Source organism: Alosa alosa, chromosome 5 (assembly GCF_017589495.1).
Source record: "Alosa alosa isolate M-15738 ecotype Scorff River chromosome 5, AALO_Geno_1.1, whole genome shotgun sequence".
NCBI classification, from domain to species: Eukaryota; Metazoa; Chordata; class Actinopteri; order Clupeiformes; family Clupeidae; genus Alosa; species Alosa alosa.
This window is the reverse complement of record NC_063193.1, coordinates 20,035,460-20,099,042: the sequence shown is the minus strand read 5'-3', so window position 1 is coordinate 20,099,042 and position 63,583 is coordinate 20,035,460. Positions and strand designations below refer to the sequence as shown.

General features: G+C 42.0%; 6 protein-coding genes across 14 annotated transcripts; 1 reads left to right on the top strand and 5 right to left on the bottom strand.

The window, feature by feature from the left end:
• Window positions 1-1,835: 1,835 nt before the first annotated feature.
• On the bottom strand, window positions 1,836-3,218 carry tal2 (T-cell acute lymphocytic leukemia 2). Its single transcript, XM_048243913.1, has 2 exons — window positions 2,943-3,218; window positions 1,836-2,282 (listed from the first exon to the last, which is right to left on the bottom strand). The coding sequence occupies exon 2, from the start codon at window positions 2,262-2,264 to the stop codon at window positions 1,887-1,889; it is 378 nt and encodes a 125-aa protein (XP_048099870.1). The 5' UTR covers window positions 2,265-2,282; window positions 2,943-3,218; the 3' UTR covers window positions 1,836-1,886.
• Window positions 3,219-7,082: 3,864 nt separating this feature from the next.
• Window positions 7,083-22,734, bottom strand: LOC125295223 (protein shortage in chiasmata 1 ortholog). Of its 2 annotated transcripts, XM_048244470.1 has the most exons (30): window positions 22,393-22,734; window positions 22,189-22,274; window positions 21,955-22,084; window positions 21,769-21,859; window positions 21,451-21,644; window positions 21,070-21,229; window positions 20,874-20,979; window positions 20,567-20,708; window positions 20,388-20,486; window positions 19,879-20,008; window positions 19,484-19,578; window positions 19,133-19,372; window positions 18,903-18,932; window positions 18,247-18,648; window positions 17,684-17,992; window positions 16,856-17,029; window positions 16,422-16,514; window positions 16,015-16,196; window positions 15,747-15,819; window positions 14,468-14,540; window positions 14,004-14,179; window positions 13,467-13,578; window positions 13,061-13,172; window positions 12,313-12,434; window positions 11,767-11,854; window positions 11,550-11,681; window positions 10,655-10,804; window positions 9,839-10,046; window positions 8,469-9,799; window positions 7,083-7,675 (listed from the first exon to the last, which is right to left on the bottom strand). In XM_048244470.1, exons 2-29 carry the CDS (start codon window positions 22,231-22,233, stop codon window positions 8,961-8,963), a joined length of 4,707 nt encoding a protein of 1,568 aa, XP_048100427.1. In that variant the 5' UTR covers window positions 22,234-22,274; window positions 22,393-22,734; the 3' UTR covers window positions 7,083-7,675; window positions 8,469-8,960. The 2 variants fall into 2 exon arrangements, with proteins under 2 accessions (XP_048100427.1, XP_048100426.1); XM_048244469.1 differs by having other exon boundaries at window positions 8,469-10,046.
• A 237-nt stretch (window positions 22,735-22,971) lies between these two features.
• On the bottom strand, window positions 22,972-31,064 carry susd1 (sushi domain containing 1). 5 transcript variants are annotated; one of them, XM_048243898.1, is made up of 21 exons: window positions 30,551-31,064; window positions 29,958-30,041; window positions 29,662-29,805; window positions 28,959-29,114; window positions 28,643-28,795; window positions 28,348-28,527; window positions 27,942-28,130; window positions 27,559-27,738; window positions 27,164-27,343; window positions 26,744-26,923; window positions 26,398-26,577; window positions 26,069-26,248; window positions 25,743-25,922; window positions 25,279-25,443; window positions 24,946-25,031; window positions 24,595-24,781; window positions 24,293-24,386; window positions 23,881-24,136; window positions 23,587-23,626; window positions 23,196-23,289; window positions 22,972-23,096 (listed from the first exon to the last, which is right to left on the bottom strand). In XM_048243898.1, the coding sequence occupies exons 2-21, from the start codon at window positions 30,019-30,021 to the stop codon at window positions 23,081-23,083; spliced, it is 2,904 nt and encodes a 967-aa protein (XP_048099855.1). In that variant the 5' UTR covers window positions 30,022-30,041; window positions 30,551-31,064; the 3' UTR covers window positions 22,972-23,080. The 5 variants fall into 5 exon arrangements, with proteins under 5 accessions (XP_048099855.1, XP_048099853.1, XP_048099856.1 ...); XM_048243896.1 differs by having other exon boundaries at window positions 30,563-31,064; XM_048243899.1 differs by lacking the exon at window positions 26,069-26,248 and having other exon boundaries at window positions 30,563-31,062.
• Window positions 31,065-33,106: 2,042 nt separating this feature from the next.
• si:ch211-12e13.12 (paralemmin-2) lies at window positions 33,107-39,191 on the bottom strand. 2 transcript variants are annotated; one of them, XM_048243902.1, is made up of 7 exons: window positions 38,651-39,191; window positions 38,214-38,377; window positions 37,045-37,272; window positions 35,556-35,678; window positions 35,287-35,392; window positions 34,141-34,222; window positions 33,107-34,050 (listed from the first exon to the last, which is right to left on the bottom strand). In XM_048243902.1, the coding sequence occupies exons 6-7, from the start codon at window positions 34,190-34,192 to the stop codon at window positions 33,341-33,343; spliced, it is 762 nt and encodes a 253-aa protein (XP_048099859.1). In that variant the 5' UTR covers window positions 34,193-34,222; window positions 35,287-35,392; window positions 35,556-35,678; window positions 37,045-37,272; window positions 38,214-38,377; window positions 38,651-39,191; the 3' UTR covers window positions 33,107-33,340. The 2 variants fall into 2 exon arrangements, with proteins under 2 accessions (XP_048099859.1, XP_048099860.1); XM_048243903.1 differs by lacking the exons at window positions 37,045-37,272; window positions 38,214-38,377; window positions 38,651-39,191 and having other exon boundaries at window positions 35,556-35,749.
• A 1,600-nt stretch (window positions 39,192-40,791) lies between these two features.
• Window positions 40,792-41,780, bottom strand: LOC125294872 (immediate early response 3-interacting protein 1-like). The gene is made up of 3 exons (XM_048243923.1): window positions 41,669-41,780; window positions 41,365-41,466; window positions 40,792-41,249 (listed from the first exon to the last, which is right to left on the bottom strand). The coding sequence occupies exons 1-3, from the start codon at window positions 41,757-41,759 to the stop codon at window positions 41,194-41,196; spliced, it is 249 nt and encodes an 82-aa protein (XP_048099880.1). The 5' UTR covers window positions 41,760-41,780; the 3' UTR covers window positions 40,792-41,193.
• A 279-nt stretch (window positions 41,781-42,059) lies between these two features.
• On the top strand, window positions 42,060-50,858 carry lrp13 (low-density lipoprotein receptor related-protein 13). Of its 3 annotated transcripts, none has more exons than XM_048243767.1 (22): window positions 42,060-42,140; window positions 42,314-42,466; window positions 42,701-42,913; window positions 43,632-43,805; window positions 44,134-44,346; window positions 45,020-45,249; window positions 45,468-45,597; window positions 45,720-45,913; window positions 45,997-46,183; window positions 46,266-46,475; window positions 46,602-46,785; window positions 47,082-47,283; window positions 47,392-47,556; window positions 47,673-47,873; window positions 48,049-48,342; window positions 48,475-48,736; window positions 48,878-48,997; window positions 49,512-49,619; window positions 49,713-49,949; window positions 50,154-50,481; window positions 50,577-50,676; window positions 50,778-50,858. In XM_048243767.1, exons 1-22 carry the CDS (start codon window positions 42,074-42,076, stop codon window positions 50,799-50,801), a joined length of 3,996 nt encoding a protein of 1,331 aa, XP_048099724.1. In that variant the 5' UTR covers window positions 42,060-42,073; the 3' UTR covers window positions 50,802-50,858. The 3 variants fall into 3 exon arrangements, with proteins under 3 accessions (XP_048099724.1, XP_048099722.1, XP_048099723.1); XM_048243765.1 differs by having other exon boundaries at window positions 48,878-49,015; XM_048243766.1 differs by having other exon boundaries at window positions 42,062-42,128; window positions 48,878-49,015.
• The last annotated feature ends 12,725 nt before the right edge of the window (window positions 50,859-63,583 follow it).

The window sequence follows — 63,583 nt, the reverse complement described above, 5'->3', positions numbered from 1 at the left end:
TAAAGACAGGAGAGAAGCTGAGGGGAAGGGGAGGACTGGGGGGGTTGTGGGCAGCTTTGCATTTAAAACTAGTTGAGTAGTTGGCAGGATTTGGAGAGCTGCTCTGTGCATGAATGTGCTCTACTAGTAATGACATCTAGAGAGTTAATGTTTTGAGATGTAAAAGGCAGGTTGGGGACAGTAACTGTTAGTTCACAAAGGCTATGTTGTGTCCTAAACCACCTTTTTTTGCCCTAAGGTTGGTGTCTCAAAAAAGAAATACCAGATTGTTTATTTCTTGACTTTTTTGTCGGGAAGGGTGAAAAATAATACTTTCACCATGCTACTCTGTCAATAGTTCAGAAGGAGAAGATGCTAAAAAAATGTCTTAGACTTTCTAAAAGATTTGTTTATTCACATGTCACAAGAGTGAAGGCATCAGGCCAAAGGTCTCCCTCTTTCCAAACTCCCCTGGTCCAGCCCCACTTCAGAATGAAATGACCATGTCTAGTTGAAAAAGAGTGTCCCCGTGTTGACTGCTGGACGACCCTGTGACACAGGGGCACAAGTTAAGCTGTCCTTTCTCTCTGTCCAATTCACCTCCCCTCAGACTGTCCCGAGAGGTCGTCGCTATGGTCACAGTCCAGGACAGGCTGTGCCGGACATTCAGATGGTCAGTGGCCTATTCAAGAGGGCCCGCTGCTGACACACACTTGGGCACTCACACACACACACACACACACACACACACACACACACACACACACACACCACTGATTTTTGTGTGCAAGTGTAAGTGTGTGTGATGAAGAGCAACAGCAGTATACGGGGGAAAAGAAAACAAATTAAACTGTAAATAAAAAGAAACATTAAACCCTTGAAACATTATAAATCTTGAGCACATCTAAAGTCTCACTTCTGTGTCCTCTGTGTAGACTATCTCCAGAGAATGCTTTCAAAAACTGAGAGCACATTGATTTGTTTGCATGTTTTTAGGACTTTATTTATTTTAAAATCAAATGTTTCAAATAAATAGTTAATAGTTAATAAATAATAAATTATATGTAAAAAACAACAAATAATATACATTTACACATAAAATAAAATCCACAATAAAATACAATACAAGAACAATAACAAAGGACAAATAATAGTCTTTGGCCATATGACATTTGTACAAAAGAGCATAAATACTTGTACAAAATATAAGTAACATCCTTGTGTCAAATAAATCCATAATTTAGTAAGATTGTCAAATTAGTTATGAAATTAACTGCAACAGTACCATCATAAACAGAAACTCAGCATCACAAGTCGTGTGGGTAAAGTGAAAATGAGAATTGAATAATTCAAATACTGGATTAAACTCTCTAGTTAATAAGACGATCAATTAATCTCTTATTTCTCAATGCCTGCTATACACCTTTTACTTTAAAAATACTAATTGAATACATCATTTATTGATGTTTTCAATGTCTGCCATCATTACAACATTTTTCCAGTTTTTCCTCACTCGACCAATGCATCAGGGCTGCACCAAAGTTGTGGTTGTTCTGTTCCAGGGAGTGATGAAAGTGTGCACCTTTCCTCCCTTGCGTCCCTTTCCTCCCTTATGTCCCTTTGGATGAGAATGTCCATAAAATACAGCAAATACAAATGTGTAGAGTTGATGTTTTTCAAGTCAAGTGCGTGAAAAAAAGAAAAGCACACCATATCGTCCCACATTCTGCACAAAAACCAAGCCTTCTTTGCCCACCTCTACTCACTCTATCAGTCAAACACAGGTCACCTTGACAGTCGACCTCCATGAGAGAAGGACTTTTGTGGGTTTATGGGGACCTCTCTCTCTCTTTCTGTGTCTCTGTGTCTCTCTCTCTCTCTCTCTCTCTCTCTCTCTCCAGAGAGGCCTACCAAGCCTCGGAGCTGTCACAGCTGGAGCTGGGCGAGGGGGCGTCCGTGTCACTGGTCAGGGTCCAGGGTCGAGCGGCCTGCAGGCTCTCCATGTTTCCCCGCAGGAAGCTGAGCAGTGCGGCCGGGGACTGGCCCGTGGTCTGGATGCCACCACCACCACCTCCTCCTGCGCCGCCTCCACCTCCTCCGCCCTGGACATCCAGCAGCTGCACCAGGAAGTTGATGTAGCGCATGGCCAGGCGCAGGATCTCGTTCTTGCTCAGCTTCTTCTCGGGCGGATGTGTGGGAATAAGCTTGCGCAGCTCGGCAAAGGCTGTGTTGACGTTGTGCTGGCGCCAACGCTCCCGCGTGTTGGTAAACACTTTCCTGGTCATGTTGGACGAGACGGAGACCTTGGGATTTGAAAAACAATGAACGCATTAGGTATGCAAGCAAACACGCAAGTGAGCAAATTAAGGAAGAGATACCACTATCAAAGAGCTAATGGTTGGCTTTGACATAAATAGACTACATCACTCTTTTATTGCAAGGTTTTCTCTTATTGCTAGATTAATGGCCATTTTCTAAAAAAATGCACCAAAAGAAATTGACGCAATGTCAACAAATCCAAATGCATTTCCCCTATATGTATATACATTTAACATATTACATAACATTTGACATATTATTTTCATAGAGCTTAATTCTATCTTATACAGTATTTGTGTGTATGGATATTTGGAAAGATAATTTCACTAGATACTATCAAAAAAGTCAAAGATCAAAAGAGCATTTTGTACTATTAGTGTATTTAAAGAGCCAAATAAACAAATGAATACATTTTTGCTCAGATGATTTAAATCTAACAATTTATCCTGAAATGAGGAGCACATACTGTATGACTAGATATAAAAAAGAAATCTATATTTTCCACTGCAGAAGCAAAGCAACTGGCAGCATTCTTTCTCATAAGTCCTCATAAGAAAGACACAAATTCCAATACATCTCACCAAAAAATAAACAAATGAATAAATAACATCAAGACGTATCTGACTGTATACATGAAGTCTCACCTTGTGGGCGGCGTTGCTTGCAGAAGCTGTGGATTTAAAGCGCTGTCCTCCTCAGGTCAGCTGTGAGACTGGGCAACAGAGAGTAGCAGCAGTAGCTCCAGTATCAGGGTCTGTCCGTATCCCAGCGTGTTTGAGAGAGTGTGAGTGTGTGTGAGTGTGTGTGTGTGTGTGTGTGTGTGTGTGAGTGAGTGTGCAGTCACTGAGAGCTCCTCATAGTCTCTGTGCGTGGGGGCAAGCGAGGCTGCTCTTGGCTGACGAGAGGAAGAGAGAGGGGAGGGGAGGAGAGGACTGGGTCTTGTCTCCCCTTATGATTTATAGGCACCTTCACCAGTGACGTGTGCTGCCACTCCACCATCATCATCCCCACCCCCCTAAACACACACACACACACACACAACCACAAACATACCCCCTAAAAACACACACACACACACACACACTACACAAACACACACAAAACCCGCTTACCCCCCAACACACACACACAAACACAAGCCCCATCCTCATCCAAACACACACACATTCTTTGTGTAAAAGAGGCTGAATGCAGGAGGATGTTTCCAGCTGTCGAGTGGAACGGCGACATCCTGTTAAACATTTCGGTGTTCTGTTAAGCACCCTGCCCGGGGGGCTCGGCGCCGGGGCTATGAGAAGCTCGTGTAAAACCCATGGCAAATCGCTCCGTGTCACACTGGCTGATGTGTTAATGACAAACACCCGGAGGCACAAACACACAGCTAAAACAATGTGTCAGAGCCGTTTAAGAGCAACGCTTCACAGAGTGCATGTAAATTTGTAGATTTGGTGAGTGGCTCTTCAACCAGGTGGGAGGTGGGGCTGCATATATAGCATACTAAAATCTTTTTTTGTTTGTTTGTCTTAACAGCATTCAGGAGTCTTACGTTTAACATTTGTGATATTAAACCTCACACTAACTGCTGCTGTGCTCATTGAAATATCATGAGCACCACTTAATACCCCCTCTACCCCCAAAACATACTCCCACACCACCTGCTGGAAATATTAATCTGGGGTGAAAGTTGAAAAACACGTATGAAGAAGCGTATGAAAAACACAACTAAATATCACCATCAATGGTAATATCCATTGACCAATATGAGTTAGGACACAAAAAATAGTAAGCCCCCCCTCGTATCAAGATTGACAGTTCTACAATGCCGGTTTTGTTGCATGCAGGGTAATCTTGTTGGGCGATTCCAAGGGCCAGACATAAATTAAAGGGGAGTATGGGAAATCAGTGGCCGCATCCCCAGGAGCATGGGTCAGCAACTTCTCCACAGTCCCACCCACTCTTCCATTCCGCAAAGTCTCCCTACACGCCCACTCCACTCCTCTTTCTCTCTCTCTACCTCCCCCTCATCCACTCTCCCTCTCTCTTTCACTCTCTCCTTCTCGCTCTCTCTCAGCAGCCCGGGAACCCTCAGATCAAACTGCACACACACCCGGACCCGACGTCGTCGTCGTCCAGTTGAGCGTTTTGTAAGCTGTTCTCGTCCGCCCTTCAAGTGTTGTTTCAGGGGACGCAGCCTGGCATGAATCGCCTCTCCGTGCCGAGAGTGAGCATTTACATAATCCGATTAGGGCCGCGGAGGGATTATCCGTCAGGCCCCCACAGAACCGGGGACCTCGTCGGGGGCCGCGGCCCTGAATTGGTGGGGTCCCCCCTTGCCTCGCGCCCCATTCACGAGCCATTCTGAGGGCCCTGCACCTGCAGAGCCGCTGCACGCTCGGCCCGGCGCTTTCAGCCTCGCAGCGTCCTCTCAACACACACACACACACACACTAACCCCCCAACAAGCTGATAGTTGACAAGTAACTCCCCATTCCCATCTTAGCTCCCTGAAGGACCCAGTGCCTCTCCAGAGCAGAGAGGGCCTCCTCTGTGTTCAACAGCACCCTTCAACAGAGCACCAGGAGGACTCAGAGAGCATCAGCACTCCTGCATGGCTCATCAGCAAAGGCGACTGAGGCTTGATTTCTCAACATGAAAACATAACATATGCCAATACATACCAATAAAGTATACAAATAAATAACAAAAAGTACTAGTCAGTTATTCACTTGTCGCCTCAAAAGATGAAACTATTTGAACTTTGTGTTGCCAACAGTTATTTCATCTGTAATCAGAACATTCCATGGTCTCTCATCACTACTCCCCCTCTAGTCTGAATGAGGCTCAAGACGTGTCATACCATATCACATATCCAGTATAAAAATATAAAAAGATAAAGTTGTGCTGCTCTAACAAAAAGTAAAGCTGTAAATGCATTCTATTGAGATCTGGGTTTCTTTGGGTAAATTTGACAGGTGCCATTAACACAGGTTTAAATGCGGGGCAAATGGTCATTAAAGCATAGTTTGTTCTGCTTGGCCATTTTTACTGCCTCCTGGCACAATGGTGGTCTAAAGACATGAGCTGACGGCTATGACCCGGCAGTATCATGTGGAAGAAAAGGACATCTTAAAGGTTATGCCTGACCCGGCTGTTCATTCTCACAGTGTCCCTTTCATTACCAGCAGACGGACACAGTGGCCATTACTGGACCATTACACCAATGTTGATTTAGTGGATCACGGAATTGTCTAGAAGCGCCTCAATATTTCACTCCCTAGCTTTTTGTTTTTCTCTCTCCCTCCCTCTCTTTCTCTCTCCTCCCTCTCCCCTCTCTGTAACGTGCTTGTGTCCAGGTTGCCCTGCTGTAAAGCACTGCGGTTAGCGACGCTAAAGAGTGGGGGCTTATTGATGGAGCTGGCAGGCTGCAGAGACAGAGGCGGAGCGTGAAGAGTGGCGGCGGGTGGGTGGAAGCAGCCACAGCAGCAGTGGTGGTGGTGGTGATGGAGGCGGTGATGGAGGCGGTGGTGGAGGAGGCAGAAATCAATGCCCCGGGGTTCCCTTTGTCTCGGGCTTCATTCCAGCGAGGGGCTGGCTGTGGTGCGCTGGCTCGTGAAGATAAGCCTTCCCAGCACTCTGAGCGAGGGCGATAAGGGGATTGCCGTGTTAATGAATGATTACCTTTCCAGCGTTGCGAGACTGACTGCGAAAAAGGGAACGGGGGGGGGGGGTGGGCTGGGGGTGGTTATGGGATGGGAGTGGGGGATGAGGTTATCACCTCCAATGGAAATGACAAAAAATATGAAATAATGTCAACCTTGAAAAAAACTATCATTAATAGGGTGCTAAATAAAACTAAATTAGACCAAGTCATTGAGAGGTCACAGAAAAACACACATTGAAAATATAGACCATGTGGTTTGAGTTTCCCTTTCTAACAGTGCCACAGTGCTTTATTTCCCATGACCTATAGGTCTTCAAGATTTGTGTAATTGCATAATTCCATGGGTATTACCATATTGTTCTCTATCAAAAATGTTAATTATTGAAAAAAATACATATAACTTTGGTCTTATTACCTCTGGGAGTGGAAGCGTAATCATCTGGGATTAGAAAATAAATCAGTCTGCAGCTTTTCAAAACTGCTCATATTCAATTCTAATTTTAACAGCTTTCTTAAATGCATACGAATTCTCATTTTTCTATGCAGAATAGTTACCCTACTACCTCTCATTCAAATTTAAATGAGTGGCCACCACACGATCCCTACCTCACAAAACGGTGAGCTATTTGCAGTTTGCTGAAGGAGAGACAGAGAGAGAGAAAGAGAGAGAGAGAATAGAAAGTCCATCATTGTTTGTAAACACAATGGTGTTCCTATTGTTCTGATACTGCTCCTTACATAAACACTGTGCGGTCGGCCACCTGCTTGGCCCCTCCGTGCACTGGACGTATAGATGTGTGAGGGACATGGCAGCCCAGGAGAAAAGGCCAGGGGTCAACCAGTCAGGAGGATATGGCCCAATAAAACGCTGTTTGTCCAGGGCTGACGCATGCCGCTGACAGTAGCAATTGTAAAAAAAAAACGATACGGCGTTTCACTTGCTGGAGTAAAAAAGGTGAAAATACAGTTTAAAAACAAGCAGGGAAAAGTTACCACAGAAAGCAGTCAAAAAAGGAGATCTGGACAGAGGTACCTGTGTTGACCACACATTATATGTTGTCATTTATTTTAAGCGTTTTGATCATGTCAGCTGTTAGAGGTTAGCTGTATCTATTTTTGTCATACTCTCACAATAATCATCATAAATATTTTCAAAAATGTACTTACAGTATACTCTCACAACAATCATACATATTTTTCAAAAACATACATACAGTATACCCTCACAATAAATATCATAAATATATTTAAAAAACAAAAGCACATATACTCTCACAATAAACATCATAAATATTGATGAGCACAAGATTGAGAACAATACAGATTGGCACTGTACAAATCACAGATAACATCCACCCAAAATTAATATACGTCTTATATCACATACATGACAATAAAAACAGCTATTAATAATTTCAATAAGTAACATTTTTATCTAAAGATTATTCTGTTTAGGGATTAAGGGTAAACATCTATTTGAATAAATATAATAAATACTATACAATCACTGTGGCTGGAACAAAAATGTTTTATTGAGTGTCCACCTTTTTGTGAATGAAATTGTATGCATAGAATATGTTAAATAACCTCTAACAGGGAGGAAGGATCCAAATCAGATAGAAGATAAAAGTCAGAAAAACCTCAGTCTTGTCTGTCCATCACTTCTGCCAGGAACCTTCTCATAGAACAGCTTTCCCTTCTTGGTTTGTGGGAATCCTGAAATAAGAAAATGAAGCACCTGCCTCAGTAAACAAAACTGAAAAGCGGCCAAATGTTGGCAAAGTTTCTCTCTAGGAGTCAAATGACCCCAACCACCACTCTGACTTGACATAATGAAATAATGCAAATACTGAAATGATCAAACATCACTTGGAGAGGACCACAAGGTTTCCTGTTTGTCATGTATTCCAGTGATTATTATAGATGTATAATTTCAATTAAATTAACGTCTGAGGGCACTATTTTATAGAGTTACGGTATTTGACAGACACTTCTGTCCAAAGCAACTTACAAAACATTAGATAAAAACATCAATGAGAAAGTTAGGCAATACATTTTCAAGTAGCAATATGTAGTTTTTTGTCACCCAAAATTAAAGTCTCTAGAATTATATTTATGTAATTCTGACCCTTACACTTCACAGTGTTCATTTTTTAAGTCCATAATATCCTATTTAATCATTTATACTTGTCACAATAGGCCTGAAACATGCACAAAATCCTCATGCAGAGAATGAACAGAATCCTCTTCAATTCAATATAATTAAACCTAAAAATTGCACCAGGAAGCACTTTTGCTTCTGTGTATGCTGATGACAGACTAAAGCTCCAGCTTGCAAACTCAGACCATCCTGTTCATAAACATGATCAAATTCCACTGTCTGTAAGTTTCTGCAAGTTTTGCCAAGTCAGCTTACCACCTTCTGTAAGACCTCTCTCGACTCTTATCAACAGCGGCACACCCAAGCCTGTGAGCTGTTACTCTCCATGAGAGGTGCCTGCGGTCTCACCTGAGGCTGGGCTCTCCAGTGGAGATATCCCCGCTCTCCTCTTCCTGTCCTGCTCAGCCCTCGCGCCCCCTGGCGTGCTGCCGTACCGGTGTGACGCGGTAGGCCTCGGAGATCAGTTTGCCCGTCCAACGCGACACCGGGGACGAGGCGATGCTGTGGGTCGGGCCACAGGGTATGGCAGCGGGCATCTGACTATGGAAGTACGGCGAAGGTTGGTGCCCACTGGCAAAGCTTCTCTCAAACGGGCTTGTGGTTTGTGTTTCCCTTATCGAATAAGTCTCCTTTGGTGAAATCCTCAACGTCCAATCACGTGCTTGTTTTGTGCGTGGGATGAACTTGTTCTCTTTGACGTCCATGTGCCAGCGTTTATGCTGGAAGCCCTGTGGAGCTGGAGGTGTTGCTGTTGCTGCTGGAGTAGGACTGAAAGAGCTGCTGCTCAAATGTAGTCCAGTGCTCCCTGTTTGCCTCCAATCCACTTTACTGCGGAAGACATCATTGCTCGGAACAGCGCAGGAATTCCCTTGTCTGCCCCCAATCATCTCTGCTGCGGAAGACATCATTGCTTGGAACGGCACAGGAATTCCCTGTCTGCCCCCAATCATCTCTGCTGCGGAAGACATCATCAGTCTTACCTGTTTCTTTATGCCCCCAATCCTCTTTCCTTTGGAAAAATGGATCAGCCTGACTTGCATTGGAATACCCTGGTTTCTCCCAAATATCTTTCTTGTGGAAGACATCATGACTCTGACGAGCCCTGGCATTCTCTGTTTGCCCCCTATCATTTTTCCACTGGAAAAAGGCATCAGTCAGATCGGAATTCCCAGTTTTCCCCCAATCCTGTGTCTTGTGGGAAAAGACATCCCTCTGACGTCCAGTGGAATTCCCTGTTTGCCCCCAATCCGGTGTCTGGTGAAAAAAGGCATCGGCCTGACTGGCTTCTTTTTGCCCCCAATCCTCTTTTCTGTGGAAATAGGCATCACTCTGAACTTCTGAAGAACTCCTTGCTTGCCCCCAATCCTCGTTCCTATGGAAATGTGCATCAGTCTGACCGGCAGGGGAATTCCCTGTTTGCTCCCAATCCTCATTCCTATGGAAAACAGCATTGGTTTGACCTGCTCCTGATTGCCCCCAGACATCTTTCCTGTGGAATATGGCATCACTCTGACCAGCACAGGAATTCCCTACTTGCCCCCAATCCTGTGTCTTGTAGGAGAATGCATCACTCTGACCGGCTGTAGAACTCCCTGCTTGTTCACATTCCTCTTTCTTATGAAAGAGGGCATCGCCCTGACCAGCACTGGAAGTCTTGTGGAAGAGGGCATCGCTCTGACCAGCACTGGAAGTCTTGTGGAAGAGGGCATCGCTCTGACCAGCACTGGAAGTCTTGTGGAAGAGGGCATCTTGCTGGGGACTGTGGCTGTAGAGGGACGCCTGCGGTTGGACAGCTGAAGCCCAGGGGTCCTGTGTGCTGGCCCGCCCCGTCTGAGGGAGCTGGGTCTGGGGCTCGGGGTCAGGCACGGGGTCAGACTGGGGAGCAGGGGAGCTCAGAGGATACAGACCTGTGGTGTCTGTGAAGAGCTGAGAACAGAAAATAGGGCTATTGAGTCTGTGTTCACACTAGACTAGTTCTAAAGAAAACTACGGATTCCTTGATGGACATCATTGTTTAAGTGCCATTAGGATGTACAATCAGGGTTCCCACTCTAAATTAAATGTAAAATTCCATGACTTTTCCCGGACTTTCCCTGACAAAAAAAATGAATTTCCATGACTTTCCATGAATTTCCATGACTATATAATGAATGGTACAATATACCGACCAATGATTTCAGAGCAGCCATAGCGTTCAAGAATCTTTTACTTTTTCTAGAGCGGGAAATGAATAAATGGGCATTGAATAAACAAAGTTGGCCTACTCAAGCAAGCAGTACATCTAATAACCAGGTATACACCAATTTTGCGTGGAAAATTTGCGTGGAAATATGTATTTTGGCAAGTAGGTTTTAAACTGCTGCAACAAAATCCCCTGATATTCCATGACTTTGCACCAAAAATGATACAATTCCCTGATTTTCCATGTCTGGAATAGACTTTCCAAAATTCTATGATATTCCAGAAATTCCATGACCCGTGGGAACCCTGTACAGTGTGTGTAGTTGTTTATGTGGTACGGAGGGGGTGGGCACCTTGATGACTTTGTGAGGGACCTCAGGCAGCAGCTGCTGGAGCTCTGTGAGGGAGGCTCCCAGGAGCCAGTGCAGGGAGGGGGCCCTCTTCAGCATGATCTGGGCCACCAGCGGACTTACACTGGGGAAACGCATCAGACAACCCTCATCCTGCAACCAGCAGCACAGAACACAATACATTATTAAACCTAGTTGCTATGTACAGGCTTAATTGCATTTCTCCAATGGTCTCTGAACAGGAGCTTTTATTTAATGACTAAATATAATGTACTGTTCCGATTCGTGACCAGATGCATTTAATTATTGACTAATTGTGAAAAGGAACTGTAACTTACTGTAAAAGAGAAGTGAGCTGACATTGTATTAGTGTGGTCAGCTTTAGACAAGATACCAATGACAGTGTAGACACCAAGCCTAAATCATACTTTAAAGATACCGTCAGCGATTCTGAATGACATCATATTCGTTGACATTTGACCCAAACACCAACAGAACACCAGAGAGTGAACTCACCAATCCCCTCCCCAAACTTCTGTTCCATTTCCCCTCAGTGTACAGAGTCACGGCTGTGTACCTTTTTTTCTACAGTGGTGTGCTCATAAAAGGGAGAGCTAACAGATTGTGAAGATAGATTTGCTGAATCTGTTAGACATTGCTTAGATTCACTGATGGTGCCTTTAACTGGCGACTTCTCCAAGGAGTAACAGCTATTTAACTCTGCCTCTAATGGTGTGTGTGTGTGTGTGTGTGTGTGTGTGTGTGTGTGTGTGTGTGTGTGTGTGTGTGTGTGTGTGTGTGTGTGTGTGTGTGTGTGTGTGTAGAATGTCCATTTAACCCTGGCTTTGTAGCAGATGGCCTTAGTGATAAAGAGAGCAGTGCTGACAGCCCTGTGTACCTGTGAGGGCAGCACAGATAGCCACTCTCTGTCCAGATAACTCTGAGGGTCGGCCTCTGATGACATCATGCTGTGATGGGCTATCTGGTAAATCCATCTGGCAATATCCTCCTCCTCTGATACGACCAAAACCTTAGAGAACGTATGCATTTAAAAAAGGTGAATCACATGACATTTCAGATTTTAGAGAACAGTGTCTTGCAGCTCAATTGTGTACCTTGACGTTGAATTCTTCAGACTTCATTCCAAAGAGTACCACAGCTGAGTAGATTAATGCCAAGTTGGTCAAAATTTGCACAGAGAAGCTAGTGAAACAGAAGAAAAGTACAACCACTGACACTTATTCACAGCATTATAGCAGTAGAACCTACTGGGAGAATGTGTAGAAGGCAGCTCCTAAAACCTGTGGCCAGATATATGCCCACATCATGAGCCAAATCCCCAAATGGCTAAGACACACACTGAATATGACAAGTAATCACTTACATCATCAGTACTGAATGAAATCTCAAAATAAAACAAACTCACTAGGACTCCATACACATTGAGGAAATACTATGGATAGTAATAATTCACATTGGAGAATGGCTCAGTATGTAACTTATTTTGCAGGCAGAAATCCATACGGAGTGAAAATGAGTCTAATGATGATGAGTCTGAGCTTGCAGTGATAAGGTAGTGAATGTGCCTGTGTGTGTGTGTGTGTGTGTTTGTGTGTGTGTGTGTGTGTGTGTGTGTGTGTGTGTGTGTGTGTGTGTGTCACCATGAGTAGCGGGCGCTGGGGCAATGCAGGAGGAGCCAACAGCAGCTGTATTGCAGGGAGAGGGCGATCAAACGCATCACCACCCGCTCACTCGCTCGCTCCATCGCCAGCTCGTCCACCTCCTGATCACACACACACACACACACACACACACACACACACATACACACATACACACACACACACACACACACACACACATACACACACACACACACACACACACACACACACACACACAGACGTGAGACACACATAAGAATGCATGAACACACACACACACACACACACACGCACACACACACACACACACACACACACACACACACACACACACACACACAAACACACACACACACAGACGTGAGACACACATAAGAATGCATGAACACACACACACACACACACACACACACACACACACACACACACACACACACACACACTAGTAAGTACCTGTAAATGCACAACATATGCACACAGGCAAATACACAGACAAGATATGAGTATACTGTCTTACACTAAGATACATTATAGACATACTAACACACACATATATTCACACAAAAACACAAAACTAAATCAACAGTCAAACAGGGACTGTTCATAAATGCCGAGGGAAGAGCCACACTACAAGAGAAAAGAAAATCCAGCGGGCAGAAGGTCGATAAACTTCATTAACGTGACACCCCCTCTCTGGCGACCACCCAGAGCCGAGCGCCAACAGAAAGTCATTAATCTCAATGACCTGCAGGAGCACCGCGGTGCTCTCGTCGACTGTAATCACAGCATATTGATGAGCTCCCCCGAGCATCTTCAGCGAGGGAGAGTGGCTCCTTTCTATCATGGTCAGGTTATACCTGCGGGAATTTAGCGATCAAAAACACAGGGGTCAATCTAAGAAAATTACAAAAACAACCAATAGGGGTGGCTACTTGTACTGTGGGTTCGTTTCTGTTGGCTAATTAAACGTTTGAGGCGTACTTGTTCATGTAATAATGTAGATATCGGGCACATGGCTGACATTTAGGTGTCCTTCAGCTTAATCGCTTTTGTGTTTGGATAGTGGAGACTGAACTGAATGCAAATTTGAAGTGGACACCACAGACAGATTTGTAGACACCACAGACTGTCTAAATAGGACAGACACTCACACGGACTCCAGGGTCTGCAGTAAAGATGAGCGATCCAGCAGACCTTCAGTCACAAACAGCGTGAAAGGGATTCTCTCCAGATTAGTTGATGAAGATGGGGGGGCTGTGGGGTCTGTCCCGTTCAACATGAACAAAAGCACAAACCAAAATCTCAAACATATACTCTGTACAATAGTGTGCTACAATGTTTCTTTTCATTTAACTGTATCTAAGCCTAATATGCAATCGTGGAATACTCTGGAATGAACTCCAGAAAAATACTGATTGTCAGATTGATTTGAGTTAGATTCATAGATGCTTTTCATTCATTAACAAAATCAGTAAAACACAAAACAGGAAGACACAAAGACATTTTAGCACTGACTTATAAGCATCTTAATCATACAGATCCTTTGAGTCCTTCCAACACTCCAGAGCCAAATATTGACACAGGGCTCAAATGCTGCCTCTTGTCACACCATGACCTCTCCACAAGGCACTGTGACAACAACAATACCAATCTGGTCTGAACTGGTTAAGATCAGCTTTGACCCTGACCAGAGGCAGGGGTGACGGTGGCGAAGGTAACATAGCTGATGTTCCTCTCCCTGCAGATGGAGGGCCAGGGCGTGTGGCCCAGGCTGTCGTACTCCACCACCACAGAGAAGGCGTGCCAGGGAAAGTCAGGACCCAGGTGCTGGCTGCACACCACCACCCAGCTGCTACGCCTCAGGCTGGGCGAGACGGGGACACAAGAGACGTCAGCGTTAACTCCAGTAGAACTTTGCATCATGTGTAAATGTCTGTAGAGAACACATGTACTGTATATACTGTATCTATGACAGGAATGGACCAGTAAGACGTAGCCACAACGTCCAGACGATTCACAAACGTGCGTAGCCACGACATTATCCAACCACGTTGCTGCGACCACTGCCGTACATGCTCACAACATTGCCGCAATGTAACTGTGTTAGGCGGGCTAATTGTTAAGAGGTCTGATGGTGCAGTTGAAGACTCACCTGTTCAACACCTTCTTGCCATCCACCTGCCAGCAGTTTTCTTCAGACACAACTGCGTCCACCACACCCTCTCCTGCAGGAGATAACAACTCATCCCCATCACCTCACTGCCTTATACTGTCAGATAATCACTGTTGGATAATCATACCATTCCTGTACAACAGACGTGTCCTCTAGTCCAGTGGTTCTTAAACTTTTTGTCTGGCGACCCCACAAAAAAGTATGACGAGGTCTGGCGACCCCACTTTCCCCAAACCCATTCTAAGTCCTTACTCAAATACCCCCCTCAAACGTTAACAACTAAATCAAGCAAAACCTCGAAAGCAAAGTCATTTGTTTATTTACTCCATATGAACAAGAACCGAGAAAACCAAACAATCCGCGATTAAACAAGTGTAGGCTGCCACCATATCAGATCAGGCTATAAAGGCGTGGCGGCGCGCTGCCAAAGCACGCACACACACATAGCCTGCAGCATTAGGCCTACAGCGTTACATTAATTATATTTATGGCGATAACAATAACAATATTTTTTTATTTCCCTTTTCTGGTTTACTATCTTTAACAATTTCAATGGGAAGGGTGGGCATGCTTCCGTGAACATAGCAAGTTAATTCTAGGAGGAATGCTGCATCACGGCTGACACAGAGATTTGCTGAGCCGACATCTGTATTTTGAGATGTCGTTTCATTTTGACAGGTTTTAAGCTCTCATTAGCCAGAACATGCGCGCCAAATCACACATTGTGGGTGGTCAAGGTTATCTTTAACTTGGCAAGTGAATCCATATTTCAGAAATTCTTTCTGATAAAGCCGGCCAGTTTTTTTTTTTATTCTCATCGGCCTGTAGATTTGTCCCATCTGAGGATCCCGGAGTAGACACACTAGTAGATGGCACTTCCGAGCTTTTGTTCAATTTTTTAAGCAGCCACCTGTCCATTTTAGCTAGTAGGCTACCTATGTCTTTTGTTTTGTTTTACTTAAAATAGCGGGAACAAGTTGAGTTTGCGTAGTGGAGCAGATAGTTACATTGTTTCTATCAGCGGACCAGTAGCCCATAGGCTGAACCAGATCTCGTTGAAAGACGAAAACATTTCTCTCTCTTCTCTTAACTGCATGTAAATAAGAAAAAGGCAGAAAAGGCCAATATTATTTTCCTTTGTTTCACCTAATAATAATTTCAGACTGAATACAGAAAATAATTGGCGACCCCACGGAAGTTTTTGGCGACCCCTAGTTTAAGAATCACTGCTCTAGTCCCAGTGCTATGACTGGCTCACCTGATATCTCACTAAGACTTCCAATCAGCGGCGTCCTCATAGAGTCCGAGTTGCTAGAAATCAGTAAGAGCACCTGCTCATAACAAAAGAAAAATATTTTAAAATGTTCAATAACTGTAATTTTATGTTGTATACTTTATAACTGTATAATTTTGTAAATTCAATAGTTGACCATCATATAAGCAACAGAAAAAAAACATGAACTTCTACATGCTATATGAAATAAAATATTTTGTTAATTCATCAAAGGGTTGGGAGGGAAGCTCACTTTTGAAAGGGGCTGCTGAGTGTCAACAGACTGCAGCCATGATTTCATCACATCCTGGAGCTCCAGGAGTTTTGGGTCTGGCTCCCGGTTCTTCTGGCTGTGGAACTGCAAGATCAGGTACTTTTTGTGCAGCAGGTCTAACACATCTGTCTCGTGGGCAGTTTTGGCCTTAGCCAGGTAATCTGACACAGCAGGAACAGTTGATGATGTCAAGCAGTGTTGAGTAACAGGTGACAGTGAGAAAGCATTTTACATCGTTCCAACTGAAAACAACATTTTAAAAACATGTGCACCACCTAAAACAGACACAAGTACAGGTAACTTAAAGATATATTTCAGAAAATAATGAGGATTAAAACACTAATTAAAATTGTCCTTATTGTATTGAACGTCACATGTGCACTGACCACAAGCTCTGGTGACTCCACACCGAAGCACCAGCTCCTTCACAGTGACGAGGGTGTGCAGCAAAGCCACCTCCACGTACAGCTGCTCCAGGCCTGAAGTGGAACAGAGATCATCAGTCCAAATAAGAGATATATCACATGACCTTTACACAGGTTGGACTACTCTCATTATCACATTCAGTCTTAAGAGGCCTTCAGACAACAGACAACACCACACATTTCTAAAGACAGCTGGTCGTGGACAGTGGCACTACTCTTGGCAAGGAAACAGTTGACACCGAGCAACAACTGTGGACATTGGAAGCTGTCTGCAAGCATACGGTTTCTCACTTGAAAGGGAAAGTTCCTAAACACTAAAGCCCCACTGGGGAAAAGGTTACCTGAATGCTAAATAACTGGCTAAGTGCTGCAGCGCTAACAGATGCAGTGCTGACCTGGCATGACGGAGAGCTGCTTCTGCTGCTGTTTGAGCAGGAAGTGGCTGCGCTCCGTGTCCAGGCTGCTGAAGTCCCTGCAGCCACCGGTGGCACTCAGGCCCAGCTCCAGCGCCCTAGAGAAGCACGGCTCGCCCACCACCTGCACCGCCCGCAGGGCCAGCAGCTGGCTCTCTGCACACACACACACACACACACACACGCACACACACACACACACACACACACACACACACACACACACACACACATGAACACACACACACACACACACACATGAACACACGCACATGAACATACACACATGAACATACACACACACACATGAACACACACACATGAACATACACACACACACACACACACACACACACACACACACACACACATGAACACACACACACACACACACATACAAATGAACACACACACACACATGCACATACACACACACACACACACACACACACACATGAAACACACACACACACACATATGAACACACACACACACACACACACACACACACACACACACACACACATGAACAGACACACACACACACACACACACACATGAACTCACACACATATGAACACACACACACACACACACACGCACACACACACACAAGAACACACACACACATTAACACACACACACACACATCAAACAGATACACAGTTGCATCACTAATAATAAAAATCACCTATACAAGGTGACAAAAGTCACCTATAAAAGGCATTTCCTAAATTGAATCACCACGATAATACTATCTTTATTTATGCCGTATGGGACGTTTGACTTTACAGTAACAGAGTGACTTACCTGTAGCCTGAACAGGTATGACCCTGCTGTTGTTATTGTCCCCCTCAGTGGATTCCTGAGCCACAGCCTTGCCATCTTTGCTATCTGAAGTCATGGGAGTACTTGCTCTGTTAGTCTGACCGACAGGAGTGTTTGCTCTGATGGCCTGACCTGTAGAGGTGATACTATGGGTTCCCTGGACAACGGAGGAGCTGCCTCTCTCTGGAGGGCCTGATGAGGACGCCATCCCCGTCACCTGAGGCTGACCGACCTCACCTGGCCTCACCTGCTCTGTGGGTCTCTGGCTGGTGAACCTCTTTACCTGTAAATCTAAACACAATACACTCAGATTACCATTATCTCCAATAGCAAAAAAAAATGATTTATAGCAGTTTACTGATTGCCATTTATGTGGAGACATACCGAAGGGACTTGGAGCATAATGGAAAATGGAATTGCTTTTTGTGCTGTATACTGAATCAGTCTAAGACTTCTGTCTAGTACGGCTGAGCCCAAATAAACTCTCTGAAAACAGTAGTAGAGTAGAGCTTGGACCTACTCTGAGAGCTTGAGCTTGGACCTACTTTTTTCTCCTGCTGCACTTGACAGGCTGGAGTTGGTCTTCTCCGAAGACTCCAGCATACACTGCTGTTGTCTGAGCATCATGAAAGATGTCAAAAGGTCAGAGTGCGTCACTGGCTTGGGCGGTGAAGTTCTGCTGGGAAGCTCCTTTGGAGGGTGTCTCACTGTAGAGAAGTTGGCCACACTCTCCTCTCTCTTGGTCGGGGTGCCTTGAGGCGTTCTCTGGTGCCCACGCTCCCAGGCAGGCTTTGAGATCTCAGAGGGCCACGCCACCTTCTCCATGATGAGTTTCTTCACAGTGGTCCCATCCTCCTGCTGAGAGGGTACCGCTAGCCGCTTCCCCTGGACAGAAGTGGCGGGAGGCTGCGTGGGTTTCGCTGAATTATTAGGAAATGGGGATTTACCTAATAGAATGTAGACAAAGAGAAAGTGTGGGGGGCAGAGGGAGTGAGAGAGAGAGAGAGAGAGAGAGAACCTTTAGTATCAGCATCTTTTAAGAGGGATGAATGGTTAGTTTGTGCCTCTTCCCCGAGGTATACTTCTTTATCTCAGTGAATATTAAATAAAAAGTTACCCCTCCACTTGCCCCTTGAGCAGGTGGGAGAACAACTGTAAATCTCTTCATGTAAGTAAGGAGAGATAGAGGAGAAATACTAACCCGCATTTCCAGAGACTTCTCTCAGAACATCTGAAATTAAGTCATATAACATCCATAAAGCATACAGTCCAGCTCTATCATATGAACAGCATATTTCATATCACACACAGTTTTGATCATCTAAAAATTTCCATTCAATATATTTCCCACTTGCTTTGAAAAACAAATCAGTCTCAATCTATTTGTAGTGTGCAGAGTGGCCCCCGTGAAGTCCTGGAGGAGACACTCACCATCAATCTCTGAGCCTGACAGCACTGTGAAGCCCTCCGGCTTAACCAAATCCCTTTTCTCAATACTGAGTGGCTCAGCTGTCATATCCTCTGGAATTTCAGCGCAGCCTTTTCCCAGAGACTGGAGCTGTTCAGGGAATCCAGTGAGTTCAACGTCTTGTTTTGGTGCTGAGATGCCCAAGAGCTTGAAGGCATCAGTCAGTGGTTGGTTCTTCTCAAAACGCTCAAGACTAGGAGGATCTGAAAACAAAATGGTATGCAGTTTTCATTTCACAAACAGAAATTAAAGTATAGTTTACAATGTGTTACACATAGTATGGTTTTCTGATGGCTGTTCATGTCAGTACGTACCAGCCAGAAGAAAACCTCCTATGGCGTTATGCTGTTTCTCTGAGGACCACAGAACCCGCTCTACCTCCTCTCGTTCCTCATCTGACACTAGCCAACTGACACACAAGAATATTATTAGCATGGGGCCTTCATCCTGTAACAGTCTTTTACCTAATGAGGTAGACAATTGGTGGCAAAAACAGTGAGCCTTTGGGACACCACTCTGATTGGTTACAATGCTGACATAGTTAATGTGTATGGTGTAAGGTTATGATTCATTTCCTATTTCACAAGGACTGATGGGTTATTTCTTCATTTAACACACATTAATCAGGAGAAATTATTTGTAAATGCACACATTTTAGTTATGCCACAGTGTTTCAATGTTTTCTGTCTGGAGATCCATGGTGACTTACTGCCTGTAGACGGGGGGCAAACGCTTCGGTTGAAGGTGACTGTTGGGCAACCGCAGCTCAGGCCGCTCAGGGCCACGAGCTGGGAAGAAGGGTACATCCAACTCCAGCTCTGGGTACAGCCTAAGAGGCACTGAGAGAGGAGACGGCAGAGATGTATAGCCACCCAGAGAGTGCAATACAGGTGACCGATGCTTTATTGTGAATGGTTAGAGTATGGTTTTAGAGCATAGTGAAATCCAATCGTGTACATTTGTTGTTTACTTATTCAATAATCAGATGACTTTTCTCTCCAGCAACTTGGAGCAGTGAGGTAATGTAATGTAACACCACTGTGTTACCACCAACTCCTTTAAAACTGCCTGTGCCACCAACACCAACCAAATGGTGACGATTGACACCAACTAAATGGTGACGATTTAGCATGGACCAAAGCTGTATGTTGTATCAACAGCTGACAATGTGTGACAACAACTATGGTGTTTGCTGAAAAGAGCGGGAAGAGTACATACCTGGGGTCTTTGGGTCTAATGGGTTGAGAGGATTCAAGCTGTTACTAGGAGCGTCAAGGGTTCTAAAATGATGCATTTCCTGTTGACCTGCTGGGGTCACTGTAAGGAAAGGATCAATGCTAGCAGAGTTCTGACAAAAGTTGATAAATGCACTTAAGTTTCATTTCCAGGTAGCTCACCTTTTTTAAGCATCTCCACCAAAGACACCTGGTCTCCCTCAGGTTCTTTTCTTACTTGTAGAATACTAGAAAGGTAGGCTAGAGATGTGCTGAAGGATTCTTTGTGCATGCTGCAGGATTCCACTTCAAGCAACATTAAGGACTGTAAAAACACATGCAAAACCAGACATCAATGAATATCTTTTTTCAAGCTGTTGTTATAAAAATTATTTTGTGATACAGCAAGTGGATAATGTCCACTGATAGGAAATAAATGCAGTAAAAAAAGAGTAAAAAATACAATATGTTATTCATATAAACAGACTACCTCTTCATCCCGAGGTGACACTTTGCTAAACCCTTCTATAACACTTGACCTCATCTGAGAGCTGTTTGTATCACCACATGAACTGACATCATAGGGCACACATCTCCTTTGAAAATTATAAATATTTTCACCATCAGATGGGAAAAAAGCATTTGGTTACAATTAAATACATGGTAAATATACATCTCCTCTATACCCAAAAATCATATGCTCAGACAGGGAACCTCCCACTGGAGTTTGTAGTGGGTCTGACACCAACACAGCTTTCAATCGGCTTAGTTTGACTCTTAAAGTCGGCATGTGTTTCTTGAACTGGTGCAGAGGAGAGCTACCCAGCGATTCCTCAAGCAGGAGCTCTAAAACAAAATGTTATAGATATATCATGCCACTAATGTTAAAATATATATTACAAGATGCATTTATAACAGGCTGTCCTTAATTTACTTTGTTTACTTTTAACAGGCTGTACTTAATTTACTTTGGATGTATTGATATGAACTGTCAATACCCTGCTACTTGTTTGCTTAATAGTGTGATAATTATTACACTAGTGTAACACTTACAAATATATACCTACCTTCATGACCCACACTCATGTCACTTCCTGTGGCTTTGGTGAAGTCATCTACTAAAGATAAATCAGCCTCACTCTTTTTGTGGGTGACCTGCCAAAGGATCTCCTCCAACTCAGGATAGGCCTGGGAAGCAGGATTGGAGCTGGGGACTATCTCCAAAGCTTCCGCTTCATTCAGAGTGTGAGTAGCGCTCATTCTAATTTGCACCATCAATTTATAGGGAAAATACAAAATATATGAAGTATACATTAAAACACTGTATTATTGTATTTATTTAACAAATGTGATGTCTATAGCCAAATATCTAAATTTCATCATACTTTTCTACAGAATCCATAGGTAGTGTTTTAGATCTTAGTTCTTCCACTATCGATCCCTTCATGTTCAGGCTGCTGGAGGAAACTGTGTTTCCTGTCATAGAGAAGTGCAACCAATTTGTCAGTTCTGAGAAAACACGTTGTGGATGAAATCTGTAGAAGCTGGTGTTAAACCTCCTGAAGTCTAACCTCGAATCCATGGTTTTCGATAGGCATCATCAGGTAGAGAACCACAGTGAAGATAGATGTCTTGAGTGTTGAGGTTGTAAGGTATTGGTAGAACCAGGCAACTTAATGTTAATTTACGCCTGGCTGTGGCCTATTCAAATTGAGAAGTAATTCATTACAAAGGACTTTTACTGCTGGAAGCTGCTTCTGATTTTGAAAAACAGTTATTTGAGATCAAAGACTAGATGACCATACCTCAAACACATAGTCAATTGACTTGTACTTCAATACCGAAAACATCTTGTTTTGTGGGCAGGTAATGATAAGTTATTCTCACTTATCTACAAGGATAAACACAGGGTTAGCAGCTAACTTTAAGTTAATTATTCTACACAGCTAAATCAGTCTGCACTTTGTCTTTAGTCTGAACTTCAACTATTTGTTTTTTGTTTCACTTACCTAGTACGAACCACTTTTAAGTAAACATAAGCTTCCAGATGGCTTGTGTGCAGTCTGTAGTATATTAGACAACACAGCTAGGTTGGCTGACGTTAGCGCAAGCTAGCCATGCTAGCCATTGTTATCAAAATTACTCAGATCAACAGCTCAGTCCTCTTGCTGTCTGTATGGTTACTAAGGACAAACTAATTACCCATAACAATCCCGACCTAGTGAATGTCAAATCCTAGATATACATTGCATTGTAGTTCATTTAATTATAGTTCAGGATTTATAGCTCTGCATTATCACTCTGAACTGAAGCAGTGCCTCCTCCCTCAGTGCGCTCGTGATTATGAGCAGCCTCTAAAGTCTCCCACCGGCCAAATCAGAATTCTACCAGAGCCCTAGACATTCTCTGATTCTACCAATGCCGTTTTGTAGCCCGTTTCTCAAAACAAGATTAGGGTAGCCTACTTCAGGTAAGATATGCAGATTGATAAAAAATAATTTAACCAGTACAGCAAAATGTAACAAAAACTAAACTGGAGGGTGGAGGAATGCAAAGTGTGTGGCCTAATGAAGACAACAATACCAACATCTGTTTGTTTCTTTAATGAAATATTATTCAAAAATGCATTTAAAAAAACATTTAAACCGGAACATCTAGAAAAACATGAGGTAAAGTCTTAATTTATGGCACCGGCAATCAATTCTTGAAATATCTGAAAGACAAAGATGATAAAATAGATTATACTTTGTATTTGGCCTTGATCCACTGTGATACAACCAACTGGGTAAAATAATGTAGCTGTGCTTCTTACCCAGTAAAAAAATATCCTATAAGAACAGCGAAGCCAAAGAATGAAATGGTTCCGCAAACCACAAGAGCTGACATCCTCATCCTGTAGGATGTCCCTGAAAAGAATTCCATTGAGAAAAAGACAACAACAAACAGCAACAATTTCAACTTACTGTGATATAAGTGCATAGGCTACTGTGATATAAGTGCATAGGCTACTGTGATATAAGTGCATAGGCTACTGTGATATAAGTGCATAGGCTACTGTGATATTATTCCCTTAAATTCAGCTTAAAATAGTATGGGGAAAAATAATGAAGGCCTATGGCACATCTACTACCCATGCAAACTTCTATTTCACAGTATACGTAGAGGTAAAACAGAAACACAGAGCAACGCTTTAAACCACTCACCTCTTGCCTTGGCCCATAAGACACATGAGTGTTTACTGCTCTGGAGATGTCACAAAAAAGAACTGATTAGGAGCTTTAAAGAAAGTGATTACTGCTATTAAAACCAAGCAAACATTTAAATGTATTGACATGAAACCCTAGGCCTATCCTGAGCATCCTGACTAAACGACAAATGCATTGTAATAATGGTGGAGTTACATTATAAGACCTTGACCGAAAGCCCCCCTCCCCATAATTGTTATTGCATAATTCACACTCTGAATGTAAGGGATTACTTCAGCCTCTATCTCTTACCTGTCCCCACCGACATGTAGTCCTCAATATGATGTAGTAATCTCTACCATTCTCTAACGGAGCATTGTAAAACTCTCCATAGTGTTGTTCATCCCCAACAGTGAAGTTCAGCACATTTCCAACATCTCTGACTTGGATCTGAGCTGCCACATATTCACCATGGCAACTGCTGTCTTTGAGGAAATGTGGACTTTTGGGGGAGTTGCAGTCAAACACCAGAGTGCCCTCTACTGGTAGCACAAACACCTCGTACAGACTGTAAAAAAAGCCAGTTGGTAGTTTATTGTGTTGTTAAATACAAAAGAAAACACAACCCTTTAAGAAGGATGCAACACCGATTGTTATTATCAAAATAAGCAAATGTCACACATTTAGAATTGATAGAATGAATAAGATATGATTGAATTCTTACCAGATTGGATCCAGAGTGTGGTGAGACCTATGCACCCAAAGATAAGGCAGTGGTCCCTCAACATCCCTAAACATGACCTCTGGTACTGGGGCAGCTATGAGAGGAAAGCAACATTTAAAAAATCACATGTATAGACTACTAGACACACCAGTATACATCACAGTAAATGTAAATCAGTAATGGATAGATGCTCATGCTCTAGATGTCCAGCCCTTGATCTTATGACCTTATAGCAGCAACACACCACAAGGGGACCAAATAAACAACTAGGTGATAATTCCTCAGGCCATGGTTTAGGTTACCTGGGATTGTGGTGTTGGTTGTGATAACAGTGGAGGATCTAGCTAGCACAGCCGTAATGTTGATGGTGTAGTTTGTAGCTGGCAGCAGTTTCAAGCAGACATGAGGCCTAAGATGTTGAGAGCTGAAGGCTTCCCTCCTTTTATCAACAAATGGCTTTTGATAGTCTCTACTGCCAACAAATATAACCTGTGCAAAAATATGGAATTATAATGCAGGATAGTGAGAAGATTGTGACAAAGAAATCTACCATTGTGCCTGATCTATTTCACGCTTTGATACTTTTGCAGATACGTTTTTTTTTATATGTTTAATATTGAATAATAATATACCTGTATATTGCAAAAACTTACTCTGTAATCCTCCTTTTTTCCATCAGAGAGCCAGCGCAGACATCTTTCATTAAAAACTTCCAACTGACGGATTCCATACCTGATTTCTGTCAAAGAATAACGTCATGTAAGTAAAAAGATGTTTTATTTGTAATCTTGAGTCAAGAAAACTACTGGTATCTCAATACATTCTTTGATATCCTTACCCCAGTAATCACATCAGTTAATGGTAAATGTGCTCAAATTAGCTTACAACAAACAATGGAAAACACAGCTCTACTGGTGTCTCTACTGGTGTCCCACACATTCATGCCTGTGTTTGTTCATTCCTCACACAAGAAGCTGAAATCCCACCTCTGCACTGCAGGGTTGCAGCCTGCCAGCTCCCGTCCACCCCACAGGTAGACACAGTGAGTCCGCTGTGGGCGTAGTATCCATCCGCACAGCGGTGAATGGCGATGCTCTCGTTATCCCACACCAGATCTGCATGGGCTAGCTCAGGCACATGCCCACATCTCGCTGCAGCAGGGCACAGAAAGGGTTTTAGAATGGAACATTATCAAATACTATTTGACATAATGACAGGGACTCTCTTCACCACCACAACCTGTTGAAGAGGAAATGAACACAATTGGCAACAATTAAACATTAATATCTTATGGGAATTATACAGTACACTATGCATATAATGTTTGAACGCTGATAGAAATCAATAAGAAGACTGACAGCAGTAGATTACCCTGTATATGGTAAAATAACAACAACAACAACAACAAACAAACAAACAAAAGATCACAGCAGAAGTCATGCACCAGTACCTTTGCAAACTACATTAGGAGGGCTCCATACAGCATCAACTGTACAAACTGAGACATTTCCAGGTCCTGCATTATAATATCCTACATCACACTCATAAAATACTTTAGCTCCCATACGAGTGTCTTTAGTCCACACAACAAGAGTGTGTGGCCAGATAGGAGGGACACCACAATTAATCTCTGTGGGGGGAAAATAAAAGATAATACAATTTGTTTATAACTTGTGAAGTGTAGCCTAAAATACTATTCCTGCCATCTGTGAATATAATGCATCACAGTATCAGTTCCTAAGAATACTGATACATATATAGAATGTTAGTCTGTACCTTTGCATTGAATGGAGGCAATTCCCCACTCTCCACTAGGGGTACAAGTCGAAAAGCTTTGCACCCCTTCCTGGTAAAAGCCATCTTTACATGTATACTGAACTACACTCCCCAATCTGCTTGTTTTGTCCCACTGCATGTCAGTGTGAGATATAACTGGTGGTGGGCCGCAACTGATTTCTGCTTGGTGAAACCAGGAAAGGGGTTATGGAAGTGTCTTGGTGAATTGAGGGTCTCTGTATATATGTGTAATAATTAAATTAGATACATTTAATTAAGTTGGTCAGAAAGCACAATAGGATACTCAAAACAAGCTTGTGCTGTATCACCTTGACATATCAAAGATGGTTCCAACCACAGTCCATTTGTGGAACAAACCGAAACATTTCCCAGACCCACGTTTCTGTATCCAGTTTCACACTCATAAAATGCTTTAGCACCAAATGTGGTGTTTTGATCCCATACTATCTTTGAGTTGGGGATAGCAGGAGGATTTCCACATGGTATGTCTGTCAAGATAGAATATCTTAGCAATAGATAGCAATGCTACAATATGCATTATGCCTGTTAGTTATATTACTTTTAAAAGTTTTTTAAAAATATTTTAGACATATAACACAGAGCAAATATGTAATCAACAGGACAGAAGAGTAAACAAAGCTCTTGCATCAATACCTTGACAAACTATGTATGGTGGACTCCATACACCATCAACCGTACAAGTTGAGACATTTCCAGGTCCTGCATTATAATATCCTACATCACACTCATAAAATACTTTAGCTCCCATACGAGTGTCTTTAGTCCACAACACATGAGTGTGTGGCCAGATAGGAGGGACACCACAATTAATCTCTGTGGGGGAAATAGACGTGATATGTACAAATGCAAAGACTGGTATTTGGGTTGCATTCACAATAGAAAAGAACAAAAGGGACAAATACCACTGAAACTCAATAAGACTATCATAGCCTGATGCATAGCCTGGTAGTGGTATCTATTTTTAAAAGACTTTTAGGCCATATCAAAAATGTCTGAAAAACTGTATAAAAAATGACCAAAATTAGATGAACTAGATTAACTTTAAACTGTTACCTTTACAAGTTACAGTTGGTTTTGTCCAGTAACCGTCAGTAGTACATTCAGAAACATTAGTTCCTGTCACATAATAAAACGCTCCATTACAGTAATATAGAACACTGCTGCCAACCGTTGTGGTGCCATTCCACACCTGTCCAGTGTGTGGCAGCCGAGGTGGATCTCCACAGGTCATTACTGAGGAGAAAAGTATCAGGACCAAACATGTCAGTTCACCTTTGATTAATCAAAAACGTTCCAAAGAGTATCACTGTGCTTTTCAGCTCAGGGTTTCAATTTTTTTCCACAGCCATCTACAGCCCGTTAATATCTCTTACCGGTAGTTCTAAGAGAATTTTGAACATGATATTTCCACCACACAGATGGAAAAAATAAAATAGAGGAAAAAATACCTTCACATGTGAATGTTACTTCACTCCATAATCCATTTTCAGTACAGACTGACATGTTGCCAGTACCCATTTTGTGATATCCCTCCGCGCATTTATAAAACACGTTAGTACCAACACTGATGTTTCTATTCCACAACATATGTGAATTAGGCACAGCAGCAGGCTTGCCACACACTATTTCTGAAAGAAAATCATTAGGTATTATTAAGCACTGTCACCGCTGATACGAGACAATAAGGGAAATGAGTGAAGCAATATTACACCATTTCAAATATCCAACATCACAAAAAGAAATCAGCACCGATGCAGGGGAACCCTAACATGATCTCTTCATGAAAGACTGTTGCCAGTGTGATGCTGTATACTACTGTATATATATATACCTTCACACTGTAGACTGGGGTGGCTCCAGAGCCCACCAGCTGTGCAAACTGTTATGCTTGCAGGTCCAACATGATGAAAGCCCACCTCACACTCATAAAGCACCTCAGCTCCCATCCTGGTGTTTCTAGTCTGGTGTTTCCAGATAAAACTAGAGTGCGGAAAAGCAGGGGGCTCACCACAGTCGACCTCTACGACAGGACAACAATGGGATTATGCCTGTTCATTAACCATCTACTGTTCCTTTGTGTACATATTTGCGAAAAAATCAGCTCACAGTATTTTGTAAAGTCATAGGTTCACTTGAATATCATTGAGTGATTGTTTCACAAATATGAGAAGATAAGACAAATAAGACAAAAAGCACAAAGAAGAAGAAAAAATCTTGAGGAAACAATCTGACATTACCTTCACAAATAAGACTCGGGCCTGTCCAATTTCCTTCTGACGTGCAAAGGGATGAGTTGTCCCCTCTTTGCCATAGGAACCCCGTTTGACAGCCATAGGTGATTACACTCCTATAACTAGTGTTCGGCACTGAGACCTGAACAGCATGCGGGACTGAAGGTGGAGGTCCACAATCAACAGCTGCAATTGAAACACATGAAACGCTGCTTCATGATTCATCAGTAGCTCCCTTGTAAGCAGATAGTTGATTTTGTGAAAATATTTTGTTTACTTTACAGATTGAGATGGCGATTACCTTCACAAAAGGCCTTTCCTCGGTGAGGGTGAAACGGAACAGTTCCTCCCTTCACATGGTACCCGATCTGACATTCACACTCGAAATTTCCGTCAGTGTTTCTACACAGACCACCCTCACCACAGACACCTTGAACCTGACATTCGTCAATATCTGATCGAAAGAAACAGTATATCATTTATTTGCAGGGCTGTTGTGGGCATGGTATCAGACACATTGTAATACTTTTACTAGCTTTTATAGCCTGGGTGAATCCAGACAAACGTGTTAGCAAATTTGAATTTGCTCTTCAGGTCGCCCATTGACCATAATGTACCTTGACAATATGAGCCATCGTTGGGAATGAAAACGGGCATGTTGTTAGTGGGAGCGTATCCTGATAGACAGGTGCAATAGTAACTTCCATGGGTGTTGTGACAGGCTGTATGATCCCCACAGATGAAGTTTGCACCAATCTGGCATTCGTCCTTGTCTATTAAATGTATATGGAAACACTAAGAATCATTTTAAGCACAAAGCCCCTGGACAGTAAAGTGCAATAAAGAACATGGCAGATCTAAATATTGTCCTTTTACACAAGTCAATGTTATTGCAATTTTTAGGTGGGAGGCTCAGAATTTAAAAAAGAAAACATGATGTTTGATTATGGGAACTGTGACAAAATCTTTCATCACATGCACGCAATCTTGCTTCATTTTTCACAATACTATGTTTTCACAAGTGGCGGGTAGAGGGTGTGGGAAGTTTCCTGTTCTTGGTATCCTAATGCTCTGAGATGAAACACTTTGTTGACAGTTGAGGTTAAAGAAAAAAAAAGTTAAGCAGACACACCCTGACGTTTCACAACTTCCTTTCTTTTCTAAAAAAATTGGCTGTTTTGTACTACTAATCATTGCATTTTCACATGCTGAATAAATTATGGCATAATACAGTGATCTGTCAAAGTGCCATGTTTCATTAGAAAATGCACAAAATGCTAATCATCCAAAATCGCTACACATACATATTCAAGAACCTACCTTCACAATGAGTTCTTCCATTGCCGACAAAGCCATACATGCAGTTACAGGCATAGCCCCCACTTCCATCTGTCTTCAGATCACAGGTGGCGTTGGGGTGGCATGTCACACACACATCGAAAACATCACCCGCCACTTCTGTGTCTAAAATGTAAAAAAGAGCTATCACATAAGGCAAATAACACCTCTACGTCCGACCAGGAAGTGGGATATATATATATATATATTATATATGTATATGTATATATATATATGTAGGATATACAATTCCGTACATACAGGTGTATGGAACTTACCTTTAAGAATACTTGGTGTGCTATGCAGAAGAAAAGCCATGATCACTGTCCCCATCAATGCCATGCTTCTTTAATCTTAGGATTCTGTCAATCACACATCCATGTTACTTGCACTCCCGACATTAGATAGTGACCTGTGTGGTGTTCCTAGAGACTAGCTGAAGCAGATGACTACATGTAGTGTCGGACTCGGGGATCCTATATGCTTAGGGTCTCCACAGATGGGGGTTTGAGGGACATGTTGGTGTTAGTGGTTTCAGGGTAATGTCTATCATTGTCAGTTCTTTTGGCATATTTCACGTATCTGGAGTATGGAGTGTATATTCTCGTCATATCAAAACGTGCAGAGAGGAATGTGCTATTACAGTCCAAGAGCTGTTATAATGATAGCAGCCTATTTTTAGCACATACAAACAGTCTCATGTCTATTTTGGAATATGTGGTAACAACTTAAATTTACAACCATTTATAAACTAGGCTACATTTCATTTAAGAAAGATATGATCTGAAGTCATGAGTAAAAAAAAAATGATGACAATATGCTGACAATAATTTAAATATTCAGAAATTATCAAATGATAAAATATACCTGCCTTAAATCCTACCTTTGTCAGTACTCTCCCAGGTCAACTTTATTTTTATCCATTTCTTTTTCAAAGAATCTGCTATACATAGAGTAGCTCAAGGAAAGTTTCTCTAGAAGATTTTTGCAAATGTTCAAGGTTAAGCTGCCTCAATAGGGTCATCGCGATTACAGCAGGGGGTCAGGCGTAAGGCTATGCGTATGCACCAGTGTACAACTGTGTAACACTTGCCACCGCATTTCGCTGGTAAGGAGTTTTGGTATGGGAGGAGAAGATAAGAGCCCTCAGCTGCTATCGCCCTGCCCACCAGCGATATAACGTCCGTATGGCAAGGTCCCCCCTCCTTCCATACTGAGTGTTGGAGGACTATGATCAAATACAACCTGTCCTTTAGAAATATTTGCTCCCTTCTCATTTCAATGTCAGCATGCACCAACACAAAGAGTAATGGGGGCTTGGGATTGTGATCCAAAGGTTCAGGAAAGGGGTGTTGTAGAGCTGGCCATTGTTCTACTTCCTATGTTCTATGGTTGAGACATTCATTATTGTTAAAGTTAATTTATGGTGCAGTGGGGGTTTAATTGCTTCTGAAAGGCCTTTTTCATGTGATCATTAGATAAAGACTGAACAGCACAGAAGATAACAGAAATTAAATATTAGATTTTTTTAAAATGCTTTTCAGTTTTCTTCTCATAGCTGGTTTCTGAGAATTCCTCTATGCTAAATAGTGGGAGCCCCAAATACCCACCAATCCGAAAGTAGAATGGCAATATACCACTTCCTGTGAGTGGGCTTTTCAGCCCATTCAGAAAACTCTCTGGAGACCGATAACAGCAATTCTACACTGAACATACAGAAGAATCCACAAGTGAAACAATAACCATTTTAAATCCAAACATATGTATATGTATGTATGAACTTATCAACTGTTTTTTTTTTTTTTAAAAGTGACAACATTTCAAAACAACTTATACACAAATTGCAATCTCTAAAAATAAAGAGCATCTGGTATTTTTTCATTAAAAAAGACAAATGCTGTGGAGTAATGGACATATTGTGTATAGTCTAAAAACAAGGTGCTACATTGACTGTATTACAACACAAAACTCACAGATGTTTACAAATTTTACAAAAACTCTTTGTAAAAACATCACTCATACCAAAGACAATTGATGAAATTGTAGTCTTTAAAAGGCTGAATCCACTCAAAGACTCCTCTTTTCGTTTTTCTTCAGCATTTATTTCAGTTTTAAAGGAAAATTCTGTTTTTAGCACTTTAAGGCCCTTTTCTGGTTTGTTTTGGATGAACTAGAGTGGTGGACACCGAAATTTTGATGATTGGTCCTGTCTCGACTTTTCTGACTCGTTTTGAATCGCCTTTGACTTCTCAGGGTGGCTGGCAATGGGCATACTGTAGTAGGCTACTCAAACATGTCCTAAAACAACCCTTAATGTTCGTTTTCAAAACTGTGCAACTCACCGAGTGGTTAGTGGTGTTCGTTGATTATTAAAATCAAATATATCGGCGCAATGTATGATTTCCAGCCGTCTTATTTGCTATTGTGAAACTATTTTTTCAGACACCTCACAACCGCGTATAAACTTCCGCTCAATTGTGAGCCTGAAGCATAGACGGTGGCGCAGTAATGTCAACGTGCAATGAGTCTTCCAACAGAAATCAATGGGATTTTACAAAATGCCAAATAAAAGACAATAGAAACTGTATTTCGCTACGCTGCTTGTTTTGGAACATCAACAAACACCACTAACCACTCGGTGAGTTGCACAGTTTTAAAAACGAACGTTAAGGGTTGTTTTAGGACATGTTTGAGTAGCCTACTACAGTATGCCCATTGCCAGCCATCCTGAGAAGTCAAAGGCGATTCAAAACGAGTCAGAAAAGTCGAGATAGGACCAATCGTCAAAATTTCGGTGTCCACCACTCTAGTTCATCCAAAACAAACCAGAAAAGGGCCTTAAAGTGCTAAAAAACGGAATTTTCCTTTAACTCATTGAGTGCCAAAACGTAAAATTACGTTTTTCCTTCCCATGCGTTGAGTGCCAAAAACGTAATATTACGTTTTTAGCTTTTTTTTTTTTTCATTCTTAAACTAGACACTCTAACACACCTTATATGTGATTTTGGGAACTCTGTGATGAATGGAAATGAAATATATGACGATCGAAAACTCATGAAAACGCACAATCTGGACATTTTATCTGGACATTTTATCATAACTCGGTTGCCGCTTTTGTCGAATCAGTGACGATGCACGCCAGGTCAAAACCAGGCCATTTTCGTGGGTCTATCACTAGGTGGCAGTCTCACCAGGTCTCGCTGATCACTTCCCGGAAAGTTTACAGGCAACACTTCATATTTCATGAAAGACGTTATATCTCCATTTCTAGAAAAAAACAGCGATTTTGATGAAAACTAGCCACTGTTTAGCTTGTGATTTCTCAGGAACAGAGGCGTGTAAAAATACACGGTTTGCACCCACTGAGAGCTTAAAGTCTCACCTTTTAAACGAGCCATTGTATGTGTTCATAGCTATAACACAGAATATGCTGTGGCTGTACAAAAATCATCAACAATGGTCTAGATTGCTGGCACTCTAGGACAAAGCTTCCGAAAACAGCTTGGCATTCAATGAGTTAAGTAAGCTTGCTCAAAATATAAATGAAACAAAGCCAAGCTAAAAGTGAGTCCCACCTCACAATAAAAAAAAAAATTGGTGAAAGTGCAGGGTGTTTACATGTGCATCAGTGCGCCCTTCCATGTGCAAGAATACAAAGCATTCATAGAATTGTGCAAAAACAACAACGGCGCTTTTTGATTTCATCACTGGCCGGTAGTGGAGTCTCGGCAGCTAGGCTCTCCTGCTTGCACTCAGAGGACGAGTTTGTGGAAATGGACAGGAGTCTCCCGCACACGAGCTCCGCTGCGTTCCCGTCCATCATCGAGACGTCCGTCACCGTCTTCTCCCTCAGGGACATGTCGTCGTCCTCGTCGATCAGGACCACCTCCGTCTTGTTGATGTCCACCTCGATGGCCAGCGTAGTCTGCACGTCCGAGTCATCCCTGTTCTGCCAGTCCAGGAAGGACAGTGAGGAAGACCTCTCCACGGAGGTCAAGTCCGGCTCCTCTGTGATGTCATCCTCCGTCCCACTCCAGACCTGCCCACTTGACCCTCTTAGTCGTAGGTCACATATGACCACTGGACTGGCCTCTTCGTGAACGGACTTTTCTCTCATGTCTGATGGAATTGTGCCATTGGATGCTATCTCTGTCGGTGGCACGATCTTGTGCCACCTGTCCTCCTTATCATCTCCACCCTCTTCTGTTCCAGTGCAGGAGGATTCCCCCAGGCTTTCCTCATAGATCACCTTCTCCCTGTCGTCATAAAGCTTTGCAGTCCTCTGGGTCACCTCTCGATGGCCCCCAGTTATGGCACCAGAAAATTTTGTCACTTTTGATGTCTTTGTGCTTTTGGCCATGTTGCCTTCCCCTAAAAAAACATACAGAGGACATGGATAGGATATCGGCAGGTTATCAATATTTTTGTATGCTGTTTCATTAAGTCTTCATGGCAACTTACTTGATTTGTCTTCTGTCACCATGGTCAATCTTTCCAAACAGAGCCCTGCCATATATACTATGTTGGATTACAGCTGTCACATCTACAAAAAAAGCAAATCAACAACAGTATGTAAAAGTTAACAAATACTTTCTTTTCATGTTTACATCTAACAGCTAAAACAATTTAGACCTTAGCCTTTGCATTTCAAACTACAGCAGAAGTTACAAACTGCACCACTGGGTACTGTCTATTCAAGAGGAATGAATAGGGAATGAAAAACACTTTTAGAAAAACAAAAATAACTCTGAGTTTCACAGCGAGTCTAAATCTCTGTTGAGGGCAAAAGTGTCTGACCACAACTTGAGCTGTAGGGAAGAGCCCAACATAATGTAACTACACCACATTACATTACTTGATTATGTATAACCACAAATCAACCAATGTACATTTGCCTATCTCAGTAGTTGTTTAATTGGAAAGTAATAATGTTTTGTCATTGTCATGGAATAAACAGTCAATCAACAACGTAATACCAAAGACACAAAGAAAAGGCAGACATTCCCATGCATTCTGTGACCTCAATATAAATTACCCCTCTTTTGTGAGGGGGGCTTTGTGTTTCAACATCTAGAAGCCATGATGAAAGCTGACATGTATGTTCATTATATCTGAACCACACTCACTACAATATGGCTCTTGCAGTGGTTCTCCAAGCCTAACAAATGTTCCCGTTTCACACATGACTGGGCCCTTAAAGTGACAGAATCAGAACTCTATGAATGAATAATAACAGCAAAATGTTGAGTTGCAACATACACCTTAATAAATCTAAAATATATGCTTATACAAATCTATTGGCATTACCAACTATGGTCTCCACTATTGCTAGAGAATTATGTTGTTCAAGAATATATGCCAGAGTTGTCTCATTGTTTCTAAATTATTTCCCTAATTTTGTGGAATAGTCTGGAAATACCATAAAACAGGATTTTTTAACTGCTGTTAAGAGATCATTAGAAAAAACTACATATACTGTATATTGTTTCTTTTGGACATGCGTTAGTGTACATGTTTCAAATAGGCTACAAGTACTGTGACAGCATCCCAATATCATTAAACAGTCAACACTGAAAATACAAGATGTAAACAAAATGCAATGTTTACCTTAATTGGTTGAAACGGCCGGCTATTCTCCCAGTAAAGCATATGGAATCTTTCACGAGATTTAGGTTCCATGAACAAAAGGTTGTGGATTATTTTGTCCTTGGATCTATAGCAATATAATAAAGATCCAGGATAAAAGTTTATTATCTATTTATTAGATTCAGAACAATGCAACAATGTAATCAGGATAAAACAGATCATACTTTTCAATACATACATAGTACATGTTTTATATATAAATATTTGCATGTCCATTTAAAGTTACTTACATGATGTTAAGTTGATAACCACAGGATGTAAGGAACAGCTCAGTATTTACTTGGTAAAAAATAAATCTGTTCCCTGAATTATTCCAAACGCTAAGCGTCAGCCATTAAGTGTTGGTAATGATCCTGTTGATGTTGCAGGAGACAGAGACAGAAAGGCTAGTGTCACACACAAGCTTGTAGAGCCTTGTAGAAGCAAGCATGCAATTCTCTTCCGTCTATGGACTAACATGAGGCATGAAGTGTATGCCTTTAGGTATGCTTGGCTTGGTAGATGGAGAACATCGAAAGTAACTGCTCACCACTCTGGGAGAGTGCTAAGAAAAATATCCCTGTGCATTGACCCACATACAGTGCAGCCTACCACTCAGTATAGCTGAGTGGTAGTTGTTCTCACTATACCAAGTTGTATACCAACTTATTTTGTCCTAAAAAAAACTTAAGGGAAATGATAGATGAAACAAACAAAAGTCTTACTTTGCAATTTGACCCTTCTATCACCAGGAGTACAGGCAATAATATTCTTATTTGAAAATCAGCCAAGGTTGGTGAGACACCCGAGTTCAAATTCCATCAGTAAAAATCTAAATAATATTTTATTGGAAAACTATACTGTATTTACAGTATCTAGTGGTGATATGTAAAGTGTTTCCCTGTCTATTCAGACCATCACAACAAAGGCACCGGCCCATTTATGTGAAAGCCTGCTTTCATCCACTGCCACCTGAATACTTTTAAATGAATAATACACATGAAAGACTTCCACATACATGTGCACCGAGACCAAGAATATCAAGAACATGAAATATTGAATAGCCCTACGATTCCCTGTAGGGGGCCATCTTTGTGATTCTGACTGAATCTTGGCTTTATTCTGCTGCTGAGATCACACTATAGACCCTTTCAACAATAAAAACAAAAACAATGCTTGAACGTTCTATTTGGGCCCCAATCTACTTCCTCTGCATTAAGATAACATATGGAATGTTAAAAAGGAAGTCTTGTGGGGCCAACTATGATGCTGATAATGGAACTCTCTTGAAAGGGTCCATAGGAACATGTCTTAACCTTCTGTGGCATTTTTCATTCATGCTCTGTAGGAGCTGACAAAGCCTGGAGATCAGGAATATTAGGGATGAATGCCACATTGTTCTTTCATTAAATATGACACACTCAATGATATATTGCTCTTCCTCTTGTTACAGACATGTTACTGTATAACTGTAGAGAACATGCTAAACCTACGTCTAAACCAAAACAGCTGCATATAGTGTAACTACAAATGCAATGATCTGACTGAGATTCAATGACGATGGGGGTCTCCATCAGTTCACTGCGTAAGTCATCTCGCAGGAAGATGAGGATAACACTGATCTATTTCCAGATCAATAGTACATTTTATTTTCATATTAAAGACCTCTCACAGACTTATTATACAAAAAAAACAAACTTTATTTTAAACACCAATAGTGGCACTGGTAGAGAATCTTACATAACAATGAGTGTAATTTCAGTTATCCAGTCCATCAGCCAGGTTCCTTGATTATATCTCCCAAGATGTAGGAGGTTCCTCTGCAATCCTGAAGCTGAAACCTGCACACAGGCAGCTGGCAGCTCTCATCTGTGGCTTGCCAAAAATGGAAGATGACCTTTCTTGGCAGCACCAGTGGCTGCTTGAACTGGACTGACACGGACAGTGGAGCTCGTACAGCATCAGCCCCTGTAAAGCGAAAATTAATCTTAAAGCAAAGAAATGGTGCCCCCCCACCCCGCCCTGCCCTAGGACAATAAGGTAAAGCTACTTTGGGCTATTTAAACACCCAAAAGACATTCAAGTAAAAGTCAGTATATCCTGTGACATGATGAGACCAAATTAGATTGGGTGTTTGTGAAATAATGGAGGTTTGACGAGCAATGGGTATATTATCTCCATGACCTTTTCCCTTAATATGGAAATTTTTAAATATATCTTATACTGATAGCTGATAATTGTAGACTGGGACACCATCCAGACTCCCACAAAAAACCTGGAAGAACTTTCAGTAGAAAGCCCACACAGTTTAGTTCTGGCAATGTGTTCACCTTTTTTCCCTTACATTCATGTAAACCAATTCCTTACATTTTAAAATATATCTTATATTTTGCATTATTTATAAAGCACAATTGAAAAAAAAATGCTTTCAATTGTTTCTCAATCTCAGCTGGAGCTTGACATTAGACACTGGCCTTAAACCAGACACCATCCATAGGCTGTGAGGCTGTGGCCACCCCTGCCTCCAGACAGAAGGAGGCTCTCCTCAACTCATCTATTGGCTCAAATTTCCTTATGGTTTGGCACACAGTGAAAAGACCTATGAATGAAAATGTAGTAAATACTTATCCATGTTTTCCTGAATTTGTAGATACTTCCCATTCAAAAGTGTAAAAGACAATGTACTTATGGTTCAACATGTACAAAGGCATAATGAAATGTGTATGAACAGACCAAATAATCTGTTGAATAAATGCACTGAAAACATTTAGGGCCTACACTCAAAGCTTTTTCCCCAATGGAGACCTCCACTGACGTTCTCTTTCAGTCCTGGACTAGCAGGGACTAATACATGTATGTGAAACTATAGGGTAATAGTAGATAACTAGTATAAATTCATAACACTTTACCTTGAGGGTTTAACCTGAAATCATCGGAGGATATTACCATTGCCAGCAACCGACAACAAAGGACGTCACAGAAACACAGTGGGATGTCCCTGAAGACACTGTCTGGGTAGTCCCAACCATACCCGGCTGCCCAGCAGTACCATCGTACATCATCCACCTCCAAACTGTGGGATTCGGGACATTACACAATATTTAGCCTAGAGTCCTAGACTAGACATACAGTATCTTAAGTGATTTGACATCATAATAAAGTGGGCTAATCAATAGATGATGCATCTGGGATCCATAAATATAGTCCATGCCTCTCCACGGAAACTTAAGACCTAAGCCGAACACCTAATATTTACATTAATCATAAAAAGCACCATAAAGGTCTGTTATCCCAGACTTAAAGCTCATGCAACACAGTATCTTAAGAGCAAAGCAATGCACTGTACCTGCAGTTGAGAATAGTGAACGTGGGGTTTACAGTTTTGTGCCTGTGAGGATACAACTGACCCTTCCGTTTACGGAACGACTGAATTTTGTACCTGCCGTAAAGGTACAGGTAACACGGAAGGGTTTTCTTGGATTCGAAAACTACACATTTGTTCCGTCTGAATGACTTATATAAGTTTGAACAGATGGCGTAAAGGGCATATGCAGGCACAGCAACCAAAATTAACTTATTGTAACGATACATGACGTCCCTACATTTTCATGACATTGCAGCTGCAAACAAACCAAATATCAGATGACCGCTTATGAAGAATAACTGCTGTTACTGTAACACAGACGAGTCAGTAAATTGTCAAATTATTCTGAAACCACTCAACTGTAATCTTTTTTGCCTGTGTGTAGGCAGGCTACCCTTCCACTGTGGTGTTTTGACTCGCATTTGGCTTGTCTCTATCGCCACCTCAAGGTTTGGCATGACACATTTAACGTGTGTGAGTTAGAACTCAGACTAGATGTACCGCAGAGCGGTACAAAATATGACCGCCGCCCAGTCCAGCACATTTTTTCCACAAAAAGAAATTACGCTGAAAGGCCTATATGATTCTAACTGTCTCACTAAATTGCATTATCCACACTCAATTCTCACTGGTATCTGCTAGACAACAAGTACCAAAACATGATTAGTTCATAGATTTCACATGTAAAATTCATTTTATACAACCCCACCTCCATCTTGCCTGTTCATAATTCTGAGAAATTCTTGATTGTTTGTGTTATGTTTATGTTATGTGTGTGGGTGTGTGTGTGTGTGCCTGTGTATGTGCCTGTGCATGCAAGCGTACATATGTCTACTGTGTGAGTATGTGTCATAATGTATGATTACTGTGAATGTATGTGTGTGTGTGTGTGTATCTGTTTGTGCACATGTGTGCACATGAAATGGGTTAACATGACCCCTGGAGGCAAACATCTGAGGAAAAAAATGGTCATCCTAGGCCCTACAGTTCTCAAGATATTCACAAAGAACTGTGTCTGTCCCCCCTCCGGGGGGGTCCAGTCCAGCGGGGGCTACAGATCAAAACGAAAAATGGCGGTTCCATGTTATCCATGTGGGGGTACATGCCCACCAAGTTTTGTGTACCCGGTCTTTCAGTGTCCGGGAATCCTTGTTGGTGTATCGCCACTAAATGTACACATAAATTATTTTATTGTAAGGCCCCCCATGAACGAAAGTACACAAAACTTGGCATGCATTCGGAGGGTGTCATAATGATCCTACACTTTTAATTTCGTGCAGTTTTGACCTTGTCAGCCAGAGATAATGTGATGAAAACACCTAATTTTTTTGCTTTTGAATTTTTTAACTAACTAGGTGGCGCTATACATGAAATAAGTGGTAATGGGATGGGTTGACATGCCCCTTAAGACCAACATACAAAAAAGGTGGACCTCCTAGGCCCCACGGTTCTCGAGATATTCACAGAAAACTGTCTCCGCCACCTACAGGCCAGTTGGTGTATAGTAACATAAATTAATTTATTGTGTGGCCCCCCATGAACGGAATTCCACAAAACTTGGCGTGCATACAGAGGGTGTCATAATAATCCTACACTTCCCATTTCTTGCAGTTTTGACTATGTTAGGTCACAGATACATTCAATTACAACACCTCATTTTTACTTTTTTGTGTTTAACTAGATGGCGCTATACATGAAATGAGTGGTTATGGAATGGGTTGACATGGCCCCTTGAGATCAACATACAAAAAAATGGTCCTCCTAAACCCTACGGTTTTCGAGATATTCACAGAAAACTGTGTCTGCCCTACCCTCCTTTGGGGGGTCCAGTCCAGCGGGGGGGCAACAGATCAAAACGAAAAACGATGGTTCCATGCTATCCATGTGGGGTTACATGCCCACCAAGTTTCGTGTACCCCAGTCTTTCAGTGTCCCGGGAATCATTGACGGAAATTTGGGCATGCGAAAAAGAAAAAAATCTGACTAAACCTACATGGTATACGCTTCGCTGCGCGGCGGTCATAATTAGGTAGCCTACCCTACATTACATAAAATGCTACTACACATGCGATATGGTATCAGTTAATGTTAAAATGCAGTGATGAAGACAACTTTAGACAACATTCACGCTCACTTTACAACTTTATTACCATTGCCCAATTGCCATGCCTCTCCCCATGTGTGTGTGTGTGTGTGTCCTTGTGAAAACGTCCTTCTACAGATATTAAATTAAATTAATTGATCGTTACAATACAGTTGCACCTCTCAGTACCTGAGATTAGGCCTACCATAAAATGTCGTATGAAAAATTGTAGTTACCATGAAAAAAGTAAGGCCAATTTCTTACAATCATTTAATATGTCAAAACATTCATCCGATTGCTTAAATAACGCTGTCTACAAGAAACATTAGTGCAAGGTGCATGACTGTACGGAGACGAGGAGTCGTGTAGTCACGTCTTTTAGGCCCAGTCCAGTAGCAGCCGACGATGGAATTATTCACTTAATGGTTGTTTCCTAAGTTGTTCAGCCAAAGAGCAGCAACAAGACAATGCAGACAGCATTGACTGCTATCAGAGGCACTGAAAATGAAAACAGAAATAAACTGTAACTTTAAGGCCTCCCAAAATTTAAGTCAGATGCAAGTTGCTTAGGTACTTCGATGACCCAATTTTGGACTAAACGTGGCGTACAAACCTCTCATCACTGTCCGTACAGAACGTACGAGATTGATGAGTTGCATTTTGATCCCTGGTTCTTCACCAAATCCCCCTATATTTTGATCAACACTCCAGCCGACTGAACAAAAGAAAGAAAGAGATGAGATTGTAAATGGTGTCTTCACTAAATTGCAGACAGAAATATCTGAGTTTTCTAAGCACGAGAACATCCAGGGACTGCAGTTAGCTAGCTAGATCTAGCCGGAACATGGTAGGATTGGTACGTTAGCGAATATATATAACACACATGTAAGTTAAATGCTTGGGCAAAAACGGGTTACTTTTGCTAAGAAATCGCTCCTCATGTAGTACAGCAACAGCGTTAACTCCAAGAATTACTGCCTGTATTAACGCATATAACGTGAACGCCATCTTGGTTATTGACAACTGACGTCAGGGACAGGGAGGTATGGTAACTGTGAAAGGACAAATAACATCCAAATGAAACATAAAAAATTGAAGGTTTACAGAATACTTGCAAACTGTCCATCTGGTTTTGACAGTTTGCTTTATCTTTCTGTAAGTATTGTGTGAATGTCGGTTATCAAAAACCGTTGAAATCCACGTTTGGTAGCTGAAAATGAGATCATCCAACACATTTGGAAGAGATAATTGTTGCACCTGGACACCCTATAAAATGCCAGGTGCAATAACCGAGTTGCATTTGTTTGGTTAGTCTCGTGGCCATGGGGCGAACGTGGTTTCTTTTGGTAACATGTGGGATTTCAATTTTCTTCTCAGGTGAACTCCTGTGTAAGCTGCTTTCAAGGACTTCTGTGTTTAAAGTTGAAATATATACTCAAAATGAATGGCATAGTGGCTGGATGAGGATAAAATGATTGGCTATATACATGGGCCATGAATAAAGTATATTGAAGTCTTCAGTATGTATATGGCAAGTAATGTGATTATTTTGATTTTTGCAGTTTCTTCAGCCCAGAAAGCACTGCGATGCAACATTGGCCTCTTTGCATGTAAGGATGGATCTGAATGTATTTCCTCCATGCATGTGTGTGATGGAGAATCGGACTGTGGAGACGGGTCTGATGAAGACGGCTGTGCTGTAGAATGCACTTCAGGTAACCGACAGTGCTTTGGATGTGAATATTACATGTACTGTGCCCTTAGCAAGTGTGAAATCAGAATTTGAATGCTGCCTTGGTATCATTTCGCCAACATTGCATAGGCCTACTGTTAAGGGTTGACACTCGCACTCACACTCACACTCACACACTCCATGGCTGGTGATATTGGATTGCATGACTCCAGGAGGAATGTTGACTGACTGTTCTGTGACTTTTTTTTTTTTGTAGATCAATTTCAGTGTGCCCATGGCCAGAAGTGCATTGATAAGAGTCTGCTATGTGACGGGGTAGCCCAATGCCAGGATCAGTCTGATGAGCACGACTGCTCAAAGCCTGAGGGCTGTGTTCATCAGTGTGATGATAAAGCTCTCTGTCTGCCGATAACTTTAGTTTGCGATGGAGAGGAGGATTGCCAGGATGGAACTGATGAGCTAGCTTGTGGTAAGTTCAAACCCATGGGGGAAATAATGCTAAAAAAAAGGATTAGCATATAGGATTGTGCAAGGGTGTTTTTTCAGAATTATTTTTTTTTGGAATGAAACTCATTGACTTTGCAGTTGATGTATTTGACCAGAAAGGTGAACTTGATGATCTACTGCCTTTCACACTAGGGAAAGTCTTATCAGATAGATAGATAGATACTTTATTGATCCCTAGGGGAAATTCAAGACTATGAATTATCATGATTATGAATACAGGCTCACAATGCAGTCAATGATGGGAAGATTTTTCTGTTATCATGTATTATTTCTTTGGGTTTTTAAGTGTTGTTGAAAAACTTAGTAAGGGAGGATGGGAGCAGGCTTCCCTCAATGTGTGTTTTTCTATTTAAATTATTAGTGCTGGCCTGGATCGTTTGATCGCATAAAGTAGGAGAGAGGCCACACTATGCATAAATGCCTTCTATTTGCAAATAAAATCATTTATGCATAGTGCAGCCTCTCTCTTTCTTTACGTATTTTAAGGACTTGCCATATAAAATCTGACTAGTAGGTACTCCTGAAGAGGCTCAGGTTTCTCCATGTACATTGCAATCCATTATTGAGCTCTGAAGGTTTGAGTCAAACACAGGTGTTTGATCATGCCTGTGTTAATTGGAGTTTGTATACATATGTGTCCATGTTATCAAATGTTTTTGTTTGCTTGTTTCCACCTGAAGGTCCAGAGGTGACCACTCCTCCTACCACTCAGCCGGTGCCTCGGCGATGCCGCATTGGTTCCTCTGCATGTGCAGATGGCTCCGGTTGCATATCCTACAGTTACATGTGTGATGGGGAGCCGGACTGCGCAGATGGCTCTGATGAAAAGAACTGTGCCAGTGACTGCAGTACAGGTGGGCGAGGGAGATGACTTTACTGATGATTCACTGTGTGAATTGCTTGCTGTACTTCACTTTATGTGGAAATTTGAGTTGAATGTGTTTAATTGCTATTGTTCAATCTGCTAACCTGGTTTTATTTTCTTGGATCTCTGTAATCACTTGTGCAGTGTTACTGAAGGGTAATACTAGTACCTTCAAATATGTAACCAGAACCTTTTGATTCATATATTGTGGTTGTAGAATGTAATTAAATTGTAGATGCAAATGAATTGCTTAGTGTAATTTGAGTAAAAATGTAGCTGCACTGAACCATGGCTTTGTATGTTTGGGTTCTCAATAGATCAGTTCCAGTGTGCCCATGGTAAAAAGTGCATTGACAAGAGCCAGTTGTGTGATGGGGTAAGCCAGTGCCAGGATCGGTCTGATGAGAGGGACTGCTTAAAGTCTGACGGCTGCGTTCATCAGTGTGACAACAGAACCCGCTGTCTGCCCAACACCTTCTTGTGCGATGGAGAGATGGACTGCCAGGACGGGACGGATGAGCGTCACTGTTGTAAGCTTAGTTAACTCCTAAATTCGGAATGGCTAAGTATTCATGGGTTTCATCAGGTCCCTTTTCACAGGTGTATAAAATCAAGCCATTTAGATTATGAACGCAGACTGCATGGTGCTTGATTAATACACCTGTGGAAAGGGACCTGATGAAACCCATGAATACTGGCAATGACCAGTAAGAACCTGCAGTGTGGTGAAAGGAAAAGATATAAAGACGAAACTACTCAGACCTCTATAGTTGTTTTTGCTTTTGTGTTAACAGTTGTTCTAACTTATTTCTGCATTCTGTTGATAAATGATTATTGATATAAAGGTGATCTTTTCAAGAGCCAAGTCAACTTTATTTTCAGTAGAGGTTAGCATTGTGAAAAGACTTTCTTTAAGCCAACAAACATGTACAGATAATTATTGAATTGAGGTCCTAGTTTACTTTTTAAAGTATGTCATTAAGTACCATTTGGGCCACATAAACGGCAGATTTCAGATTGTAAATGTTCAAACTGGGCTCTGTAAAGCACCTTGAGACATGACCGTATGTTATAGCACTAGAAAAATAACATTGAATTCAGTGTTCTCCATCAAGCCAAACCACTTTTGTTTTTTGTTTTTTGCAATGTTTTGAGATTCTTTACGCTTGACCACTTCTGAGTACCATGGTTCTGTCCCCTCAGCTGCCAAGAACTGCAGCAACTCTGAGTTCCGGTGCGCTAGCGGCCAGTGTGTGTCAATGAGCGTCCAGTGCGACGGGCACCCCGACTGCAAGGACCGTTCCGACGAGGAAAGCTGTGCACAGCCCGCGCCCTGCTCCACTGACCTGCGCTGCCCCCATAGCCAGGAGTGCCTGCTGGAGAACTGGCTGTGTGATGGCGAGCAGGACTGCAAAGATGAGACTGATGAGAAGGTGATGAGAGTGATTGTGTGTTCAGCTTGCACATGTGTCTAAATCACAACATGCAACAGCAGCACTGCTTGAGGTCCTTGTTGCCCTCACCCCTGTCTGTGTCTGCACACTTGGAGGCATGAGTCTGCAGTCACCTGACTGGTCCTGTTTCTAAAGGTGTAACTTTTGATAGGATGGGGCAGAATGGACTTTTTATTATGCATTACTCAATGTTTCAGAACTGTGAGAAGGGCCAGGTGACATGTAAAGAGCTCCAGTGGTCCTGTGCCTCAGAGACCCAGTGCATCCCAAGAGCATGGAGGTGTGATGGTGTGAAGGACTGCACTGATGAAAGTGATGAATCGGGCTGTGAGTCTTTGTAATTACCCTTCGACATACAGTACAGATCTGTTAAGTCCAAAGAAATGAAAAAGAAAATGATCAACTTAAAGCTAAAAATGTCAAGCATGAATCCTGTTCCTTGTCTGCAGGTGCTCGAGCTGTTTGCCCCTCACATCAGTTCCAGTGCGAGAGCTCAGAGTGTGTTGACCTTCTTCTGGTTTGTAACGGCACGGCCGACTGTCAGGATGGTTCTGATGAAGGTGGAGCCTGTGTCAGTGACCAATGCCCTACTGCTGACCAATCCCAGTGTGCTCATCTCTGTTACAAGACACCTCATGGAACAGTGGGTATTTTGTTTTGTTTGTTTTTTAGTCGAATGCCCTACTGTCACAATTTGGGGATCAATCTAGTGCATCTCTTTTGCAGAAATGTGGGTGCAGGACTGGATTTAAGCTTCAAGAGGATGTGCAGAGCTGTGTGGATGTGAATGAGTGTGGGGACAGTCATCTTAACATCTGCAGTCACTCTTGTGAGAACACTGAGGGCTCCTTCATTTGCCACTGCAAGCAAGGCTATGTGCTTGAACCGGATGGTCACAGTTGCAAGACTACAGGTAAATCTAACTTTATTTGAAGGAATTGCAAAATGTGCAACTCTGGAGTCTTTATGTCTTTTGTTTGTGTGTGTGTGCACAGGACAGCCCTATTTGCTGGTTGCTGTGCAGTCCGAGTTGGTCTTCCTTGGTCTTAGAAGTTCAAGCCTTCAAGTGCTGGTCTCTGAGAAAAGGTCTATTTTGTCTGTGGATTATGACTGGCAAGAGCAAAGAGTGTTCTGGATCAGCCCCAATGCCGATTCCATCAAGTGGTCTTCATTAGACCAGAAGAGCAAAGGAATGATCATCAAAGGTTGGTCCTGTGAATGAATGGGAAGTTGTATAACTTTATTTTTATGTGTATGAGTTAATGTGTGAGGTGTTGCTGTGGGCCCTGGTCATGGGTATGTAGCAGATTGTGTTTTTTGTCTTGTGGTAGGCATCAGTGCAGATTGCATTTCAGTGGACTGGGTGGGAAGGAACCTGTACTGGACTAATGGTTTTGGGAGCCAAATTAATGCCATTAGACTAGACCAGTCACTTATGGATGCCAATGACTACGTTGTGATTCTTAATGAAGACTTGGAACAGCCACACTCTCTGGCACTGCTGCCAGAACAAGGGTGAGAATTTGTTTTTCTCTTTTAATGGGGAACATGTAAGCGCATATTTCCTTTTCTTTATCTTTGCATTCATTATTGTGCCTGGATATATGGTATGGCTCGTCATTACTTACTTCACTTTAATATCATTGTCTTTATGTTGTCCATGCATTGTCCTCAGGGCTACTAGTGACCAGAGGTTGTGGTGTTTTTTTTTTTTTTTTTTTTTTTTTTTTTTTTTTGCAAGTGTAAACATGCTACCGGTATACCAGTTATGCTTATTTAATTTGCTTACTATATCTCTTTTGATGGATCAGGGTCATGTTCTGGTCTGATATGGGTGGAGAAGCCAGGATTGAGCGTGCTGGAATGGACGGGTCTGACCGGAGGGTTCTAATTAAAGACAGCCTGAGGTGGCCAGTGGGTCTGGCTGTAGACTCGCTGGGGCAGAGAATCTACTGGACTGATGAGAAACTGAAATGCATTGGATCATCCACATTTGATGGAGGCGACATTAAGGTGCCATAGTTGTTTATTTGGCAAAGGAAGGGTTTTTGGTTTTGAGGGTCTTGGCACCTTTTACAATGACCTTTTGTCTTTTTTTCCCACTTTTAATATAAACACCAGCTCTTACAGTTGATGAAGATGCCCAGCCCATTTTCAGTATCTGTGGTCAATGACATGATGATCTGGTCAGACACAGAGAGGGGGACCATCCAGATGGCTCACAAAATCACTGGGAAAGGACGCAAGGTGGTTCTTAAACGACCTGGTCAACCTTTGGCCTTGAAAGTGGGTAGTTTCATAAATATGCCGTTTACAGTCAATATGTAAAATGACTGCTGGTGAAGTACTGAAGTTAAAAAGGTTGGATACAAGGATCTATTCTACTTTCTCTGTCTCTGCAGGTTGTTCATGCTCTTCTACAAGCAAGAGTTGCCAATGTGTGTGAAAAGCACCAGTGTTCACACCTGTGTGTGGTGGCACCAGGTCCCAAAGCGGTCTGCAAGTGCCCATCCCATCTGCTTTTGGATGATGACCAATCAACTTGCCTTAAACCAAGGGACCCTTCATTTGTATATGTGCTGTCCACAACTGCTCTCACTCAGGTGATTTTATCACACAGTAAAAGCCATTATGAAATGGTAGAATGGAAGTTATTCACAGCAGGCAAAACCGAGTGAGCTGCTGTATAGGGTCGCTTTGCATTTCCACAGATTTAACATAATGAAATGTAAACGTATGGTTTGTTTCATGTTCTGCCTTTACATTTGGGATGGTCAGATGTACCTGCAGAACCGTAACCGGGCCAACAATCTGACTAGCTGGCCAGACCACAGTCTGCTGGCGCTCCCCAACATGAACGAGCCGACTGCGTTTGACTTCACGATGAGGGACCTCACGGTCTACCTGGTCGATGCAGGCCAGGCCTCGGCAGAGCTCTTCAAGGTGAAAGATTCAACGCTCGTGTCCAGAGGCCAGCTGCTCCGCCTCAGTAAGGAATACATCACGGCCCTGGCTGTAGACTGGATCACCCGCAACTTTTACTGGAGCAGCACACGGCAGCCACGTCTGCAGGTGTGTTTTTTTTTTAATCATTATTTTATGTCCTTGCTTTTACTACTGCTTGCTACTCTTTGTTCTCCAAAAGTGTAAAGCACACTGTCTCTGTGTATGAAATGGCATTATATAAATAAACTTGCCTTCCAGGTCACGTCGGCCCAGGGCACACACACTGCCGTGCTGATCCACGAAGGCCTGTCCCAGGGCCTGGACGCCATCGCCTTGCACGTGCCCAGCGGACGAGTCTGCTTTGTGAGCCTTAGGAAAGCGATCGAAGATGAACAGGTGTCCCAGGTGGAGTGTGCCTTCATGGACGGAAGAAGCCGGAAGCTGGTCACGGAGAGCTCCACACAACTGGCGTCATTGGTCCTGTCCGAAGATGGTAGCAACCTGTACTGGGCAGACACAGGTGTGTTTAAAATATTTATAAAATGTGTGCTAGGTTTTTCTCTTATTGTAATTTAGTTATTTAATCAAGAATGATAATGGGACCACTGGGGTTGTTCTCTCATATATTTTGACTACTGAAATTATGTTTTTGTTTTTTTAGATGCTGGGATTATCGGGTCAATGGGCCTGGATGGATCAGGATACAAGGAGCTGAGAAGGAGCCCAGGCTTGAGAGCATTTGCCCTTGTAGATGGCATGCTGCTCTGGGTGACGCAGAGTGGTAATGATGGGCAAAAGTGTATGTGAACAGTACAATGCAGTGTACATGCTTCCCCACAAGATGATGCTGTGTTAATATTACACAGTAGGTCATGCTCAACTTACAAGTGTAGTCATGATTTAGATTTGAGCTGTCCTACCTGAGCCCAAGGCATATGAGGTCAGCCCAGTCAGTCAGCTTTCCCTTCCTTTTTTTAATTGGCTGTTGAATGGTCACCAGTGGTTGTAATAAGTATGGGACCAGATGGAACCACAGCACAAAGCAAGTTTAAGCAGGACAGACTTGACCGATACAGTCTACTATGCATGCCCTGGCTCCAACAAATGGATACTGCACACAATATGGCTCCAATTTGATAATGTGGCAGCTTTCATTTTTTTTTTTTTTTTTTTTTTTAAATCCATTGAGTCACACACAGATAATGTCTTGGAATTATTTTTTGCATCCAGTTGATATGTTGGTTACACAGATAGTCTGGTCTTGAAGTAAGCCATGTTTCATATGTTCTCTTCAGACACAACCAAGTTTTGGTACAGTGATGATGGTCAGAATGATAAGTTGTGGTTTGAAGTCAGGACTGATGTCATCGGTTTGAAAGGCTACAGCAAAACCAGCCAAATGGGTACGTTGGCACATTCCTCAGCAGGACGCACCAAATGGAAGTGTGTATTTCAATAAGTGTACATAGTTATCAGACATTGTTTTAATAATTTAGGAACCAACGCGTGCGCAAATGCCAACGGAGGCTGCGGGCACCTGTGCCTGCCCTTCCCTGGGGGTAGGACCTGCAGATGTGCCCATGACCACCTGCCAGATGAGGGGGGCAGGGGCTGCACCCCTGACCTGCGATGCCCCGCTGCCACCAGGTTGTGTCTAGACGGGCAGACGTGTGTCCCCCTTCACCAGTTCTGCAACGGCCATCCGGACTGTCCAGATCACTCGGATGAAAACTGTGAGTTCAGTGTCCCTTTTTATTTTCTTCGGTCTTTCTGAAGTAATTTCAAACTTGTGGAAAAGTGATGACGAGAACTGTGCAATGGTGATCACTGCAGTGACCCAGCAGCAGTGGCCGTCCAGTCACTACCAACACCACTGGGTTGCCCTTGACTGGGTTTATACAGAAGGCCTGACTGTCTGAAACCTTTTCCTTTTCTAGGTGTCCGTAAGTTGGTGAAAACCGGATCCAGTCTCCCTACAACTACACTCTCCCAGGTTCCAGGCACCATGGCGAACGACGCCGCAGTGCGGAACCTGGAAACCTTGCCGTGCGACGAGCAGCTCTGCCACAGTCGCGGCCAATGTGTGTCTCGGAACGGAGACATCTCTTGTTCCTGCTCTTTGGGCTACGGGGGAGACTTCTGTCAGGACCAGCTGCTTGGGCTCAAGAGCCCCCTCACCTACGGAGCTGCTGCAGGGGGAGCTGGCCTCCTGCTCATTATTGTGGTTGTCGCAGTACTTAAGAGAAGGACTGCCTCCAATCAAAGGTAGAAATGCACTCCGTGTGTGTGTGTGCGCATTTCTACCATGTCATTCACTTTGAAACGTACTCCTCACTGAGTCACTCTTCCCTGCTATCCAGAGCCAACCTTGAACTAGGTGAAACGAGCATGGTGGTGCTGGAGAAACCTGAGACCCTTCCTTCAGAGCCTCCCTCTGCCAAAGACCCAGACCACCCGCAGGTATTGTCCCATGTGCTGCTGGAGAATTTTGATGCCATTTTCAGATTTATTCATGGGGCTGTGTACTGATTTTTGGTTTCATTTCCTTATTTCCCCTGTAGAATGTGGCGTCTTCAGTGGATTAGATTTGCTGCTGAATTTTATGTAACATCGTTAATCAAATAAAGTGTGTTGCAAGGCTGCCATCTGTCTGGTTACTTTTTATCCAATCTAAAATTGTATTGGGAGTGTGTTTGCTATTCACAGCGACTTTAAGAGAAGGCTGCCTGTCTTGTGACTGAAAATAAAAAGGTCCTTGTGGTCTTGGCATGTTAATGAGGGGTTTGAATGACAAATGTATTGAGGGCAGTCAAATTCTCTGGTTAAAATAATGCCATTGCTACCCTAGGCTCCAAATGATGCCTAAATGGGTGTTCATGTGCACACCATTTCCACTAATGAACGTTTATTTCTTTGAAGTGAAGGTATTATATTTTTGGATACTGCTGCGCAGTTGTGCCGCTTCACACTGTTCAATATAAGAAGAATCAGACCGTACCTAACCACACGCCACTCGGCTCCTAGTAGTCCATGGTTCTCACACATTCCTCACAGGCCTTCCAGTTAAAACTGTTACAGATGGTCCAGAATGCTGCGGCCTTCAGTCAACCAAGTCCCATCAGAGCAAGGGTCTCCCCCCTCGGTCTTCAAAAATACCTCCTGGCCTAGTGCTTCTGACAACCTCACACACCTAATGCGCACTTACTTACTTAATACACACTCTTCTCTCCGCTACCTCCTCTTCTACCACGTCTCCTTCTACCATACTTTGACTAGTACTTAGGTGCTCCTATCCTCTAGTACTAGTATTGACCAATGCCGTGGTAATTCCTACCGATGGTCTCCCTTGCACTGTACCCCTAAATGTTTTTCTATTGCTGTAGCTGTAGTTCTGTACCTTAAATGTTAAAATGCTTAAATGTTAAATAGCTTAATGTTATTCTAATGCTGCAACTGTAGCTTAAATGTTATTCTAATGTTGCAACTGTAGCTTGTTAAAATGCTAGATTAAATGTTCTATTGTCTGTTTTGGATAAATGCTTCCGATAAATGAATACATGTAATATTGTGAATTATCCATGATGCTATATAGGGATACATAACCAAATAAGGATATTGATCGGATGGTTACAAACATTTGTTTGGATACTCAATTACCTCAACACCCCTTCCTGTAATTGAGTCAGCTTGTGCTTGAGTTGTATTTAGAAGAGTCATATATTCTTGCTCACCTTAGCACAATAACAATCAACCACAAACCTGGAATGCCAACCAATGTTTTGGCAAGTACAAACAGTGATCATAGATTTGGCAGGGGTTAATGTCTAGTTGTATGGTAACTATTGGAAGAGCTCTGTGGAGGTTTTCAGTTTGAGATGGGTAGTCTGACCTTTTAATAGGGTGAGCACTGACTGAATTCAGACATTTGCTATCTATGTGTTCAAAAACTCTGGCTGACCTACAGTAAGTGTTGAGTGTCATCTTCATGTGCAAATGCCATGGGCTTGTACAGCCTTGCTGCAGTAGACACTGTAACAGCCGATGGGTTGAAAGCATTTTTTTGTTGGTTTTGAGTAGAGAAGGTGTGGCTTAAAATGAGTTTGTGGTGCTGCTTTAAAGGCAAGATCTGTGATCTGATCTTGATCCCGGCAGCACAAGAAGCACACAAAACAGACCGCTTCATCCAAGTAATATTCTATGATCCGTTCATTTCTTTTTCTATTTGTTATTGTTTGCTGTTTTGCTATTGCTGTTTGGTTGCAACCTTGTAAGGTGATGGTTGTTTTAAAGGCTCATTTTGTGGATTGCTTTTGGAACAGAAAGATGAGGACCTTAATTGTGTTGGTTGGGATTGCTCACGTGTGTTCTTGTATCTCAGTAAGTACATAAACCTCTCCGCTGCTTGTATTTGAAATGTTTTGGGGTATGTCTCTGTATGACTCTCCTGCATTTATGCTCCTCCCTGAAGATACAGAAGCTGAGAAGAGCTCGTCAGCTGGGCTGGGGATGGATGTTGGGAAATGACTATGATTACGATCAACCTGTCATTAATCTAGATCCCCCTGGAAATGTTGCACCTGCGCCCAATCCCGCTCCAAAACCTGACTGCCCCAAACCCAGCCCGGTCCCCGTCCCTGCAACCGCCCTGCCACCCATCTTCCTCTTTCCTAGCGAGGATGGAGAGTCAGGTCAGGTTTTTCTCTTGCCTCCTAATGCTGGTAAGGGTGGTCAGAGTGTTTTCCTATTCCCCCCTGGTTTTGATTCTAACTTCCCAGAGACGGACCCAGGAAAGGCACCCGGGCCCGGCCCCAGCACACAACCAACTCGCGCGCAGCCCTCCTTCTCTTCAGGACCGACCATCATCAAGTCTGGCTCAAAACCGATTCCTCCAGATGGGCGTCAACCTCCTGTCATCATGTTCCCTGGCATTGTGATTCCGGCTGACATCGATATAGCCTCTATTCTGACACAGTTGCTCAGTCAGAACTGATCAGATTGGCGGCTACCCCAGAGCGGCTATCCTATTACACAAAACACCAAAGAATGACCAGTGCTTTGTTGTGTTGTGATCTGATGGCTTCCTGTGTATTTGTGGTATATTCTGGTGGTTTAAAGGTTTTGTATTGCCAGTTGCCTATTTGCAAAGCATTTTTCAATTAATAAAACCATTGTGATGAATGAATAATCCGCTTTGTTGAATCCTGACATGTAAATGGTGACAGTAATGACAGTTACTGACTAACCCTACCCCCCCACACACACACACACACACACACACACACATCAGTGCCACCCAAGCCCCCCACACACACACACACACACACATCAGTGCCACCCAAGCCCCCACACACACACACACACACACACACACACACACACACACACATCAGTGCCACCCAAGGTAGGCGAACAATTTTGGTATTTGTTCCTTCTTTCATTTCTCTTGTAACCCTGTTGAAAATAAACCCACCCCCATTAAAAGTTAGGACACCTGATGAATAGGGTACAATTTTGAACAAATTGATCATACCATGAAAGTTTCCCAGTTTATTGCTTACATTAAGACAAGTATTTTTTGTATTACAAGTTTTCTAAAATGTTATGTTTAAATATGCAAAATGAAATGAGGCATTATCAATTGAAACACTAATTTGCATACATTTTCCTAAAACAAATCTGAATATCAAATAACACCAAGTACACTTGCACACTTTGCAACTTGTTGTTGTTGTCCTGTTGTCCTGAAAACACAACACTTCTGCTGCTCTTACATAACTTGCACCACTATGCCACTTGCTTACTTAGGTCAGAACAGAACTACCTCAGCCATTTATTGGCCTGACTTTGCACTATTATATTGACTGTCTATGCGCAATTGCACAATTTCAACCCAATTTTGCTGCTCTTATTTCTTCATTGTATGTGCCTTCTTATTTACTTTTTATTGTTTACTTGAATGTTATGTTTGTCTGTGGACTTAATTGGTAAAATATGTCTTGTCTTCTTGTCTTGTGGGATAGTGAGAAACGTAATTTCAATCTCTTTGTATGTCTTGGCATGTGAAGAAATTGACAATAAAGCAGACTTTGACTTTGACTTGACTTTGATAAACTTGTTGACTTTTGTGGCATCAACAGATTACATTCCAAAATTTGCATTCAGTAACCTATCTTTAGAGGTATGCATCTGCCTTTCATTTTGTGGTTTGTCTAGTAAAACAACATGTTTACCAATGATAGGATAATCACACGTGGGATATGTACCACCCATTGTTTTGACAAACATGTCAAGACCATCATTTGTCATTGTTCATGTCTCTAATTTAGGTTTATTTTAAGGCCATTTTCACCATTCATTTTTGACAAAACAAAATGCAAATTACACTTCCGCCGATGTCAAAGAAAAAGAATTACAGTGAGGATATCCGTTGAGGGGGAATAATAATCATATACATGCTTTATATAAGCAGGCATGGTCATTGACCAGTCTTATTTTCAGTCTGTAGTTGACTGGTGAAGATAATTCCACTTTCGCTGTTGGATTCAATAAGCCAGTTTTTTCCAGGAAACCTAGTGTTCACAGTGAATAAGGTAATGTAATTTAATCCTGTAAATTGCTCTGTATCAGTCAATATTCTTAAGTAATAGCTCCTTGTGGAATGTTTCAGATGTCTGTTGAGTCAAATAGTTCAAGTATCGTAGGACATGCAATTAACTACTTCAAATGCTTAAAAACAGCCAATTCTGTTTCTTCATAGGACACAAGACAACAATGGATGGACTTAAAATAGCTTTTTTCATTTGCTTAATCACAGCAACAGTCTCTTCAATACCAGTAAGTCTCTAGCAAGATGACAATAACCTTTTTTATATTACATCACTTGAAATGTTTTTATAAGGTCCCTAAATAATAATTGCCTAATCACTCTGCATTCTCATCTCGTCCAACAGGTCAACTGTGATGCAGAGCAGCTCCGATCTCTCCTCCAACTCAGCCTGGAATCCCTGGAATCTAAGGAGTCTTCCTCAGAAGAAGTTGCCGCCACCACCACCACCACCACCGGCGCCCCACTCCGACCTGTTGAGAATACACCTGATGCCACCCATGCAGTGGTCACCAACACAACCACGGGACCTGTTGAAACAACCTGGGAGCCACAGACCAATGAACAAAACTTTGACTTCCAAGGAACAGGGTTCACTACTCCTCCTTTCCCAGTGAACACACCAGTCCTGGAGTCTCCCACAATGCAGACCACCAATGTAGCCCTACCTCAGCCGTACCCATTGGAGAAAAACAACAGCACTTTGCCTGGACCTGCTAGAGGTGAATCACTGGAATCTCAGGAGTCTTCCTCAGAAGAAGTTGGCGCCCCATTCCCACCTGTCGAGCCAGCACACATGGCAGAGAGTATAGCCAATGCCACCCATCCAGTGGTCACCAACACAACCACGGGACCTGTTGAAACAACCTGGGAGCCACAGACCAATGACCAAAACTTTGACTTCCAAGGAACAGGGTTCACTACTCCTCCTTTCCCAGTGAACACAACAGTCCTGGAGTCTCCCACAATGCAGACCACCAATGTAGCCCCACCTCAGCCGTACCCATTAGAGAAAAACAACAGCACTTTGCCTGGACCTGCTAGAGGTGATAACATTTAATAGTTTTAACGGCTGGTAATTGCTAGTATACTCACTATATTCATTGGTGAGCCATGAGAAAACGTATGTTCATACTGCCTCACGTTTATATCATGCATTGTATGTACTAATGTGGCTAAACTGAGCCTTCAGTATCAGTATCCCGAAACGTTTGGTGATACAGTCTAATAAAATGCTATATGTATGAAGGTGCTGAACTAAATACACTAAAACCTTCATTTTAAAATATGACATTATTTTGGTGTGTGAAAGGATGACTAGGCTAATTCAATGCAAGATCTTGTACTGGCAAAGATGGCTGCTTTTCAGACACTGTTCAACAAATGATACACTGCACAATGTTGAAAATAAATAAATAAAATTAATTAATTAATTAAAAAAAAAAAAAAAAAAACATTACTTCATCACAATACTGTGTCACTCATCACTCAACCTGACAACCACAACCTGATTACAGCTCAATAAAAGGAAGACATCTAGTCTCTGTTTCTGATCTATGCAAGAGCACTGACTAACATTACAGTTCAGAGAACATGATGTTGTGCTTCATCATCTTAACCCTCCCAAGCCTGAGTGCACTTGCTTTTCAGAATGTGAGTAGAGCAATTTTCCATATTTACATAGTCTCTGACTGACTTGCACATAAATGTTAAGTGGAACATCTGTTTGTTTGTTTTTTCCAAAAATACTGTTGCCGTATTTCTCCATGTCAAAAATAGTGTAGAATTTAGTGAACATAGTGAAGGTGGTATATTAGATTAGATTAAACTTTGTCATTGTGCAAAGTACAAGTACTCGGGCAACGAAATGCAGTTTGCGTCTAACCAGACGTGCAAAAAAGCATGCAAAGTATAGGCAGGTGGTGCATAAACAGTATAAGATATATAGTGCAGTGTAGACAATAGTATACAGTTAAAAGGGTGGAATGATTTACAGTAATATAAATTAACTATAAGTATGTGCAGTGTATTGACAGTAACCTTATAAGAGCAGAATAATATAGATATGCAGTATGGACAATGTATGAACAATATGTACAACCCCAAAACAGAAAAAGTTGGGACATTGTGTAAAATGCAAATAAAAACAGAATGTGATAATATACAAGTCTCGTAAACCAATATTTATCAGCAAAAACGACATAGACAATATATCAAATGTTGAAAATGAAAATTTGGACTATTTCATGGAAAATATATGTTAATTTTGAATTTGATGCCAGCAACATGTTTCAAAAAAAGTTGGGACAGGAGCATGTTTACCACTGTGCTGCTTCAACTCTTCAATTTACAAAATATTGTAAATGTTTAGGAACTGAGGAGACCAGTTACTAGAGTTTTGAGAGTGAAATGTTGTCCCATTACTCCCCGTCGTCCCGATATAGGATTTCAGTTGCTCAACAGCATGGGGTATTCTTAGTCATTCCATTATGCACCTAATTTGACAAATCTGGACTGCAGACAGGCCATTTTAGCACCTGGACTCTTCCTCTGTGGAGAAATACTATTTAAATATGTGCAGAATTAATTTTGGCATTGTTTTCCTGAAATATTCAAGGTCTTCCCTGGAAAATACATTGCCTGGATGGGAGTATATGTTGCTCAAAACCTGTATACATCATTCAGAATTGATTGTGCTTTGCCAAATGTGCAAGATGACCATGCTGTAGGCACTAATGCTCCTCCACACCATCATAGATGTTGGGTTTTGAAATGAACACTAAAACAAAAAATGGCAAATTTTGATTGGTATAAACACAGGGCCTTTTTCCATGTTACCTCAGTCCATTTTAGGCCCAGATAAGGTGGTATTTTCTGTATCATGTCTCAATACAATGTTGGCTGTTTTGACTGTTACAATCTTGGCTGCAGTTTTTGAATTGAGTATCAAATTGTGCACATAGACAATAGTTATCAGAGGTTTTCCTGAGCCCCAACAATGACAGGTCTGGAAACAGGTCTGGTGTTGATGCAGTGCCATCTGAGGTCCAAAAGACCATGGCCATCCAATTTGTTTTTCAGCTCTTTCCCTTGTTTGCTAAGATTTCTCTGGATTCTCTGAGACTACGTTTACACGAAGCAGGGTATTTTCCTAAACGAATATCTGGCCATCTACGTTTGCAAATAAAACTGCATTTACACGAGACCGTTTTTTTTTTAAATGTGTTTACACGAACCCGTGTACATACATGCTGTCATGAGCACGCCAAACCACAGTGGCAGTCTAACGATAAGCTCAAGCTCACATTAACCAATCAGAACCCTGAAAAGTCGCACATGAGAACATGTAAATGTAAACATTGGTCGCACATTTGGTGTACTTCTGTCGCATACTGTGACGTTGGCTGCCCAAAACTCCTTTTACCACTGTTTACAACCAAACGCATAAACAAAGTTTTCCAAAAAAATCACTTTGGCCGGAGTTTTTTTGGATAACCGTTTTACGGGGCGAATTCTCCGTTTGCGTCTAAATGAAAGGCTCAAACGTAGGGAAATGTCTTCGTTTATAAAAATACACATGCTCGTGTAAACGGGGTCTGAATGTTTTAATAATATTATGTCCTGTAGACTCCCCAAATACTTCACAACTGCATCTTAAGAAACATTCAAAATACATTGTTTCATCATTTGTGCACACAGGTTTACACAGAGTGAAGAATGCCCCTACATCTTTACTTCTAAGGGACCCTGCCTCTCTGGGATGCTCTTTTTCATATCCAATCATGTTGCCAGTTACCTTAATTAGTTGTGAAATATTCCTCCTTTTGTTGTCATTACACAACTTTTCTAGCATTTTGTTAGCCCCGTCCCAACTTTTTTTGAAACATGTTGCTGGCATCAAATTCGAGATTAACATACATTTTCCATGAAATGGTCAAATTTGTCATTTTCAACATTTGATATGTTGTCTGTGTCCTTTTTGCAACGAAATATGAGTTTAAGAAAGTTGCAGATTATTACATTCTGTTTTTATTCACATTTTACACAACGTCCCAACTTTTTCTGTTTTGGGGTTGTACAAATATGTGCAGTGTAGTAAAAGTAACATTATAAGAGTAGTAAAAATAATATAGATATATGCAGTGTATTAACTGTAATATATTATACAGTACCCTCCAGAACTACTTTTTGGGTTTTACTCCGCAATATCGCAAACTACCAGCGTTGCACAGAATTCTCTGACCATTGGCTTTTGTGACTCTAGAGGGCACTGTTATATTAGAGTCTATGGACCCTTTCAAGAGAGTTCCATTATCAGCATAGTTGGCCCCACAAGACTTCCGTTTTAACATTCCATATGTTATCTTAATGCAGAGGAAGTAGATTGGGGCCCAAATAGAACGTTCAAGCATTGTTTTTGTTGTTATTGTTGAAAGGGTCTATAATCTCTGAGGTGAGGTACTGTACTGTCCGAACGCCCTTCTAGAAAATGAATCATTTGTGCATAAAGCTGTCTGTCATTCCTTTCTTTCATATTTCTTACAACATAAGCAATGCTTTCATAAGTGATGTCAGAAATGGCTTGGCTACTCTCATTGAGGCTGTTGCATGTTAGGACTACATTTCCCTGAAACAACCACGGACCCGGTGTTTTTTCTTTTTATAGGGCAAAACAGACTGAGACTTAAAGTTATCAAAATAAAATTAAAAAAAAAAACACTGGTAGGTAGGTTTGGGGAGGTTACTGTGATTGAGGATTTGTGATCGTGTAATTAACATTATGTCTAGTACCATGTGATTTTACTATGCTTTCTTATTTTTAGACTTGTCTTGGAAAGACATAATTGAGTGGTTGAGAGCACTCTTACCAAGATTAAAAAAAAAAAAAAAAAAAAAAACTTTTTTTTCAGTCCACACATTGTCCAGCACAACATACACTAAGTACATTTCTGAACTAAAGATATATTGTTGTCCAATAATTCCAATAACGACAATAAGCACTCTAGGACAGCGATAGGTCGCAGAACCATTCAGGGTGGGTCGCTGAGCTTAAAATTAAAATGCTACCTAATATTGGATAGTTATTTTGATAGACTTTATTTCTATGTCAGTCATTGTCATAGGCATAGACCATATTTATGTGACAGGTCACATATTTTTAGCGTTAAACGCAAGAAGACTACTGAATATTTGAAGTAGGATACAAAGCACTCCTGTCAAAGGCAAACCTGTTGAGTACAGTACTTTGAAAGTCAGGAGCTGAAGATTTCACAAATGTAATGCCAAACATCAGCATGTTCCAAACAAGTAGGCCTACAGGCACTTTGCGTGTCTGAACATGTAGCTCACCATATCCGTTAGCTTGATTTGTAAAAAAATGGGTCGCGACTTAATGAACATGGAACATTGTGGGTCCCAAAGCCAGATCAGTGAAGAACCACTGCTCTAGGAAATGTGATCAAGTGGGATTCATCACTTAGCACATCAGGATAAGAGCACATCTGGATGGTTAAAAACATTTGGTGCATCAGTTTTTTACTTCTCTCAATTGTCTGTTAAGAGAAAAAGTAAGAGAAATACAACATACTGTATATGTGAGAATGTTGTCACATGAAGCCCATTATCTAACATCAATATGAATGTCTTGAAATGACATTAAATGATTGCATTGCTTCCATTAAAATCTCTCTTTGGTTGTCCCTTTAGGTCCCACAGCACTCATCTTTACAGACCTCTACAGGTTTAAAAAAGACTATTTTATATCTCCCATTCAATATATATATGGATAAATCCAATCCTGACAAGCAGCTTTCAGTCATCTCTATTCATTCCTTCATGTCTATATTACGGAAGGTCAAGAGTGATGTTCAACAACATTTGACAGAACAGAACAGAAAATTAAATCCTAGAACAGCACAATCCCTTCCCAAATGCAAGCTAGCTGTAATCCCTACATCTATAGATCAAATAGGGAAGCTGTGGCCAGGAAAGCAAACTGTCAAGCCGACTGCATCAAAATCAACAATTTATCCAAACACACAACAATCAACAGCTCAAGAGTTCACCTCTACATTTTCATCCATCAGTACTCAAGATTCTATTTCTACAACCATGACCGACAGCACGGAAGACTCCATGTCTACAACTTTATCTGCAATCACAATAGAACCCCCAACTGCAGCTTTATCTGAAAGCACTGAAGAATGTGTTTCTACAACTTTAACTTACACCACCCATGAATCTGTTTCTACAACTTCAACTTACACCACCCATGAATCTGATTCTACAGCTCCATCTATAACCACTCAAGAACCTCTACCTGCAACTCCATCTGAAAGCACTCAAAAACCTTCATCTGCAACCTCATCTGGAAGCCCTCAAGAATCTCCATCTGCAACGCCATTTGGAAGTACTAAAGAACCTACATCTGCAACTATATTTAAAAGCACTCAAGAATCAATGTCTACAACTTCAACTTACACCACCCCAGAATCTACTTCTACAACTCCATCCAAAAGCACTCAAGAACCTCCATCTGCAACCCCATCTGAAAGCACTCAAGAACCTCCATCTGCAACTCAATCCAAAAGCACTCAAGAACCTCCATCTGCAACTACATTTGAAAGCCCACAACAATCTACTTCTACAACTCCATCCAAAAGTACTCAAGAACCTCCATCTGCAACCCCATCTGAAAGCACTCAAGAACCTCCATCTGCAACTCAATCCAAAAGCACTCAAGAACCTCCATCTGCAACTCCATACGAAAGCACTCAAGAACCTCCATCTGCAACTCCATACGAAAGCACTCAAGAACCTCCATCTGAAACTACATTTGAAAGCCCACAACAATCTACTTCTACAACTCCATCCAAAAGCACTCAAGAACCTCCATCTGCAACTCCATACGAAAGCACTCAAGAAGCTCCTTCTGCAACTACATTTGAAAGCACTCAAGAACCTACTTCTACAACTTTAACCAAAAGCACTCAAGAATCTCCATCTGCAACTCCATACGAAAGCACTCAAGAACCTCCATCTGCAACTACATTTGAAAGCCCACAACAATCTACTTCTACAACTCCATCCAAAAGCACTCAAGAACCTCCATCTGCAACTACATTTGAAAGCACTCAAGAACCTACTTCTATAACTTTAACCAAAGGCACTCAAGAATCTCCATCTGCAACCCCATCTGAAAGCCCTCAATACTATTAATAATAATAAGCTTTATTTGTATAGCACCTTTCATACACAGAATGCAGCTCAAAGTGCTTTACATTTGAAGCATGTAACACAATAATAGTCAGTCAGTCATTATCAATCACTTTTCTTCATTGCTAAGGGCCGTTTCTGATCCACTCAGCAACATATCAAAAATATAGGAAATGCCATGTCATAAGACTGGCAGCCTTAACCCTCTTACCCCCCCACAAGCACGCCATATGGCAACTGTGGCAAGGAAAAACTCCCATATTCCAGGAAGAAACCTTGAGCAGAACCTGACTTAATAGGGGGAGCCCATCTGCTTCTGGCTGGCTGCGCCCTCCAATAGCAGCAGATGTAGAATAATCTGAAAAAGTAGTCTAGGATAAGATGAGTTAACTAAAAGCTTTCCTGTACAGGTATGTTTTCAGATCTTTTTTAAAAATATTTACTGAACTCGCCTGCTTGATGTACAGAGGCAGGGTGTTCCATAGTTTGGGGGCATAATGGATAAAAGCAGCTTCTCCACTTTGTTTGTGGAGCACTTTGGGTACAATTAAAAGATTAGAATTGGATGATCTAAGTTTCCTTTGTGGTTGATAAGATATTAAAAGCTCAGAGATATATGAAGGTGCTATGCCTTTCAGAGCTTTGTAAGTAATTAACATAATCTTAAAATCAATTCTATAGGAAATAGGGAGCCAGTGCAGTTCAGCCAACACAGGGGTGATGTGTTCTCTCTTCTTAGTCTTAGTTAAAAGTCTAGCCACAGAGTTCTGTATGAGTGCCAATTTCTTTAGATGTTTTTTGGGAAGACCAGTGAAAAGTGCATTGCAGTAGTCTAACCTGCTAGTGATAAAGGCGTGAATTAGTTTTTCTGCATCTTGTTGAGTTAAAAAGGGCCGCACTTTGGCAATGTTTCTCAAGTGGAAATAGGCTGTCTGAGTAACTTTACTGATACGGGGCTTAAAACTTAACTCTGCATCTAAGATGACACCGAGGCTTGTTACTTTTGGTTTGACCTGGTGCGGCAAGTTCCCCAGATTACTAAGAACAATATCTCGCTTTAGTTTTGGTCCAACCAAAAGTACCTCTGTTTTGTCATCATTTAGTTTCAAATAATTTTTGCTCATCCACTGATTAATGGAGGTTAGGCATGCAGTGAGGGAGCAAAGGCCATCTGGGCCATCAAGATCCTCCATCTGCAAGTCCAAATGAAAGCACTCAAGGACCTCCATCTACAACCCCATCTCAAAGAACTAAAGAACTTCAATCTACAACCCCACCTGAAAGCACTCAAGAACGTCCTCCATCTTCAACTCCATCTGAAAGCACTCAAAAGCCTCCATCTGCAAGCACTCAAAAACGTCCATCTACAACCCCATCTGAAAGCACTCAAGAACCTCCATCTCCAACTCCATCTAAAAGCACTCAAGAGCCTCCATCTGCAACTTCATCTGAAAGCACTCAAATACCTCCATCTTCAACTCCATCTAAAAGCACTCAAGAGCCTCCATCTGCAACTTCATCTAAAAGCACTCAAGAACCTCCATCTGC

What these genes read in the sequence shown, in the direction of transcription:
- susd1 (XM_048243898.1), bottom strand. Translation starts at nt 30,021, where the DNA reads ATGGCATTGATGGGGACAGTGATCATGGCTTTTCTTCTGCATAGCACA. An exon ending in ACCATACATAGTTTGTCAAG is followed by an intron (nt 26,578 to 26,743) that starts GTATTGATGCAA and finishes CTATCTTGACAG; the next exon opens with ACATACCATGTGGAAATCCT. An exon ending in CACACTCTGGATCCAATCTG is followed by an intron (nt 24,137 to 24,292) that starts GTAAGAATTCAA and finishes CTTTTTTTACAG; the next exon opens with TCTGTACGAGGTGTTTGTGC.
- si:ch211-12e13.12 (XM_048243902.1), bottom strand. Translation starts at nt 34,192, where the DNA reads ATGGCAGGGCTCTGTTTGGAAAGATTGACCATGGTGACAGAAGACAAA. An exon ending in GGTGACAGAAGACAAATCAA is followed by an intron (nt 34,051 to 34,140) that starts GTAAGTTGCCAT and finishes ATGTTTTTTTAG; the next exon opens with GGGAAGGCAACATGGCCAAA.
- tal2 (XM_048243913.1), bottom strand. Translation starts at nt 2,264, where the DNA reads ATGACCAGGAAAGTGTTTACCAACACGCGGGAGCGTTGGCGCCAGCAC.
- LOC125295223 (XM_048244469.1), bottom strand. Translation starts at nt 22,233, where the DNA reads ATGTTTTCGGTATTGAAGTACAAGTCAATTGACTATGTGTTTGAG. An exon ending in TCTGAGCATATGATTTTTGG is followed by an intron (nt 20,980 to 21,069) that starts GTATAGAGGAGA and finishes TAATTTTCAAAG; the next exon opens with GAGATGTGTGCCCTATGATG. An exon ending in AGGAGGTTTTCTTCTGGCTG is followed by an intron (nt 19,373 to 19,483) that starts GTACGTACTGAC and finishes TTTTGTTTTCAG; the next exon opens with ATCCTCCTAGTCTTGAGCGT.
- LOC125294872 (XM_048243923.1), bottom strand. Translation starts at nt 41,759, where the DNA reads ATGGCGTTCACGTTATATGCGTTAATACAGGCAGTAATTCTTGGAGTT. An exon ending in GGAGCGATTTCTTAGCAAAA is followed by an intron (nt 41,467 to 41,668) that starts GTAACCCGTTTT and finishes TCTTTTGTTCAG; the next exon opens with TCGGCTGGAGTGTTGATCAA. An exon ending in TGTACGGACAGTGATGAGAG is followed by an intron (nt 41,250 to 41,364) that starts GTTTGTACGCCA and finishes TTTCATTTTCAG; the next exon opens with TGCCTCTGATAGCAGTCAAT.
- lrp13 (XM_048243765.1), top strand. Translation starts at nt 42,074, where the DNA reads ATGGGGCGAACGTGGTTTCTTTTGGTAACATGTGGGATTTCAATTTTC. An exon ending in GACGGATGAGCGTCACTGTT is followed by an intron (nt 44,347 to 45,019) that starts GTAAGCTTAGTT and finishes CTGTCCCCTCAG; the next exon opens with CTGCCAAGAACTGCAGCAAC. An exon ending in ACAAGACACCTCATGGAACA is followed by an intron (nt 45,914 to 45,996) that starts GTGGGTATTTTG and finishes TCTCTTTTGCAG; the next exon opens with AAATGTGGGTGCAGGACTGG.